This window comes from Papaver somniferum, chromosome 7 (genome assembly GCF_003573695.1).
Source record: "Papaver somniferum cultivar HN1 chromosome 7, ASM357369v1, whole genome shotgun sequence".
NCBI lineage: Eukaryota > Viridiplantae > Streptophyta > Magnoliopsida > Ranunculales > Papaveraceae > Papaver > Papaver somniferum.
In genome coordinates this window covers 268,259,356-268,322,468 of record NC_039364.1, presented here as the reverse complement: position 1 = coordinate 268,322,468, position 63,113 = coordinate 268,259,356, and the positions used below count along the sequence as shown (strand labels likewise).

At 38.1% G+C, this 63,113-nt stretch overlaps 2 protein-coding genes across 2 annotated transcripts; both read left to right on the top strand.

Annotated features, from left to right (window-relative positions):
- Positions 1-17,863: 17,863 nt before the first annotated feature.
- On the top strand, positions 17,864-19,002 carry LOC113300383 (gelsolin-related protein of 125 kDa-like). The gene has a single exon (XM_026549603.1). It carries the CDS (start codon positions 17,971-17,973, stop codon positions 18,796-18,798), a length of 828 nt encoding a protein of 275 aa, XP_026405388.1. The 5' UTR covers positions 17,864-17,970; the 3' UTR covers positions 18,799-19,002.
- A 5,353-nt stretch (positions 19,003-24,355) lies between these two features.
- Positions 24,356-27,726, top strand: LOC113293794 (cell wall protein DAN4-like). The gene is made up of 2 exons (XM_026542298.1): positions 24,356-24,506; positions 26,742-27,726. The coding sequence occupies exon 2, from the start codon at positions 26,745-26,747 to the stop codon at positions 27,495-27,497; it is 753 nt and encodes a 250-aa protein (XP_026398083.1). The 5' UTR covers positions 24,356-24,506; positions 26,742-26,744; the 3' UTR covers positions 27,498-27,726.
- The last annotated feature ends 35,387 nt before the right edge of the window (positions 27,727-63,113 follow it).

The following is a 63,113-nucleotide window of genomic DNA, read 5'->3' as shown; positions in this document are numbered from 1 at the left end:
CTTGTTTTCTCGTTGTTATAGCTACAGATTTTCAACAACGATGATGCTGAACTTACAACCTTTGGGATCATTGGAGTACTTGGAAGTGACGAAGATTTCAAGTAATGTTGAAGATTACACATGTGGAATAAGAGCTACAAAAGTTAATTTATTTATTTTTTGTATTCCATATGTATTGATAGTTTTTTCACTAAAATTGACAAAGGGGGAGATTGTTAGAGCATTTCTCGGTCGAACTCGCATGCGTTGCTATCTCAAGCATGTTTTTCAATGTTAGTGATCAAAACTATAAGACTTGATTTCTAGTCTACTATATCTAAGGTCTCGGACTAGGATAGAAATTGTAGTTGATCTCAAGAAATCCATGGAAATCATCATACAAGACGAAGGACTACTCAAGGAACCGGTGGATCTTCATCGACTAAAAGGTATGTGGAGACTTGAGCTTATCTATCACTCAAAATTCTATTTATCTCATATCTTGAGACAAAAGTCGTTTTGCTATATAGACTTAGATTATACACATTTACTATTTCGAGTCGAGTTTATCTCGCCAATCTATTTCTCGAAATATGTGTTGGTAAGCTTTCTCTTTAGCCAAGTTCATCTTTACCTAGTGACGAAAATCATGACAAGTTTCAATCACTTTGAAAATTGCGTACTTTGACGAAAAATAGTTTGTGAATAACAACTATAGAATATCAACGTTCTCTATGAATGTTTCAATGATTGAAATGAGAGTTTAGATTATATAATCATTGGAGATATAATCATTGTTGTGGAAACACATATATGTATAAGTCCTTATTCCTTGAACCGAAGTTTGCGAACTTTGTTGATCAAGAGAACCGGAATGGTGGCATGAGCCAAGTCCGCAAACTCAGTCCGCGAACTGGCGGAAGTTCTCGACCCGAGAAATTCTGCTGGAGTTTGTGAACTCCGTCCGGGAACTTAAGTCCGCGAACCCAGTCCGCGAACTTGAGTAGGTTATATCTAAAAACGATGTTTGTGAATTTATTCTTATATAAACTATGGAATGCAAATTGAAAACTGTGGCTATATAGTTCATGAACCGATTCGAGTGAATCAAATCGTTTTTGCTTCAATTGTGTCTTGTGTAGTTACATAAGATTTCCTTGAAATTGAGAACTCTCTAACTAGTTCATTTGAGTCACTTGAACTAGTTATGGTGAAGAATAATATGGTTGATATGAAAGTGATCATATGACTAACCATTTGGTTGATTATTGTTGAACCAACAAATGTACAAATTTGGGTACGGTTACACAAGCCTAGAAATGTGCATTTCATTTGTGTGTAACAAGATAGTTTTCGATCTAACGGTTAAAATATATTAGATTGAATCTAATCAGGTTTTCAACCAACGGTGAATATTGAATGCTTTTTTACCAAGCTAACATTGATTGCAAACCCTGATTTGAAAGACTATATAAGGGAGAACTCTAGTAACTAGGAAACCTAATCCCCACACCTTCTGTGTGATACTAGTTTTGCTAAGCTAGAGTCGATTCTCCTTTAACCTTTTGTTTCTTCTTCTAAACCAGGTTAACGACTTAAAGACTTCATTGGGATTGTGAAGCCAGACCGATACTACTTTCTTGTAGTTGTGTGATCTGATCTTGATGTTTCTATCGTACGAGTAAAATTGTAATAATTGGCTTGAGATTGATATCTCTGATAGGCAAGATATAAAAGAAATCACAAACACTTCGTCTCATCGTTAATGATTCCGCAATATCTTTTTTCGCTGTCTCGATTGAGATTATTGTGAGGTGATTGATAATACTAGGCTGTTCTTCGGGAATGTAAGTCCGATTTATCAATTGGTTCCTGTTCACCTTGATTTATCAAAAGACGGAACAAAACTCGTAGGTATATTCATGGGAGACGGATTTATCTATTACCGTAGACTTTTCTATGTGATACAGATTTGTTTATTAAAGTCTTCGACTTTGGGTCGTAGAAACTCTTAGTTATGGGTGAGATCAGCTAAGGGAATCGGGTACGTAGCATTCTGCTGGGATCAGAGACGAAGGAGCATAACTGTACCTTGGATAAGTGTGAGATTGATTGGGGTTCAACTACAGTCCAGACCGAAGTTAATTTGGAGTAGGCTAGTGTCTGTAGCGGCTTAATACAATGTATTTTCAAAATGGACTAGGTCCCGGGGTTTTTCTGCATTTGCAGTTTACTCGTTAATAAAATTATGGTGTTTGTGTTATTTCTTTTCCGCATTATATCTTGTTATATAATTGAAATATCACAGATTTTGCGTTGTTCAATTAATTAGAATATCCGACCTTTTGGTTGTTGAATTAAATTGATTGACACTTGGATATTGGTCTTTGGTACCATCCAAGTTATCTCTCTAGTATTTGATAAAGACTCACAAATTTCTATTTGCTTGAGTATACATCAAATCGAGAGATTGAGATATAAACTCTTTGATATACTTTTTATCTAGATTGATGTCTAGTTGATTCTCTAGAAAGTATATTGGATTTTTTCCATACAGATTGTTAAGCGAAATATTGGGTATGGTTGTTGTACCCCCACTTTTTCACTCTTTCACACTTACAACCTTCAAACCGATTTGCCACACTTTCAAACAAGTTTCAAACTGATTCATCTGACTTTCAAGAACTATGCGATTGATCAAACCAATATTCAATCACAATCATGGGTTTAACGGTTCTACCAAAACAAGTTTCGGTTGACTAGGTACTAGGATCGGTTCCCCACATATATATGGTATCTAACTTATATGTATTGCAAATGTCCATAGGATCGGTTCCGCTTTGCCTAAAAACGTGTTGCATATGTCCATAGGATCGGTTCCCCTTTCTGCTATAAACCTTGTTGCACCCCATACAAGGATCGGTTCCTCTTTGTGATGTACTGCACCTCTTACTAGGATCGTTTCCCCTTTCCCATAATTGGTCAGACAAAACACAAACCCGATCATACCATCTCAGGTGATTACTTAAGATCGGTATCACTAATAAAAGTCATACCAATACATAAGTCAGGCCTTTGTGAATAGTTCTACCAAGAACACAAACAAGTTGTGAGCGGTTATACTCGATCACATATATTGGTTGTTCATAAGATATGCAATGAATAACAAAACCAATAACACCTGGCAATTTCATTTTCGGTTCACAAACAAGTTTATGAACTTACTTCCTTAGAACACATGTAAACATTGTTCCCTATGATGAAATCCTCACCTCATACCAATACATAATCACAATAACATTCAAATGATTATGGCGATGTCTTATCTACAAAGTTTAATGGTTAAGCAATAAACCTCGTATGGTATTCATTAATACTATGTCTATCTAGAGTTCAAAAATGCTTCGCAGTTATGTTTTCAATATGCACGACTTAAAAGATACGTTAGGGAATGAAATAGTTCAAGTCAAATATCACTAACCTCAAGTGTAAGGATGATTGTTGTTGTTGTAGCTCCTTGCTTCTTCACATCTTTAAGACTTCGCAATACTTGTAATGTCTCATATCCTAATACTTTCAAGCTAACACATACGAAGTTGACTCTAGTACATAATCAAGCGACTCTTAACATGAGTTTTGATTCACTAAAATATGACAACCAAACTTGACATACCAATGCTTGGTGGGTTCAACCGAGACATGCTCTAACAATCTTCCCCTTTGTCGATTTTAGTGACAATACTCTTACATCATATGGATAAACAAATTACAACAATTCATTATACATCCGCTTGATTCCCGATTCAACAGCACAGTAAAACTGCTTACATTCAATCCTTGAAAATGTCGATGTTGACATTATAATAACAAAGATATTACTCCCCCTAAGGAAGATAGGTAGATATTCAATCCGCACGTCTTTGTTATACCAATTCATATGACATGTTACTCCCCCTTAGTATGTGTTTTCACTCTTTCGTTAGATAAACATTCAAGCACCATTCTTCTTTTCCTTAGCGATACCAATCAATATAAAATCAATGCCAGTATCACCTGTTTACTCCATATATTTCTCCCCTTTTTGTCACAAAAATGACAAAGAAACGAAAAAGTAAAGGACAACACGAAAAGAATCTTACAAATCTCAAAATAGACTTGCAAACCTGTAGAGTTAGGCACTAGGGTTCCATACATCATATTCTAATAACCAATATTAAAACCGAAACTACAAGTAGTTTTATTTTGATATGTTATCAAGGAAACAATTGTCCGAAACAATTTTTCCAATTTAGTTTAGAAAACCAAAAATCAAATAAGCACTTTAGTCCCTTTGCTAAACCGATTGTTCAAAAATAGCCGCTTAATCCGATAAGACCAAAATAAAGATAAACTCTATTTTTCTCATCAGGTTCTCATTATCCATAAACTTAGACCTTTCAATTTTAAACAAGACAAGTACTAGGTTAGTTAACTATCATTTCTTGTTAAGGCATTCAATTAGACTTGAATAACCGAAACCTTACTTCGATAAGTCTAACTAAGATCAGAATTAACTTAGTTTCTCTTATCCGGAATCGAATTGGACTAAACAACTCATCACGTACACTTTTTATTTTGTTAAGCCATAAATAATTCATACATAGCAAAATAAATCAACTTGCATAATTATTCACCTCAACCGGAAGCAACTGAAACAACATAGATATTAAAAGCACCGCAGTTGCACCGAAATTTTGTAAGCCTAAACAATTGATACCATATAAAAGCAAGATAACAATAGTTTTTCTTAACCAGAACCAATTGAATCACACACAACATCAATTGTACCGAAATTTTGTAAGCCTAAACAATTGATACCACACAATAAAGCAAGATAACAATAGTTTTTCTTAACCGGAACCAATTGAATCACACATCCACACACACATCATGGAATAAACATCAATTGTACCGAAATTTTGTTAAGCAAAAGAAACAAATATGTATAATATAAACTCAGGCTTTTCTTAAACAGGAAAACAATTAACTAACAAGATTGTTACCTCAAATTTCACATCCACTTCTCCAATATGTTTGCATCTTCGTCCAGGGAGAATTGATATCGAAATATCATCACGTTGTCATTCTTATGCCAAAACAAAAGAATAACAACAACCCTCAACGTTTGCCAGAGAAAGGCTGAAAACTGGTTTTAACAATTGCAAGCAAGAGTTGAAAACCGTCGAAACACATATGCTTTTATGCTAAACCAAAACCGATTCAACATATTGTGACTTTTTCACATATTGTTTCTACCAGAACCCCTCATGATTCTTTGATGAATCCTACCAACATGGGCTAGAACTTAATCCTGCTAAATCAAAAAGTCACCCAAACCATAAGGGTTCACAATAGATGAGATCGAATATTAAGGTAGTAAAACCGAAATCAAACATCCCATAAACATACATAGCAATAAGATAAAAGAATTTAAGCACAGGCTATGTAAACCGAAAACTATCACAAGGAAAATTGCCAATCAAATAATTTTATTCATAATAGTTTTATTCATTAATAGACCAATACAATCAATGAAAGAAATCAAAATTTGATGTTTATTTTCCTTGTAACCTAGTCCTTCATGTCAGAGCTGAATGAAGGTGGATTACTACTCTTCAGCTTTTGAATTTCTTCAAGTAGAAAACCTTGTTGCTTGACAAGAATCTCTTGCAGATGAGAAATTTTCGTGAAGGATTCTGCAAGAGCATGTAATTCTGTCTTTGATTGAACACAAAAGTGTGTCAGTGCCTCAATACACTGACCTTTCTTCAGAGTATTCTCTCTTTCCTTCTTTTTAAGCCAATCTCCCTTTCTGATTTTACCCTTAATATCAAGAGATAATCATACTTGGTTTTAAGATGATCTTTCTGATCTTGCATCTTCTCCAGAGAAACATTTGATCCAGACCCATAGTACGGACAAGGAATGATCAAAATAGGAGAAGAGTCTTTTTATATTTTTCATACTACCGAAAATATAATATTCCTAAAAATAAGAATATATCAAATATCTTCAAATACTATATATTATTTCCATAATCTACACAAAAGTGCCTTGATTTTTCTTCTTCCTCACTCAAAGATTTGGCACACATGGTGAGGAAAGAATTCTAATACCGATCAAGTGGCATTAGTATGCGATTTTCTCTCATTATGGAATTTTGAACAACCAGAGTGTTCTTGATCTAGTATAGTATGAAAAGATCTCCTTTTTTTTATTTCGAACTAACAAAGTATCTTGGGATTGCCTGGAATTGCATATGCAACTTTTAGCAATTCTGTTTTTGAGACAGATTTTGCATCATGTCTTATTTTTTCCTTTATCATTGGGTGATTTAATAACATCGGAAGACATGTCCATTCTTAAAATGGGTAAATCACTAATGGAGGAGGAAGAAATAAGATTGACAACTAATGCAATGTTAGTTGTTTCCTCTTCTTCAGAATCGTATAAATCATATTTCTCATCAAGAGTTACAGCCAATGCCTTGCTTCCAGTGTATTTCTTAAGATTGGGACAGTCTTTAGCAATATGACCAAACCCTTTACACTTGAAGCACTGCGGATGATATTCATCATCTTCTTCATGATCCTTTTTGACAGGAATTCGATCATGTGGTCGAGAAGATCGATAAGTATCCTTAACGAATCTCTTGTTTCTTTTATTCAAGAGATCTTGAAACTGTCTAGTAATTCATGAAAATGATTGTTCAATTTCATCATCAGAATTTTCTGCAATCTGTTCATCTGAATCATCCAACTGTCTATTCCTTTCCATTTGAGCTTTCGGAATTCTTGCTTTAAAAGTGATTCATTTACTTTGAATAGACTGTGATTCATGATCAAAGATCTTTAACTTACCAACGAGTGTGCTTCGTGAGAGAGTTGAAAGATCGTTTGGTTCTATGATTGCATGCTTCTTAGAATCGTATCTAGATGGCAACGATCTGAGAATCTTGCATACTATATCTTTTTCAGAAATAGTCTTTCCTAATGAGAAAGAAGCATTAATTATCTCATAGAGTTTAATGTGAAACTCTTCAAAAGTGTCGTTGTCATCCATTCGAAGGTTTTCCCACTCGGAGGTGAGAGTTTGAAGTCTAGCTTATTTTTCTGATGAATTTCCTTCGAATACGATCTGAAGATTATCCCAAGCTTCTTTATAAGTTTGACATGTTGACACATGATGTTGTAAATCACGACTTACAGCATGAATAATAACATTCAAACCATCTGAATTCTGCTTTACAAGGGCCTTTTCTTCGTTCGAAAACTCTACTAAGCGTTTAAACTCAGTTTCTGAATTTTCTATCTTTGGACGAATATAACCATCGACGACTAATAACCAAGTATTAAAGTCTCGTGATTGAAGAAAAGATCTCATAGAAGATTTCCACCATAGATAGTTTGTTCCGTCAAATCTTGGCGGTATGTTAATTGAAGTCGATTCATGAGAACTTTATTTCATTCTTATAGGTTGGATCGCACCAAACACAGATTGTTAGATCTTTTCGTGTTTGCCAGCTCTGATACCAATTGAAAAGGCGAGGGTACCCAAATATACCTCAAGCTAAAACTTTTCCTACCTATAAGTCCTTTCTCCGAAAGTGACTGTCTATGGACAGAGTCGATACAATACAACTAATCGGTTCACACTTCGTGCGATCTTCTATGGATACGAGATCGAGATAATACAACAACGAAGTATGTTTACTTGATACAAAGGTTCGGACTTAACCAAACACAATAAGATTGCTTATCAAGTAAATATGAATTGACGTTTATGTAATTTACTTTAATTATAATAAAACAATTATAATGCGGAAAATAAAAGTAAATGGCACAACAAGATTTTGTTAACGATGAAACCGAAAATGCATAAAAACCCCGGGACCTTGTCCAGAATTGAATACTCTCAGGATTAAGTCGCTACACAAAATTATACCAACTTCGTATAGTTGAGACCAAGCAAATAAACCTATAGTTCACCTAATTCCGTCTGTATTCCTACGCCTCCAATTTATAAATAAGTCACGTACTTGGAACAATTCCTTTAGTTCGTATTCCAAACAGTAAAGGAACAACAAATCTGTTTGGTATCAACTCTCTTCAACCAAGTGATATGAGTCAAACAAAGGCTCTTCCGTTTATCTTAACATAAACTCCTTCATCAAGTCCTTAGATCTATCTTATGTTCAATTACCGAAGTAATCTTTTAAGATTAAGCCAACAACACTCTTAATCCAAATAATTGTGTTTATGCCGATCTACTCAATTAATCAATCCAATCTACCACAAGGATAAATCGATTATCAATTGGATCCTCTTTTACCAAAACAAGTATTGTGCACACCAAAGATTATAAAACCCAAGTCAGATCTTAAATATCTTCTTTGTCTTCAAATCTTCTTAAATCTTCAATAAAAACCTGCACACAATCACTTGAATCTCTTGTGATCAATCACGCACAGAACGGAGTCTGTTAACAATGGATTATCACAAGATCGTCTTTAGAACTAACAACAATCTAAAGATCCCTGTCGAAACTCTGAACTAGCTTGAGTGAATCTTATATCAGAAGAGAAGATTCTCAAGAATAAACAAACTAGGTGCAATCAGATTTCAACCACTGTTAGTCAATCAAATCAATCGAAAATTAATGATAAACCGCAATTTGTCTAGTTTCCCACCAACGGTACACGCTAGAGCTTCTCAATCCCAAAGAAGACTTTAAACTGAGCGGCCGTAAGAGATTTCTCCTAATTAGGTTACCCTCCTCTCGGAATAGGCGGCTACACCAGTAACAACAACAAAAGAGGAAGTTTGTTGTTACGAAGGATTAGTTGCTAGAAAGGAAAACTTCAAGTATTTATAGACAAGGAAGTTTGGACACCAAGGAATTTCCAAAACCGAAAATATTCTCAAGATATTCATTAAAGCACAAATTCGGTTTTCACAATTCCTGGAAATGTTCTGTCCAAAAATAATGATCGAAATCTCTCGGAAAATCTAATTAGTAAATGCACATTACTAATTCTAGAATTTCCCTACAAAATGAAATTAATAACCTTAATTAAAGATTCTTAACTTACTTATGTTTCGATCCTGGGATTCTCTTCCCTTAGCCGTTAAGGGATATCTTTGAACAATTAAAGAAATAAACATTCATAGCACGTGTTCAAAGTATGTCGACATCCTTACTTTGTAAGTTCTCTTTCACACTTACAACCTTTAAACCGATTTTCCACACTTCCAAACAAGTTTAGAATTGGTTCATCCGACTTTCAAGAACTATGCGATTGATCAAACCAACATTCAATAACAATCATGGGTTTAACGGTTCTAACAAAACAAGTTTCGGTTCTACCTCCATGTGAGTATTGTACATAGTGACACTAGCTTTCCAAAATTCTGTTGACTAGGTACTAGGATCGGTTCCCCACATATATGTGGTATCTAACTTATATGTGTCGCACATGTCCATAGGATCGGTTCCCCTTTTCCTAAAAACGTGTTGCACATGTCCATATGATCGGTTCCCCTTTCTGATATAAAACTTGCTGCACCCCATACAAGGATCGGTTCCCCTTTGTGATGTACTGCACCTCTTACTAGGATCGGTTCCCCTTTCCCATAATTGGTCAGACAAAAGACAAACCCGATCATACCATCTCAGGTGATTACTTAAGATCGGTTTCACTAATAAAAGTCATACCAATACATAAGTCAGGCCTTTGTGAATAGTTCTACTAAGAACACAAACAAGTTGTGAGCGGTTATACTCAATCACACATATTGGTTGTTCATAAGATATGCAATGAATAACAAAACCAATAACACCTGGAAATTTCCTTTTCGGTTCACAAACAAGTTTATGAACTTACTTCCTTAGAACACATGTAAACATTGTTCCCTAGGATAAAATCCTCACCTCATACCCATACATAATCACAATAGCATTCAAATGATTATGACGATGTCTTATCTACAAAGTTTCATAGTTAAGCAATAAACCTCGTATTGTATTCCTTAATACTATGTCTATCTAGAGTTCAAATATGCTTCGCAGTTATGTTTTCAATATGCACGACTTGAAAGATACATTAGGGAATGAAAAAGTTCAAGTCAAATATTACTAACCTCAAGTGGAAGGATGATTGTTGTCGTTGTAGCTCCTTGCTTCTTCACATCTTCAAGACTTCGCAATACTTGTAATGTCTCATATCCTAATACTTTCAAGCTAACCTATATGAAGTTGACTCTAGTACATAATCAAGTGACTCTTAACATGAGTTTTGATTCACTAAAATATGACAACCAAACTTGACATACCAACGCTTGGTGGGTTCGACCAATCCATGCTCTAACACCAAAGAAAGGATTAGCTCATTAGAAAGAAATGTGTGGTCTAAACACTATGAGAAACATGCCTCTATGAATTCCTTTCGAAAAAGATATGGTGGAAAGATTATTGTTCACCCCCTAACAATTTAAATTGTGTTGGTTAGTGCATCTTGTCTCATGTGCCTGATCAAAAGAGACAAGATTTTGCATACCTCAGGCTTTAGAGAGAAAAAAGGGGGGAAATGTTTTGATTTTTTTTTTTTTTGGTTTCTGCTTTGTGAGCATTGTAAAGTCTGGAATTCATGCCGCTTTTCATATCGAATCGATATTGGAAAAGTCTTCTTTGTTTTTTCAATAAAAGAGGGTTAAAATAGACAATTCTGCATTTTATATGGTAAGAGTTGTGCGTACGTGAATCCTTTAATTGTATAAAGGTCCTGTAACCCTACATTCTTTTTTCCTTCCCTAAGAAACTCTTTTATCACAAGTTTGCTTGTAGATCTTGCTCTGAGAAATTCCTCTCACAAACCCATATAGTTATGGAGACTCCAAGCATCATAACTTCTGATGGAAAACATGTTAATATGATTGTTAAGCCATCAATAATGAAGGAAAAAGACTTTCCTCCTGTTCACTCAAACTTGAAAAGGAAAAGGAGGAATGTCAGAAAACCAAGAGCTGTCCCTTCGAATCTTCAGAAATTTTCTGGTGTTCTTGAAGAATTGAAGGAATTAAGAAAGGAAGTGCAGCAAATAAAGGCTTTTTTAGGACTCTTGGGATTCAGGAGGCCCTGGTTCGGCATCAGTCAAGAAGGTTTTTTGATATCAACTCCTATCTTCATGAACCTTATGTCCCAATGGTTGTTGACGACAAGGAGTAGGGGACGATAAAGAATTTTCAAAGGTCTTAATATCTAGGAAACTTCTTATGAGAATTTATTCGTATGTTTTTAAGAAGGATGACTAGGGTTTGAAATAGCCATTATTGTGAGTACACATAGCTATTTCCAACGATTTTCATTTTGCAATGTTTTTAGATTTATTTATTTAAATTATAAAGTTTATTTGGAAGATGATTTTGAAGTATTAATCTTTATGGTTTCATATATTACAACTTGTCATGGGATATGTGTGTTTTCGTCTGCGAACTGTGATTGTCCCATATGTGGTCAAAAGTTAAGTCTTTCATATGTCGATATGCAAGTATTGATAAAAGATTGAATGAGCTTTTGAGAAACAAAAGTTAAGCTTATCATGTCATTATGCAAACATTGATGGAAGATAGGATAAGCTTTTGTTTACAAAGATTAAAGTCTATTATATGTCATTGTGCAAATAGTTATATAGAATAGAATGAATCTTTGTGTATTCCGCAGTATTGATCTTCCATGATCCATATTTTTTATCGGAATATTGTGCGGCTCCGTAAGTTTTCTTTTGTGAGCATTTCCGATTAAACTAATCATTGGTTCTCTTGTAGTTAATTTAATTGAGATTTTTGGATACAAATTCATATTCTTATGTGATTGTTAATGTCCAAAGAAATCCTTCTTTTCTTGTGAAAGTAAGGTCGCTCTTGTTGTTCTTTCGAGAATGACATTTTATGGAGGAGAGTTCTTAATTGAACTTGTGCTTAATTGACAAATCTTTGTGGGGAATGCGGCTGCGGAATTTTATAGGGGTTATCTTGTATCTTTATAAACTCCTTGATGAATGCATTTAGTTTCGACTATATGATTGCATCTAAAAAGGTTGATATGTGCTTTTCCTTTCGGTCATGAAGTATCTCTATGAAAATTTCATTAGGATTCCACTAGTTTTCGTACCTTTGCCAATTTTATTGACACAAAGGGGGAGAATTAATGTGTAGTTCACACTACAAATACATATGGTTTTCGGATCATTATGTAAGGAGGATTGGTTTTCATGTGAGATGAAGTATTGACTAAAGGGGAGTGATACATATCACCATAGTATTGTTATCGAAGTTGTGATACAATTGAACTTTGATGTTGTGTAATAATACTATGACACTGTATAACAATGATTGAAAGCTTTTGTTTTCTCATTGTTATGGCTACGGATCTTCCACAGCGATGATGATGAATTGAATACCTTTGGAATCATTGGAGTACTTGGAAGTGACACAGATTTCGAGTAATGTTGAAGAACCAAGGAGATCAAGCATTTGGATGAGAAGCTACAAAGTTTATTTTTTTTGTATTCCATATGTATTGATAGTTTTGTCACTAAAATTGACAAAGGGGGAGATTGTTAGAGCACTGCTTGGTCGAACTCGCAAGCGTTGCTATCTCAATCTTGTTTGTCAAGTTTAGTTGCCAAAACTATAAGTCTTGATTTCTAGTCTACTTATAGATAAGTCTCGGACTAGGATAGTAAGTGTAGTTGAGCTCTAGACTCCACGACGTTCATCATGCAAAGACGAAGAACTATTCAAGGAACTTGTGGAACTTCATCGATAAAAAGGTATGTGGAGACTTGAACTTATATATCACTCAAAAGTCTATCTATTATATCTCCTATTTTGAGACAAAAGTCGTATTGCTCTATAGACTTCGATTATACACATTTGCTATTTCGAGTCGAGTTTATCTCGCTTATCTATTTCTAGAAATATGTGTTGGTAAGCTTTCGCTTTGGCCAAGTTCATCTTTACTCGTGACGAAAGTCATGTTGATTATTTCAATATCTTGAAAATCGCTTTGATGAAAAATAGTTTGTGGATAACAACTATATAACGTCCTCTAAGAATGTTTCAATGATTGAAATGAGAGTTTAGAACATGTAACCATCTTTGGATATAAACATAATGTGTTCTCACATTTGTGTAAAAGTCCAAAACCGGGAACCCAGAGCATGCGTACACGTACACGTACTGGCGGTTGTTGGAAATCCGGGTGAGTATGCGTACCCGTACGCATATTAGCGGAAAGTTCACGTCCGTGAATTTCAGCTGGAGTTTGAAAGTGGAAAATAAACTCAATCCGGTTACTTAAGTACGCATACCTGTTCGCATACTTAGGTAGGTTACTTTCTAAAATCGGTTTGTTCATGAACTAAAACATTTATATAATAAGGAATGCAATCTTTGCAAACCGTGGCTATAATGTTCATGAATCGATTCGAGTGAATCAAAACCAATTTTGCTTCAATTGTGTCTTGTATACTTGTATGAGATCTAAGCAATTGAAAAACTCTCTAACTAGTTCATTTGAGTCATTTGAACTAGTTATGGTGAAGATGAAGAAGGTTGATATGAAAGTGCTCATATGGCTAACCATTAGTTAACTATTGTTGAACCAACTAGGTGTACACGTTTAGGTACGGTTACTCAAACCTAAATGAAGGTTCATTTCATTTGTGTATAACAAGTTAAGTTCGATTTAATGGTTGAAAGATATTAGCTTGAATCTAATCAGGTTTTCATCCAACGGTGAATATTGAATGCTTTGTTACCAAGGTAACTTAGGTTTCAAACCCTGATTTGGAGACTATATAAAGGAGAACTCTAGAAACTAGGAAACCTAATCCCCACACCTCTTGTGTGTTACTAGTTGCTTAATCTAGAGTTGATTCTCCTTTAACCTTAGGTTTTTCACGAAACCTTGTAGGTTAACGACTTGAAGACTTCATTGGGATTGTGAAGCCAAACCCAACTATTTTCTTTGTAGTTGCGTGATCTGATCTTGTTGTTTCTATCCTGATTGAGTGCAATCGTAAGATTGGCTTGAGATTTATATCTCCGACAAGCAATATAGAAAAGTAGTCACAAACATCTTCGTCTCATCGTTTGTGATTCCACAATATCTTGTTTCGCTAGTCGATTAAGATTATTGTGAGGTGACTGATATTTCTAAGCTGTTTTTCAGGAATATAAGTCTGGTATATCAATTGGTTCTTGTTCACCTTGATTTATCAAAAGACGGAACAAAAGTCATAGGTATTTATGTGGGAGACAGATTTATCTATTCCTGTAGACTTTTCTATGTGAGACAAATTTGTTTATTAAAGTCTTCGAATTTGGGTCGTAGAAACTCTTAGTTGTGGGTGAGATCATCTAAGGGAATCAAGTGCGTAGTATCCTGTTGGGATCAGAGACGTAAGGAGCGCCACTGTACCTTGAATCAGTGTGAGATTGATTGGGGTTCAACTACAGTCCAGACCGAAGTTAGTTTGTAGTAGACTAGTGTCTGTAGCGGCTTAATACAGTATGGTGTTCAAATCTGAACTAGGTCCCGGGGTTTTTCTGCATTTGCGGTTTCCTCGTTAAAAAAACTTCTGGTGTCTGTGTTATTTCTTTTCCGTATTATATTTTTTTATATAATTGAAATATCACAGGTTGTGCGTTGAATCGATCAACTGGTAAATCCAACATTTGGTTGTTGATAGAAATTGATTGATCCTTGAACATTGGTCTTTGGTACCGTTCAAGTTATTTCTCTTGTATTCAATCAGGCTCATAAATTTCTATTTGTTTGAGTGAGGATTGAATCGAGAAATTGAGATACAACTCTTTGATATACTTTTCTTAAGATTGAGTCTGACTGTCTAGTTGATTATCTTAAAAGTATATTGGAGTTAGTCCATACAGATTGGTCATTAGATTTAACTAAGTCTCTTAGATGATACTTAGTATGTTTGTTGCCAAATCCTTGGATATTTTAAGCTAATACCTTCATCTCAATGTAATTATGCTATATTTCCTTATCCAAAATATATTTCACATAATTATTCAAGAAGGCTTTAAAGTTCAAGTTTACTTTGATAATAATCAGATTATCTTGACGGATTATTTTCTTATGAAGTAACAACTTCTATAACCTATTGTGAATTTGCCTGATTGGAAGGCCAGCATCCAGACAAATCTATCACTCCAAATTGCAAAAAAATTAATATGTCAGACAAAGCTCTCTCTCCAAATTAATTTTTTTTTAATATGTTCCGCCTGCATTCTTTAATCCGATTCTTATCTCTTCCATGATGAGAAATAAACAAATTTCGGGCGTGTTTTCGAGCAAATACAAATCTCTTGTGTTTTACTGAGTAAGTCAAAATAAGGTCATTGAATAGTGAAAAGACAAAATCTCTTGTATGGTAATATTAAGACTTCCAGATATTTTTGACATTATCATCATTTTGGTTTTTGTCATCAGAGACTTCACATAAAATCTTGTTCAAATCTATCCACAAAGGACACCAAATTTACCTTAGTGGATATGGATGTGTAAGAGTGTGATCATAAACCAAACATTTGAATAATAATAATTGGGTCATTCTTTGTTGGTTCTGGATATAATTGGTGGTGGTGAGACAAAATTCATGTAACAAAAGCTGAACGAAATTGTAGGCAGAAAACAGAAAAAAGCAACTCTTTCGTATTGCAGATACATAATTTTTCTTGCGCTTAGGTGCCCAAAATTTTTTATTCTGGCAGCGTAACAATCAATCATTGGAAAATCTAGGCAACGCGTAATCAATTAAGTCACTGCATAACCTTTTTATTTATTAAAACGCTATTCATATTTCCGGATGATCAGGTATTTCATGTTTTATAAATAGCATATCACTATGAACACCGGTGATACCATTTGATCGACATAACTGTCATGATCAGTTGACATTAGTTTGTCTTATATGTATTAACGGTATCATCCCGTTAATATTGGTATCCCTTCAAAGAATCGTGGGTTATTGTGCTGCTAGTAGTTCCAAAATACCATGATTTATAAAGGGGACACCAACATTACTAAGTACTGATACCATTTCATCGATCCAACAGCCAGGATCGGTGGGATCTTTTTTTCCTATATGAAACAGTATCAACACTTAGTAATGTTGGCTTCCCCTTTATAAATCATGCAAAATACTTGACCAATATGGACATGTAATGTAAAAAAGTTGTGTTGGGTACTTGGGCCTGGCCCGCCTAGGCGTCTATGAAAGAACGGTTTTTTGGGGACCATGGTTATTTTGGGGGGGTCATGGTTTTATTTTGGGTAAAGACATTAGAAGTAAATCTAGGTCACCCCTTATCTGGATATTTATATTAATACCTAAATTACCCTCTTGATTAATTTTTTGGTAATGATTAGTTAGTGTTAGTTAGTGTTAATAATAGTTAGTGTAGTGATTACTAAAATGATTAAGTTAAAGATAATTAACGAGATTAAAAAATCAGATGGCTTTTTTTTTTTTAAAAGAAGCAGAATTATTGAGAGAGTAAAGTTGGAGAAGATGAAGAAGGTAAACATGAAAAACAAGGATTTTACCAACCACACCGGAGGAAGAGTATTTGGGTACCCAGGTATGTTTCAAACTTAGATAATGTTGGTTGAATTGCTCCAAATTTTCAAAAAACTGTAATTTTTTAGGGTAGATTTGGGCTTGTTCGGTTACCTTATGTGAAGAACAGGTTACCGAACTCATCTGAAAGTGTAGTTCGGTTACCTTTTCCATATACGCAGGTTACCGGACTCGTTCTTTAATGGAGGTTTTTAGTTGTTCGGTTACCTTTTCCATATACACAGGTTACCGAACTTTGTTTATAGGACTTACAGAGTAATGTTCGGTTGGTTCGCAAACTTTAACCCAACAACATATCTAACCGAACTCCACATGTATGCAATTAGTGAAGAGTTCGGTTTTTCAAGAATTTTTGTGAACAAACCGAACATAGTAGAACAAGTTCGGTTAAATTGAAACTCAACATAGTAGGCAAAATAACACAGATCGGATACATTGGAAAAAAAAATCTTTTTGGAATATGAGTAGAGTTCGGTTACTAGATAGTTTTAGAAATTTTTGCGAACCAACGGAACAAGGTAGGTAAAGTTCGGTTATATCATAACTCAACACAGTAGGAAAAATAACACAGTTCAGTTACATTTTTTTTTATTATTATGGGTAGAGTTCGGTTACTAACTAGTTTTAGAATTTTTTGCGAACCAACCGAACTCCGAGTTCGGTTATGAAAAACTAAATTCGTGATAACCGAAGTGTTCTTGGTTTTTAGAATGTTCGGTTACAAAACTAGTTTTTTTTTTAAACTATTCCTAACCGAACATGCCACTTTAACATCCATTTAAACCATATTTTGATGATTACTACTCAATTTTCCTATCCAAAAACAAATTAAAAAGAATGATGGGTTTTTCAATCGAACGAGGAACGTCAAGGAAAGAGAGAAGAAGATAATAATTTTTTTTTCAAAACTAAAATTTTTTGATTGCCCTTTTGATTTTGATTTTGGTAAATAAATTCATTTAGATTGGATGTATATTATTAGATTAATATAATTATTAAGTTAGTTTTAATTAAAATTAAAGTAAAGGATAGACGGGTATTTACCTAACTTTGGGACACCCCTTGTAAGTATAGGGAGGTTAGCGTAATAAGACCATGGTCCCAAAAAAAACATGGTCCCTAAAAAATCGTTCCTATGAAAGTAAGCACCTCGACTTGAACTGCACTCCAAGGCCAAGAAGCACCTCCAAGAGCAATTCCACTGTTTCCACTTTCCACAAGGTTTTTTATACTAGGGTTTAACTAGCAAAAATCCCAAATTCCATCGATTCCCAATCTCCGTAAACATGAATTCTTCTTCTTCTTCTGATTCTGAAATGGTAGAGAAAATCACAGAAGAAATCCCAAATCAAACAAACCCAGTTCCTCCGGAAACCCTAGAAAATCAAAATTCAGATGTTGATTTAGTAGATCAGAAGACAGGTGATTCTTCAAAGAATGGAGAAGAAAAAGAGGGTGAAGAAGAAGAAGCAGAATGTGGGTTTTGTTTATATATGAAAGGAGGTGGATGCAAAGATAGTTTTATTGCTTGGGAGAAATGTATGGAAGAAGCTGAAGAGAAGAAAGAAGATGTTGTTGAGAAATGTTATCAAGTTACTTTGTCATTGAAGAATTGTATGGAAGCTCATCCTGATTATTATGCCCCAATTCTCAAGGCTGAAAAAGCTGCTGAACAACAAGTTACCAAGGGAATGGAGGAATTGAACAAGGAGAAAGAATCCAAGGAAAGAGGAGGAGATGAAGAGGTTAAGGAGATTGAGATAGAAATTGAGATTGAGAATGACAATGGAATTGAATTGCAGAATAAAATTGAAAGAATTGAAGAAGAAGAAGTTGTGAAGAAGGAGAAATCAACAGATTTGGAGAGTGTAGTCGCTGTAAAAGAAGGCAGCGAAGAGGTGAAGGAAGTAGAATTGAATAATGAAATTGCAGAAGAAGAATTGGTTGAGAAGAAGATAGAGAAGCAAACAGATTCGGAGAGTGTAGTAGCTGGAAAAGACGAAAAAGAAGACGAAGAGGTGAAGGAAGTAGGATTGAATAACAAAGTTGCAGAAGAAGAATCAAAGAATCCAGTAATGTCATTTTTTGACAAAGTATTTTCTTTTAAATTTTGAAGGAGGAGAAGAGAAGGAAATCAGATTTGAGGGAATTCCCATTGTGTATCAATTGATGATGGGATTGCTCAGGTAACACTAACGAAATCCCAAATCTTTTGTATTTTCCAGTTTTGTTTCACAATCAGTCTAATTATTATTTTAGTTTTTGTTTTAATGACATTACAATTAAATCATTGAGTACAAGTTGCAGCTATTTCAGAACTTATTATTGTGCTATAATTTTGAATTAGATAATTAAGTGTGTTTTCCTTCCTGCCCTCCTTCGTCCAATGAAATTAGGCATCCGATACTTCTGTTCGCCCCTGCCCTTTTGGTGCAATGGAACTTTAGAATTTGGATGGGTGTCAAAATCCTTTCGGCTCGTCGGTGCTTTGTTAAGTAAATAGTTGATGTTGCACTGGAAACAATGGTTTTGAAAGGTTCATCATCCTTCCTTGTGTAATTGTTGGGTTTATCATCCTTATGCAATGCCTTAGAAAACTGCAACATAGCACATCGTTTAATCATCGCAATTTTTGTTTCTTAATGGGGTCTAATTTTTGTTTGACATTACAATTTAAATCATTGAGTATCAATTGGAGCTATTTCAGTACTTTTTGTTTTGTTTCAATAGTTAATTTTGAATGAGATAGTTAACTGTGAGTTTTTGCTTTCCTGCCTGCTTTGTTAAATAGATAGTTGATGCTGCATTAGAAACAAGGGTTTTCAAAAGGTTTATTATCCTTTCTTGTGCAGTTTCTAGGTTTATCTACCTGTCCTTATGCAATGACTACTTAAATTTTTGAAGGCTTCATCATCCTTTCTTGAAATACAGAGTTCCTACCGTCACAAAAAATCGTTACATCCTTTTCACCTGTAAATTTTTGTTTCTCAATGGGGTCTAATTTTTGTTTGACATTATCATTTGAGTACAAATTAAAGATATTTCAGAACTTGTTGTTTTGCTGCAATAGTTAATTTTGAATTATTTTTCTTCCTGCCCTGCTTCGTCAAATAAAATTAGGTATCACCCAGGCCTTTGGCCTGGGTTCCACCGTCGCCTCTGCCACTTTGGCGCAGGGGAGCTTTAGGATTGGAACGTCGCGTCCAAATCCTTTCGGCTCGTGGGTGCTTTGTTAAGTAAACAGTTGATGTTGCACGAGAAACAAGGTTTTGAAAGGTTCATCATCCTTTCTTCTGCAATTTCTGGAATTTTGAAACAATCGAGAGTAATTGATAGTTTGATTTGAAAGGGTTTATTTCAGAAAAATTGTGTGCACCATGCTACATGAATTTTTACTATAAATATTTTTGTGAATAAACTGGAGATATTTCAGAAATTATTGTTTTGTTTCAGTAGATAATTTTGAATGAGATAGTTAAATGTGAGTTTTCCTTTATGGGCATCCCATATCGGAGCTTGGAGTGCACCCCAAGTTCCGAACAATTGTTGTGCAAGTCGGGAATCATCTGCAATTCTGTTTAAAATGTATTTTCAGTGTCTGTTAATAATTCAGTGAGGCCATAAGGTAACTTCGGGATATCTCCAGTCTCAAGTTACTAAGCTCTCTGAATATGGGTTCTTCAATTTCTTCTTCCGCTTCTAAAACCCTAGAAACCTCAAACCTTGAAGAAAAAGAACCACGTTCTTCAACTGTCACTGATGGAACCAACACCTTAGAAAACCAAGATCAAGCATGTTTACAAGATCAGGTATGTGTCACCTGCAATGGAGAAAAGGGTGAAGGTGTAAACGAGGAAGAACGTGGTTTTCACTTGTTTATGAAAAGTGGTGAATGTAAAGATTCTTTTATTGCCTTGGAAGACTGTATGAAAGAAGTGCTTGAGAAGAAAGAAGATGTTTATGATAAATGTCATGAAGTTGCTTCACTGTTGAATGAGTGTATGATAGCAAATCTTGATCATTATGAGCCCATTCTGAAGGCAGTGAAAGCTGCAGAACAGAAAACATTGAAGGAAGCAGATGTAGAAGTTGAGAAAACTGGGTTGACGGATAACTCTGCAGAAACAGAAGACGAAGTGGTGAAGAAGACAGAGGCAGAGATAAAGGATGGTACAAAGCTGGATAATGAAGTTGCAGAAAATGAATGAGATAGTGCAGCAGAATCTGACAGTAAAGTTGCATAAGAAGAATCCGGTGTTCTCCTTTTTCAACAGTATCATTTCCTTTTCCTTTAGCGTTCAAGTTTTTATTTTATGGAATTATTCATTCACACAGGCAACTTTAAGAAATCCAGAGCTCTTAGATTGAGTTTTGTTTTTGGTTTATGATTTTGACATTTAAACAAAGTTTTGTGCAATTTCAGACTTTCCATATTTATAGTTAGTGCTATGTTCCAACTTCTAACCTTGGGAGTTGTCTCTCTGGCATATGGGTCAGCCCATATCGGAGCTTGGAGTGCACTCCAAGCTCAGACAAGACTTATGCAAGTTGGGAATCATATCCGATTATATTTTAGTGTTTGTTTTTTATTCAGTCGGGCCATTGCCATAACGAAATTCTGTGATATCTCTCAAGTTTCTAGTATAGACTCTCCGAGTATGGGTTCTTCTTTTGATTCATATGCTTCTGAAACCCTAGAAAACGAGGATCTCTGTTTCCCAACGAGTGAATGTAAAGATACTTTTATTGCCTGGGGAGACTGTGAAAGAAGCATACAAGAAGAAGGAAGATGCTCCTGATAAATGTGCCGCAGTTACTATATCGTTAGCCGAGTGTATGGTCACTTCAGTGTACCATGACTGTATTGTTGGTCTCCCTGATCATCGTGAGCAAGTGCTCGAGGCATTCAAAGCTGCGGGACAGAGATTATTGAAGGAAATAGATGCTGAAGAAGAATCAGAAAAATTTGGGTCGAAGGATATAAAACTGAAGTGACGGAAACAAAATTTTAGTTTTTTTCAGCATTTTTTTTTTCTTTTTTTTTTTATTAAAAAATCAGTATAATTAAAATAACGCGAAATTGGGGATAAAAAAACTAATTGGGGGATATAGATTATTTTCCCCAACCCATGGTGTGTGCTAAGGGGTGATTTTTTAGTATGAAAATATTAAAATACCCTTTGCCCAAAATAAAAATCAAGAAACTTAAAATCAAAAAACAAAATCATATCCCCCATTTATCCCATTCCCTTTCAAATTAGAGTTTTCCCCACTCCCTTTCAACCTCTAAATTTTCCCCATTCCCTTTCAAATTCTCTTCCCTTTTAAATTTTCCCCATTTCCCCACTCCCTTGAAAGCGATATTTTTTTCTATTATTCGGAAGCGATGAGGACCATGCCGGTAGTGATGACATGGCGGTACTGATGAAGACCATGCCGGAAGTGATGAAGACCATGCCGGAAGTGATGAAGACATGCTGGAAGTGATAAAGACCATGCCCGAAAATGGTGTCGGCATGCTCGATAGAAATCTATCAATGCCGGTAGTCAAGTGAAAATTTTTTGAAGTTTCCTGGATACTTTTCATCATATGCCAGCATTGAAATTTAAGCAACATACTATGCCGGCATAGATACCGGCATGCTCGAGAATTAACTGACTGTGCCGGAAGTGGACTGATTAAAACCAAAAAAATTAGGTTTTGAAGATCAAACCCAGAAAATTTCCCCGGACCCCCCGGACGTGGCAAGTATTTATGAAAATTTCCAACAAATGCCGGCATGGTTTTTTCGGTTGAATACAATGCCGGCACCGAGTTATTTCGGCTGCAACAATGGTGGATTCAAAGAAAAAAAATTAAATTTTCAACCTCTTAGCAGCAATTCTCTCTTCACAATCGTCCTCCACTTTCACCAAAAAAAGTTCCCTCTCAATTTTTTTCTTCCATCCATCTACTCTCATCTCATTCACGCAAATACTAATACAAATACACACTAATCATTTAACAAATAATTAAGATTTTTACTAATTATTATTAACCACTAAACCTGATTAATGAGGGGTAGATTAGAATTTAAAAAAAAATACTTAGATAAGGGGTGACCCTGATTTGATATTTGGATCCAGTTTCTGTCTTTTTCCTCTATCCCGCAATTAGTTTTTTTATCCCCCAATTTCGCGTTCTTAATAAAGGGATGCCGCTAAGGCTTTTATTAAGCAGAGAACAAGAGTGCATTATACATCATTGGCAGGGAGGGTTGGGAGCCTGGCAACAAGTTGCCCCCAACACCTTTTTGAATAGCTACTCCAACCCTTTGAAAAAGGGAACTACCTATCTTGTAGTTAGCGTCATAGTTAGATAAGCAGTTTCGCAATCTATTCAGAAAACCACAAAATCATCTCCAAGTTCGCCTAGTGTGGAGAAAGCCAAAACACCAAAGTCGTATCCATGAGTTGTGCACTTGTGTAGATACTTAGCGCTTTGCGACTAATAGCAGCAGAAATAACGCGCCCAGTGGTGAAGCTACGAAGGCCATCACCAGCAAACGACGAGACTCCAGTGACATCAAAGCACACGTCTTGTATGTTCTCCCAATTATATACAAAAACATCTGCAGGTTTAAGGCCCCTCCCATCGTCCAGGAAAGCCAAAGAAACTTCTTTCCTAACAGCGATACCGGCCTTGTAACATATATCCATAATAACATCACGAACTAAATCGTGCCTAAATTTAAGGCCGACCTCGTTTGCACAGTGTATGGCATGATCGCCATAGATGTCCATGGTGCGGTGGCAGCATGGGCATGTACCATCTTCTGCAAAAGACGGCACCCCCAATCGGTACTGCATGATGGCTCGGAACTTCTGAGGCCCAAGGTTTTGGTTGAGGCTTGCAATTGGAATAGCTTTAAGGAAGTCCAGCGCGTGCGGTAACTGATTAATCTGCCAAAGAATCGCTTCTCTAGGCGACAGTGTAAAGCTGTTGGGAAGATTCCTCTTGACAATGGCAAAGTAATGTACTGACAGGGCTTTCATGGGTTGTGGGGCAGTGGCCGTGATGTTGAAAGTAGAGGATGTAAGTCCGTAGGCTTGCATGTAGTGGTCGAGGGCCGATTGGAATACAGAGCTTGACGGTGGCACGTCCGTGTTGCTGAGAATCGTGGATTGCAGTGCTCGAGTCTGGAGGCATGACGCAAGGTAACAGTACTGGCTTGTGTCCGCCATGGTGTACACGCCTAGACCTCCTTCCTTAATTGGCAGCGTGACTAGCCTTTGTTGAAGTGGTTCGAACCCGGCAGCATCACCTGTGATAATATGTTGCAAGTATTGGAATAGATGATTATCATAGTGAGTTGTTGCAAGGCCCAAAACTTGAGGGTTGGTGGTGCGGAGGGTAAAATATAGATTGGATACGCCGGTACAGCTGAGTAAGAGGAGAAGTTCGCATTGTTTTTTTTTGGTTTTTTATTTTTTGGTGCGGCCTGCCCCCGAGCAGCGAGGTCTCCTTTGGATCAAAATTAGATGACACGTGCGCTTATGGTGACACGTGTTTACATCTTAACGAGTCACGATTCTGAGAAATTTGACTGTCAATTACAGGATTTTCGTGAAAATTTCCCCCGTTATCTCTTCTACTCCCTCTGTTTTTCTCTTTTTACATTTAAAAAAAAACGGAGACATTTCTCGGCTTCTGTGAGAAGAAGATGGTGAGGAATTCGTGATATTTAGGTTTTCGTATTTTAGTTATAGTTGATGAACTAGGAAGATGGATTGAAGGGTTTATGTTGGGTTTCTTAATCGGAGCAATGGTTCGTCCAAACAAGTAAGTAGGTCGAATCCCCTTGCATTTATGCTCGTTTTGTTAATGGTGTAAATTTCGAAGTTTAGGGTTCAAAAACTTTGGGAATTTTAGGGTTAATTTGTTAGTGCAGTAAGAAATAAGGGTTTATAATTGTTGTTGATAGTAATACTGACATGTGTTGCTGGTTATCAATGTGTTAATTTGATTATTGCATTCTGGTTATCAATGTTGAGAGGACCAAGTCATAACTCTTGGGGTTGACACTGTTGAGCCCTTGAATGCATAACCCTGTTGTCCAATTGGCCTTATAGAATAGCCAACCATAAGGTACTTATTCAGCATTGACAAAACTTAGATATTGAGCGTATGCAGAGTGAAAGATATTGAGGGAATTCTCTTGTATGTAGGAAAGATATTGAGCATATGCATAGTCTATTGATGTTCCATTTCAAAATCTGGACACCTTAGATAAAGTAAGTTATAAACTTTTCAATGAGAATCCAGCAGGATTTTTGGTAAATCTGTGGTGAATTAGGTAGCGCATTGAAGAATTAAATTTGATGTTAAATTGGTGTTCAGAGGTTTTCTAATGGTTGTTATAGTTGCGTTTGTTCACTTGGTTTTATGATAACGATTCGGTAGTATTCTTTGATTATTAGAGAAACATCTCGCACCGGTCATATCTTAGTAACATTCTTGTATAGTTGTACTGGATTGACGCACGAAATAAAGCTAAGCCTACTTTGTATAACAAGGATGACATTTCAATGTACATTTCTCTCTGACTAAGTTAGATAGAATAATACTTCATCCACATATGATGGTGTTCTAGCTCAACCGCGGGTAACTGGTCTAGATAAGGAAATTAGACAGTGATATACTGATATGAACGCACCTGTGTTGTATAAAGGACTGAGTGATTTTTGTTTGTTCAAGGGCTCAGGCATTTCAATGTCTTCAGACTGAACACACCTTCCCCTGACTCATGCAAGAATGATGTCTCAGTGGGCAGCTATGAAGAAGCACGAATTTTACTTGCGGACAAAGTGGGATTTATAGCTGTTGAACCACCTCACTTCCTAGTCGCCAATCCCTAATTAGTAATTTTAATTTTAGGGTTTCCTGACTCGAGGGTATTACTTTAGATGCATGTAATTAGTGATAGGAATACTTACATGTGTTGCTGGTTATCAATGTTTTAAATTTGACTATTATTGCATAAACCTGCTGTTCAATTCTCTGAATGTAATATTTGCCTGATAGAACAGCCAACTATAAGGGTACTTTATTCAGCATTGACAAAACTTAGATAGCATTTGATACTCATGAGTACTTTTTTGTGTATGAACCGACAATAGAGAATTCTCTTGTATGTAGGAAAGATACTTGAACATATGCGCTGTAGAGTCTATTGATGTTCCATTTCAAAATGTTGGATAAGTAAGTTATAAACATGTCTATGAGAATCCAGCAGGACTTTTGGAAAATCAATGGTAAATTAGGTAGCGCAGTGAAGAAGTAAATTCGATGTTAAATCGGTGTTCAAGGGTTTTCTAATGGTTGTTATAGTCACATTAGTTCACTCAGTTTTATAATAATTATGTGCTAAGATTCTTTGATTATTAGAGAAACATCTCGCATCGGTTGTACTTGTATAGTTGTACTGGATTGACGCACAAAATACAGCTAAGCCTATTTTGTATAACAAGTAGGACATTTCAATCTACATTTTTTTTTATTCTAACTAAGATAGAATACTCCATCCACGTATGATGGTGTAGGTCAACCGCGGGTAACTGGTCTAAATAAGGAAATTAGACATTGATATACTGAAATGAAGGCACCTGTGCTGTACGAAGTACTGAGTGTTTTTTGTTTGTTCACGGGCTCAAGCATATTTGAATGTCTTCAGATTAAACACACCTGCCACTGAATCATGCAAGAATGATGTCTTAGTGGGAAGTTATGAAGAAGCACATATTTTACTTGCGGAGAAAGTGAGATTTATAGCTGTCGAACCACCTCACTTCTAGTCACCAATCCTAAATTAGTAATTTTAATTTAGGGTTTCCTGATTCGAGCATATAATGATTTAAATGGTTTTTGTTGATGTACTAACTTGTTTTGGTGATTAAGAACATGAACTCTAATGAATTTTACTGAAATTGAATGGAATACACAAACTGTTGGTACATGAACGCTAGTGTATTGTTATGGCTGTTGTATTGTAACGAATTATGCTGAAATTGAATGTAGGACATGACTGAATTCAATGGCGAAGATTATCCATCTAGAACAATTATAAGAGAACCAGGTAGACCTCGTGTCAATAGGAAGATGTCTTGGATGGAGAAGAACTCAAAGAAGAAACCTAGAAAATGTAGTACATGTGGCGGGACTGATCACAACAAGACAACTTGTAGAGTGGGTGAAGTTGGATCCGACTCTGAAGAAGAGAGGCCTAGAACACAGTGTTATTTTGATGGTGAATCTTGGGTTGTGAGAGATTTAACACCAATGAAGACGAGGAACAGCGAAAGCAAAGGCAAGACCACAACGGATGCAACCACAACTGCATCTTCAGAACAATCTGCACCATCTACTTCTTCTGCAGCTGCAACTACAGCTGCATCTTCAGAACAATCTGCACCTTCTACTTCTTGCGATGCTGCTGGCTCTAAACAGAAAGCAGAGGTTAACCAGACTTTCACCGGTTCACATCAAACTATCAACCAGACATTCAGCGGCTCGCATCAAACTATCAACCAGACTTTCACCGGCTCGAATCAAACTATCAACCAGACATTCACCGGTTCGCATCAAACTAACCAGACTTTCACCGGTTCGCATCAAACTGTCGACCAGACTTTCACTGGTTGTTCGACTATCAACCAGACTTTCACCGGTTCAGATCAAACTATCAACCAGACTTTCCCTGGTTGTTCGATTGTCAACCAGACAGTCAACATCGAACCATCATCAAAAAGGCAAAGAAAGCTTAATTCTGAGTAGTGTGCAAGTTTTCTCATGAATGTTTTCTTTAACTGTTGTGGTAATGGCATTTTTTAACTGTCAGACAATTGCTAGTGGTGATGTTATAGTCATGGTCCTGGTTTTTAGAATTTTATGCAGAACCGTGGACAATTTATAGTAGGGGGTCTGGTTTTTAACTGTGTTTTAAAGACGAGCATCTGGTGATGTTTGAAGTGTTTGAACAATGTAGTGCTGTTCTTGCTTTAAGTTTTAACTTGACACTTCTTGTTCTCCGAGGGGGTCTTTCCTTCTGGTTATGGCCCTTATGGGCCTATGGCAGTCATATGAGTGGGGGCACTAAAAGAGTCTTTGGCATATGGGCCAGCCCATATCGAATCTTGGTGTGCAAGCCAGAAATCATCCGATTTCTATATTTAGAATGTTTGTTTTTGCTTAAACTATATTTAGAGTGTTTGTTTTCAACTGAGAGAGGCTATAACGAAATTGTGTGACATCTCAGGTTCTCACGTCTCTAAACTCTCTGAATATGGGTTCTTCAATTTCTTCTCCTGCTTCTGAAACCCTAGAAAACAAAACCCCTGGAACCAGCACTTTAGAAAACCAAGATAAAGCAAACGCTTTTCCTGTATCTGTCAGCAGCAATGGAGAAAAAGGAGAAGGTGAAGAAAAAGGTTTATATTCGTAAAGAGGGTGCATGTAAAGATAAGTATAAAGCTTGGGAGGACTGTGAAAGAAGGGTGTGAGAAGGATGAAGATGTCAAAGTTAAATGTGGCAAGATTTTGACATCGTTAGAAAAATGTGTTATTGTTCACCCTGAACACTACGAGCCACTTCTCAAGGCAGCCTGTTGGTTTATGGAAGAGGGTGGATGGAAAGATACTTGTATAGCTTGGGAAGACTGTTTGATAAACGCAGTTGAAGCGGATGAGGAAGATTTTATCGGTAACGCGAGGTTGGTTTGTTGTTACATGAGTGCATGGTTGCTCACTCTGATCATTATGGACCAGTTCTTAGTGCATTGCAAGCTGTAGAAACATAAGAAGAAAAAGAAGAAGAAGACGGAGAAATGGTGAATGTAGGTGTAGATAATCCACAGGGCTAGGTGGCAAGATCCTAAGCTATGATACACCAAAGAAAAAAGAGCGGCGAAGCACAGGATAGAACCGAACGGCGCAAAGAGCAAGGTATCACGTGGGTCGGACGTGATGGCCCAACAGTTGTCGGATGTGACGTGACCTTTATCTCCTGACAGGTCGGTCGAACGATCATAAAGCACTCGGTCAGACGAAGGAAGATGGTCAAACAAAGGAACAAGAAGAAAGAAGGGTGACATCGTGTTAACCAGACGATCAAGACTCGACCTCGGGTGAAGAACTATCAAAAAAAAGACTCTATCGGTCAAACCAGAAAGTCGGGCGAGCAGTGCAGGTCCGATAGGGAACAGCTAAAATTGATGTAATGTGACCAACATTGTAATTCTGTTGTATCTTGACCTTGGCCTATAAATACAAGGGCTGGTCGAGAGAGAGAGGCAGGTTGAGAGAGAGAAAAACAAGGCATCATACTCGAGTTTTTGAGCTTCATCATTTGAAAGGGAGAGAACAACTTGTAATCAAAGAAAAGAAATAATAACATTCATCCTTTCACCCCGTGGACGTAGGTAATCATACCGAACCATGTATATTCGTGTGTCTATGTTTGCTTGTGTACCTTTACTTCGTGTTAAACCATCTTCTACTTCGTTGGATGTAGTGTGTGGTTTTATGCCACTACATTCTGGCACCGACTAAGGGGACCGTCTAAGTTCTCCGGATACCTTGACTGCATGAGCCAACAGAGACGATCCAAAAGCTCCTAAAAACACTTTGCGTGTTAGTTGATGCTATGGGATGAGCTCTGTTTGGTGAAGTCTGTTTATGTTTGTTTGATTTGAAGTTTGTTGATATAGTTGAGTTTTCATTGTTGAAGTCGTGTTGTTAGCAAATATTTTCAGTTGGGTCGATCCCGAACAGTCGACTAGTCTTGCTTGTAAGCGAGTCTATTTTCGTGTCTTAATCTTAGTTTTCATAGTATTTTTCGCACTGGTCTTCGTATTTCGATCTTAGTTTTTATCTTACGATTTCAACAACGGAATTCCCATAAAACTCCCAAATAACATCTTTGATGTGTGGTTGAAGTTTCTTGAGGTTCCATGTTTTCTTGGGGAAGTGCCAAAACAACAGCACGACGAGATTATCGGTCGCCAGTGAAAGAATCCAAGGAATCAAGGGAAGACATCCCTTTGTAGTTCCAAGGGAGTACATATGTCTTGGTCCAGTTTTTTCCATGGCGTGCTGACCTCATAAAAGTACGAATTTAGACCTTTTACTCACAAAGAACTAGGTGTTAATGATTTGGAGTCTAGGGAATGTAGGACAAATTGTAGTTAACGCAGAGTAGTGGTACTGAAAGCGACGTCGTGCAACCTTGAAAGCGATGTAGCATGATACCCGTCTAAAAGAAACACTTAGAGTCTAAACAGCTCAAACTGGCGAGGTCAGCGTGGTAGAATAGAGGGAATCGTACTTTTGAGACTCAGTTTTAGTGTCAGTCACCTTTTTCTTTTCTTTTTTAAAAAAAAAAAAACCGTATGTACTATAGAAACTTTTCAAAAACAGGTCAAAGTAAGGTGTTGTCTGTTTTCGCTGATGAAGGTAGGGACGACTCTCGGACTCACGACACACTGTGTCCGATGGCTAGCAGGTCAGGGATGGGAAGAACTCTGAGGAACCGCACAATCACCGGCAGTAGCATGCAAGGAGGAGTAACTGGGCCGAGGCGAGGGAGTGACGGGCATCCACCACCAGAGGAATCACGAGCTGCTGCAAGGGGTATGCCAACTGTAGACGAGGAGATCGATATGGGACGAGACGATGACCCATCGCCTCTGGAGCAAATCGCCTCGCCCCCAAGGAGGGATGATCAAATAGATGGACTTACCGCGTCAGACACAGAAGATGATGAAGAAACGTTAATCCTGCATGCCCAGAGACGAAACATCAGACGACAAGCTGAGTATCAAGAAGCCCTCGGCGAGAGAAAGAACGACTCAGGCGAGTACAACTAGGACGAGAAACAACTATCGGGGTAGATCCAGCGGCATCGACTCAGATACCCCCCACTGTACCACCTCCACGACCTGTGATGACGGCACCACCCCCTGCCCATTTAGGCCATCCAAATGGTCACTCTAGCCATGAGAGTAAAGATCCAACACTACTCGCAATTCTAGAAAGCCAAAGAAGGCAAGAGGCGGCTTTAAGGGATCTTCAGCAGAGGAACCTAGCTCTAGAGTTCGAGAACTATCAACTACGGAACTTAAGGTCGAGGTCGAGAGGATCTTCTAGCCGAGGGACATCAGGTCACCAAGGCCGAATTGGGCAAGTACCACTAACGGTAGGACCGAGCAATTCCGGTCGATCAGGACCACCCCCGACACCACATATCAGAGGATACGGTCCACCCGAGGATTCATCAACAGACGACGAGAGGCACGAGAGGAATAATCAGCAGAGAAACACAAGGTCCGACAATGCGACCGAAGCCAAGCTAAGAGAGTTAGAAGAAAAGATAAGGAAGCTGTCAGGAACCGGCGAAGAAGATAAGCTAGCCGAGGTCATAAGAGAGGCCGAGAGGACCCCTTTTACCCAAGAGCTAGAACTAAGGGCCTTCCCACCTAAGTGCATGCTCCCCACCTCCCATCTAGGTTCGACGGCACGAGAGATACAGTTGAGCATTTGAAGATGTACACTATGTCCCTAATCCAATGGAAAAACCATGAGGTGGTAATGTGTAAGTTCTTCCCGCAAGCCTGGAAGGCGAGGCAAGGAAATGGTTCTACAACCTCTCACCAGGAACAATTGACAGTTACGAGACTATAGTTGAAGCCTTCCTTGAAACGTACATGCACAACAGCAGACCTCGGCCCAGGGTCAACAGGTTATTCACCTTGGCCCGAGGGTTTAAAGAGCCTCTCAGATCATTGACCGGTCGATGAAGAAATTTGTGTACAGAAATTGGGAAGGTACCAGTCGACCAGCAGGTATTCGGGTTCGAAAACGCACTAGGGAGGTCGGATCCCATCTGGATAGCCATGTTCACTGAAAAGCCGCAAACATTGAAGGAAATGAGGAAAATGCAAGCACATTTCATCGCCCTAGAAGAAATTCAGGAAGAATCAAGGGATAGGGGAGTGCAAGAGTCTAGTGTGGCGCCCGAGTCGATATCGGACGATGTTCAACGTCGGCCCGAGAAGAGACCGAGCCCACCTACGCGAGGAAATGAGAAGAAGGAATGGGTAGCTAAAGAAAAGAGGCCGAGTCACGAGGCGAGAACATACACCCTTTGAATGCTCCACTAGAAGAAATCTTCAAAGAGGTCGAGAAAAGGAGTGACATCATATACCCAGCTTCAAGAGGGATACTGTTCGAGGAGACCAAGGATCACCCAGAGTATTTCCATTATCATCAATATCAAGGCCACTCTACAAATAACTGCCGAGAAGTAAAAGACATTGTGCAACGTCTTATTCGAGACGGTTACATGAGACAGTTCGTCCGAAACCCAGCCAAGACGACCGCAGCACCCGATACACCCGTCCACCAGGTCAGAATCGACAGATCCACGCAGTTTGTCAACACGATTTCCCATTCGGCCACTCAAGCGTATAATCTGAATCCTGGAATCATGTCTAGAATCTACAAGAGGGATCATAATGGGAAGGAAATTTTCAGTGTAGCAAAATCTTTGCCGATGGAACCATGGATGCTGCGACCCATCTTTTTCTCGTCTCAGGATGTCCCGATGAACGGCCAAGCTCACAGTGATCCCTTGGTAATCACCTTGATGATTGAGGAATGTGGGGTAAGAAGGATACTAGTAGATAGTGGGAGCTCAGTCGAAGTACTCTTCTATGACACGTTCAAAAGGGTGGACCGTGACCATCCCAAAGGGCGAAGTAACCCTAAGGGTATCAGACGGAGGTGGTTACCTAGATACGTTAACTACATTCTATGTGGTTGATATCTCCTCGCCCTATGAAGCTATTATCGGGAGACCGTGGATCGCGGGAATCAAAGGAGTGACATCGTCTTATCATCAGAGGCTACGATTCCCAACGTACAAGGGGATATCTGAGGTCGTAGGAGATTCACAGGCAGCCCGACAGTGAATGCAGGTCGATTCCCAGATAAATGAGGAGCGGCGAGCACGACAAAGGGGCTTGAAGAACAAGGCTAAAGAAACCTTAGCCGCATAGGAACTGGAAAGAATTATTTCGCAGGCGGTCATGACATACGAAACACAAGGAAACGAGCCTTCATAGCAATTAAAGGAGACGGCGCCGATGAAGGAATCAAAACCAAACTCAGCCGTGGAACCTACTCGGGAGATTAATTTAGGAACTGTAGAAGAACCAAGGATAGTAAGGATCGGGTCCTTACTATCGGACGAACAAGTAAACCAGCTCGTGGCGGTGCTAAAGGAAAACATGGACGCGTTCGCATGGAACATGCACTATATGGAGGGCATAGATCCGAAGGTATGCTGTCACCATTTAAAGATCGACTCAAGCTTCAAACCAGTCCGACAAAAGATGAAGCGAGTCGCACCAGAATTACACACAACCGTCGAGAAGGAGTTAAAGAAGTTACAAGAATCGGGAATAATCAGGAAATCACACTCACAGTGGATATCCAACATGGTCGTGGTACCAAAGAAAAACGGAGGAGTCAGAATCTGCATTGACTTCAGCGACCTGAACAAAGCCTGTCCGAAGGAAAGTTTCCCTCTCCCAAGCATCGATCAATTGGTGGAATCTATAGTAGGGCACGAGGCACTAACATTGATGGACGGATACGCGGGGTATAACCAGATCCCATTGGCCCCCAAGGATCAAGAACACGCCACCTTCTTCACGCCGAGGGGACTATACTTCTACACCAAGATGTCGTTTGGTCTGAAGAATGCGGGCGCCACATATCAAAGATTTATGGGAGACATGTTCGAAGACCAGATCCACCACACCATCGAGGTCTATGTAGACGATATGCTAGTAAAAAGTCGCCTAGCCAAGAATCACATTCGGGACCTGCAAGAAGTTTTCCGGACGATGAGAGAATATAAAATGAAAGTTAATCCGACCAAATGCGATTTTTGGGTCACATCAGGCAAATTTTTGGGATATATCATCACTCCAAAGGGGATAGAGGCAAATCCCGAGAAAGTTAGAGCTATACTCGAGATGCCGTCACCGGCTACAATAAAAGACGTGCAAAAGATGAACGGAAGTATAACAGCGTTGGGGCGATTTATATCTCGGTCGTCGGACAAATGCAAGAACTTATTTAGCACTCTCAAAAAGGGGGAGAAATTTAAATGGCCAGACACTTGTGAGGAGGCGTTTCAGAATATTAAACTACATATCGCTAGCCTACCCGTATTACAAAGACCCGATCCATCGGAGGTCCTCACGTTATACCTTGGGGCAACCTCATATGTTATCAGTGCAGTGTTAGTCCGAAATGAAGGGAGCGAAGAAAAGCCTGTTTACTTCATCAGCAAAACATTAAGTCCCGACGAGAAAAATTATACAAGGATGTAACAGATGATTTTAGCACTAGCTTTCACCACTCTGAAGTTAAGAACGTATTTCCAAGCCCATCGGATCCGCGTGCTCACAAAATTTCCTATTGAGGCTATACTAGACAATGCCGGCCGATCAGGAAGGATTTCCAAATGGGAGGCACAAATCAAACAATTCAACGTTTTCTACAAAATGAGGACAACAGTGAAGGCACAAGTAGTGGAAGATTTCTTGGAAGATTTTCCACTAAGCGACGAAGATGAGGTCGAGGACATACCCGGAATGGAAGAAGATCGAGAAGACCCGACCGAATTACTCGAAGAAAGTAGCCCATCACGTTGGGAAGTATTCGTCGATGGAGCGTCGAACAAAGATGGACCGGGACTTGGGATAGTCTTTACCACACCAAAGGGACGAAAAATGGTCCATTCGTTTAGATTGGAATTTAAGGCGACAAACAACGTCACCGAGTACGAAGCTGCGATTCACGCCATGAGATTAATCGTTGAGATGGGCCTACAAGATGTAAGACTAACTAGCGACTCGCAGTTGGTGATCCGTCAAATCACAGACAAATACGCCATCCACGACCCGATTTTGCAAAAGTACTGGGAGCTCGCCCAATTCTATATAGACCAGATCCTCAGTATCAAATTTCGCCACATATGCAGAAAAGATAATCGACACTCGGACGCATTGGCATATATTGCATCCCAACTCACAGACCCCAGTGTGGAGGGTATTCGTGTCATGAGACTCCTCGCCCCATCTATACCAGAGACACCCGAGGTGCACGTCGACGTGGCTATCAACACGGCCGACAGATATCCAGATAGAGATTGGAGAAAGCCGATTCATTCGTACTTGGAGACAGGCGAGTTACCCAAGGGGCTACCCGAGATGAACAAAGTGAAAATAAAATCGGATGCTTACGAGCTAAGAGACGGAATCCTATACAGGAAATCATACCTGGGACCACTCTTAAGATGCTTAAGTAAGGAAGAAGGCCAGACAATCTTGAATGAACTACACTATGGAGAAGCCGGAAATCACAGCTCGGGACGGAGTCTTTCAGCGAGAGCGAAAACGATGGGATACTTCTGGCCGTATATGAACGATGATGCAAAAAAAATGGCGCAAGATTGCGAAGAATGCCAGCGGTTTGGTAAGAAGATACATGCACCATCAGTAACTCTAAATTCGGTAGTAAGCCCCTGGCCCTTCGCAAAGTGGGGGATCGATATCGTGGGACCATTACATGTGGGATCGGGATAGAGAAAATACTTAATAGTAGCGACGGATTACGTCACTAAATTGGTGGAGGCGGCACCACTGAGACATATCCGTGACAAGGACGTCTTCAGGTTCATTTGGGAGCACATCATATGTCGTTTCGGAGTACCGGCGGCCATCGTCTCGGATAATGGAAAACAACTCCAGAGAGAAAACATCGACCTACTATTTAACACCTACAACATCAGAAAAAGCAAGGCTACCCTCATATACCCTCAAAGTAATGGGCAGGCCGAAATCACAAACAAAACTATCGCCGACAATATGAAGAAAAAATTAGATGGAGAATACGGTGATTGGTGCGAAGAACTCTACAATGTTTTATGGGCCTATCGAACCACTCGAAGGGAAGCAACGTGGCTATCACCTTTCATGCTGACCTATGGAACTGAAGCGATACTACCAACTGAAGCAATGATACCCACCACAAGAACTGAATCCTGGAGGCGAAACATATCGGAAGATCTAATATTGGCCAAGCTCGATGACTTGGAGGAAACAAGGGAGATGGCGTTGCAAAAAATGGAGAATTACCAAAGGAGACTACAACGAGAATACAACAAACGAGTTCGACCAAGAGAGTTTCAACTGGGGTAGTTAGTGTTGAAATATCTATCCGATTGGAAACGTGACAAAAAGGGAGGTAAACTAGCATCAAGGTGGGGAGGACCATACATAATCGTGTCTAAAGCTGGCGAGGGAGCTTATCGATTACTCAAACCAGACGGCAAACCCAAGTTAAAACCTTGGAACGCTCAACATCTTAAACTCTATTACCCATGAGGGGTTCGAGGGAAACAGGTAAACATACTTGTCATTCATTTCTTTAAAACCGCGAGGGGTAGGAAATATGACATGAGCGACCAATGTTCATTCGTACTCGGGGAAAATCCAGTGAGGAAGTGCCGAGGTGACTTACCCTCGAATGGTCATTCATACTCGGGGAAAAACCAGTGAGGAAGTGCCGAGGTGACTTACACTCGAATGGTCATTTTTACTCTGGGAAAAGCCAGTGTGGAAGTGCCGAGGTGACTTACAGTCGACTGGGCAGTGGCAGTGTGCAAGTGCCGAGGTAGCCTAAGGGTACTGGTGGTTGGAAGCCAGATACCAAAGGTTGTTAAGATACGATTTCTTCTCAGCTAGGTAACCTACTTACATCTGAAAGGTTACCCCCATCGCAGGTGGCCGTGACCACTTGCCCGAGTTGCTTGGTCGATAACCACTCGGTATTATCGGGCCTAGAACTAGGACGACTAAAACCCTTCCACTGAATCTAAAAGACAGTGATGAGATACCTCGGCTGAGACATGGCATCGGGCCCGATGACCCTCCTTGTTGAGTGTTTTCGACAGAAAAAGCACTAATACTAATGCTTGTGACATCAAATGCAGATACGGAGCACAAACAACAAGATAGCAACCATAAAATTAAACAACGTCAACACAATGATAAAGGAGGAAATTGTCAAGGAAAAGAAAAAAGAAAAACAAGCTTGGCGACGCATCACCCCATTCAAAGAAGTTGTTCAAAGAAGCATGGGTCAAGTGTTCAAACGAATTACAACCCGCGACAAAGGGCAAATTAGTGGCGCAACACTACAAAAGACATGATCAACTCCTGGGTGGAACAGTGCCGGCTCCCCCTTTCTCTGAGCAACCTCGCGGCGCTTTTGCGCGATGTACTCGTTCACGCTAGCCTTTTTCACCTCAGCAAGATCGCTCAGATGAGCATTTCTCTCGTCCACAATCTGCTGAGAAAGCTGCTCGGACCTCGCCTCGGCGACATGGAGCTTAACCTTCACCTCACCTTCGGCCTTCTTCCACTGCTCCACCTCCTGCCCGAGATTTTGCACATCTCGCTCCAGATCCTTGACACGACCCTGCTCGGCTGCAACAAAACATTATAAGCATATTAAACACAGAATATAGCAGAATACATAGTAAAAAAAACACAATCTAACTAGGTCTTAAGGTCGCCCCAACATGCACTCAAGAGACCTGACAGAATTGGAAATACAGATTCTAACGACTCCACGGACTTGGCCAACTCGTCCTCGGCCTTAGAAATCTTCAAGGTTAACTCATTATAGTATTGTTCATTGAACTCATTCGAAGGGCAATATTTCTTGTGATCACTCCACTCGGCCCTCTGACGGTTATAGGACACTTGTAGCATTGATAACTAGGCTTGGGGTCCACTCTAGGTCACTGGACAGCTTATCGAAACCCTTGGACCTTTCAAGAAGATCTCGGTTGGACTGCTCTCGGCCACAACTTTTTCCCTCAAAATTCGTCGCCGATCTTCATGAAGATCTCAATTTTGAAGCCTAAGGAAACCATTTTGACTCTCCAGATTATCTGCTAGTAATGTTTTATCACCAGCAAGTCTTTAAAAGATGCCCAAGTGGGCCCGTAGGTTATCTATCTCTTCGCGGACATACTCAAACATGCGATATCTATCCAATTACTCTTGAAGTTGCTGGATCTCGGCCTCCTGTCGGTCTATCTTCCCATCCCTATTGTAAATTCGTTGTCGAAGATTCTCCACAAGATCTTTCTCGATATCCCACTTTCTCTTCATAAACCTATACTCCGAAGAAGCATCTAGATCTATACTAGATATTTCGGCTAGAAGAATAATAATTGACTCAAGACATTGGTACGAAGAACTCAATCAACACAACTATCACAAACAATATACCTTGCGCATCGGCGAGTTTGATCTCCATATCACGAGATCGTTCCTTCTCCCGCTGAAGAGCAGCCTCCAACTTCCTAATCTCCTGTCGATGGAGAGCAGCCTCCAACCTCGACCGATTCAACGCCTACAAATTCCATACCAAGACTAGATTAGTGGGGCCCGATAACATCCAAAGGAAAAGTGCAAACAAATCACTTACCAAATTATCAAAGACCGGCGCGATATCACGATACAGGGGCACGGAAGCAATCATCTGCTCGTCAGTGTAGGAGTCGAACTCCTCAGAGTGCAATGCGCCAAGTGAATCACAAATAGGGCCCGATATGGTAAAGGACGTCTGAACACCTGAGGGAGACCCAACATCCTTCTGGGGCAACTTTTGGAGTGATGTTTGGGTCGGCCCCTGATCACCAGACTGCACGACAGAAGTCACAAAAGCAGTCTCCACATAAAGCTCCGCTTCCTTATGGCCACCAGCATCCTCATCAAACAACTGATCGTCCCCGAATATATCGTCCTCATCATCTTGATCGGGGGTATCGATCACAACGTCCGAGCTTTTCAACACCACGCCCTTTGCCGCCACCTTCCCTCGAGGAGGATTATGCCTTGGAACCAAACTTTCACTACCACGAGTATCAGACCCTCCAACATCTTCATCCTCGCGCCTAGGGAATTTCTGCACAAGGTTCAGCGTCAGAACACGTGAAGGCAAAAAACAGGGGCAAGTACATGTACTTAGAATAAAAGCTATATGTTTGTTACCTTCCCCTGATCCTCCTCGACTCTTGTGCCAGCACTCCTCTTCTTGGAAATAGAAGCCGATTTGGTAGACTCTCCCTGAGGCTTAACCTACAACAAGAAAGTAATCAGTACCCCAAGTCGATACAGCAGGAATCAAAGAAAGTGGAAAGAAAGCAACATACCCTATCATCGTTAATCACCCAGAATGGATAAGGCTCCGTAGGAAATTGAGGAGGAGGGAAGCTACCATGCAAAATTTTGCCGCGAACAAGTAGTGGAACCCGGTCCCAGTATAGGTCATTGGTGTGGCGAGAACGCTTGTTAGATCCTTTACCAAGGGGATCAGCATCTAGCATCAATCGTTCAACACCCTCAGGCATAGACTTAAGACGATGAGGGCTAGCAGCAAAACCAGCAAGGTCGTCATTGGTAGTTGTCCCGCTCCGATAGTTAACGAAGAAATTGGCAGAAGTATAATTAGGAGAATCTTCAGGCTTATATGTCGACCAATCGGCCGTAGATCCATGACCCTCGCCTCGGTCCCTCCACTCATTCATCAGGCGGAAAGTGTTGTCATTCCACTGGGTCAAGGCCCGAAGCGGACGAAGCTGTGACAACACCTCGTAGTATAAAGGGCTAGCAGGGTTGTATAAAGGAAAGCGAAGACCAAGTTCTAATTGCCCACGAGTAACGATGACTGCCTCGGATGACTGCTCATACATATCGACATCGGACTTCTTCAACACACCCGTTTGGCCCGAGATTAGGGTCACTTCATAGTTTTGAAGACCAAATTCTTCCTTCAACTGTTCAATGAACTCATCATCAGACAAGTCTTTGGAGATCCTCTTATCAGCCCTACATGAAAAAGAAGGAGAATCATCAGGGAAAGGGGAATTTATAGCACGATAATCGTGATGGGAAAGACTCTCAAGACAAAACAAGGAATCAAGAGAAACAACATCGCCCTCGGAGAAGGTATCACTCACGCACCTTTTTTCAGTCATTGACGGAGAAGAAGTAGCCATGGCAGAAAGTGAACGGAGAGATATGAACTTTGATGGAGAGATAAGTAAAAAGAAGAACCAACCACGACTGTCGCAAACCTCACCAACAGAAACAGCGAAGATGAAGACTGAGAAGATAAAAGGGTCACCGGAATTAATGGTGTCGGCAAAGAAGGAATGAAAAAAAGAAGGAAGAACAGCGCTTGGTTTCTCTGGAAATGACGAACGAAGGAAAGAGGACATAAAGGGAGATATTTATAGGATGCAGCGCATCAACCGACAGCAACGGTTACAAGTCATAAAGGGAGAATTAGTGGGAGACTGCATGACGGAATTCTCAGCATGCTCGAGGACGTGGGAAGGTGGAACGATTTTCTTTCCCTCGTGCCAAGCACACGAGCGAAAGAAGGGGCATAAATGTAGGTGTAGATAATCCACAAGGCTAGGTGGCAAGATCCTAATCTATGATACACCAATGAAAAAAGAGCGGCGAAACACAAGATAGAATCGAACGGCGCAAAGAGCAAGGTATCACGTGGGTCGGACGTGATGGACCAACAGTTGTCGGATGTGACGTGACCTTTATCTCCTGACAGGTCGGGCGAACGATCAGAAAGCACTCGGTCATACGAAGGAAGATGGTCAAACAAAGAAACAAGAAGAAAGAAGGGCGACATCGTGTTAACTAGACGATCAAGACTCGGCCTCGGGTGAAGAACTATCAAAAACCAAGACTCTATCGTTCAAACCAGAAAGTCGGGCGAGCAGTGCAGGTCCGATAGGGAACAACTAAAATTGATGTAATGTGACCAACATTGTAATTCTGTTGTATGTCGAGCTTGGCCTATAAATACAAGGGTTGGTCGAGAGAGAGAGGCAGGTTGAGAGAGAGAGAAAAAGAAGGCATCATACTCGAGTTTTTGAGCTTCATCATTTGAAAGGGAGAGAACAAATTGTAATCAAAGAAAAGAAATAATAACATTCATCCTTTCACCCCGTGAACGTAGGTAATCATACCGAACCACGTATATCCTTGTGCCTATGTTTGCTTGTGTACCTTTACTTCGTGTTAAACCATCTTCTACTTCGTTGGATGTAGTGTGTGGTTTTATGCCACTACAGTGAAGAAGAAGATGGAGATACTTGAGCAGAATCTGGAGAACCTATTTTCCGAAAACTAAGAAGTGGTGAAGCCGAAGTTATCGATTTGTTTTGGTAATGACAGAGGGACGAGATTATTCATCCATGTTTCTGAAAATTAAACAAAAAAATTTAAAGCAACTTCAGACTTCTGTTAAGTGGTTCTTTTTGTTAGCATATTGTTATTATTTTGTTCGTGGGCTGTGCTTTATTTTGTAAACATAATCATCCTTAATGTGCAATGATCTTATACATGTTTGTTGTTTTGGTTTGTTTAGTTTCCAGGGGTTGTTTTTCTGAGTGTTTTTGTTCTTAGTTGTGTATTTTCCTGAGTTTGACATATTATTTAAAACTTCCATTCGTCTAGATGCACTTGAGTTTTCGTAACGTAACTCTTTACCTCTTGGAGTTTTCGTCATGTTTCTATATGTCGCCTCTAGATATCTTTCTGCCCACATATACGTGCCAGAGTTGAGTGAAACTAGGCTCTCGACGTAATTCCTCACTACCATTTTGACGAGGAATATATGTTTCTCTTGGACTTGCATTCTTGAGGTCATATGGTACAAAACCACCACGAGTCTTGAGGAGAATCTTACCATTGTTTAAATAGATTCGTGAATTGCATACTCTTGCATCAACCATACACCAAATTGAAAGTTAACAACCTTAACAAGTAGACAGAGACACTTTCCCCCTCTCCCACATAAGTGAACTTGTTTTCCGAGTAGGATTTTCTTTCTTTTTATTCTTCTTTTTGGTCATGGACCTATGGCAGTCATATGGGCACTAAAAGAGTCTTTGGCATATGGGCCAGCCCAAACCGGAACTTGGTGTGCAAGCTAGGAATCATCTCCGATTACTATATTTAGTGTTTGTTTTTTCTTAAACTAAGTATATATTAAGAGTGTTTGTTTTCCGTTGAGTGATGCAAACTCTGAGATATCTCAAGTCTTGAATATGGGTCTTCAATTTCTTCTCCTGGTTCTGGAACCCTAGATAACGAAACCGCTGAAACCGCAAAACCCGAAGAAAAGGAACCACATTCTTCAGCCTCCAACCCTTCTTCAACTGTCAATGGAAAAAAAGGAGAAGGTGAAGAATACGGTTTATATTCGTTACTTAAAAGGGTGCATGTAAAGATAAGTATAACGCTTACCAAGATTGTCAGAAAGAAGGAATTGAGAAGAACGAAGATGTTAACGTTAAATGTCGCAAGCTCATGTCATCGTTTCATGATTGTGTCATTGCTCACCGCCTCACCCTGAATATTACTTCTTCTGTTCCATTTTAGATGATGTTTAGGGTTATTTTTTTGTTCCACAATACTTGAAGGTTTTCATATTTTTCCACAAAATTTTCAATAACACCCTAACATTTTGTCTTGGAACTATAAGTTTCTTTTTAATTTCCCTAATAGAAATTAATGTTAGAGGACTTTTCTGAAGGGTATACATGGAAAATCTCTGCATCTCTACATTTCTTAATTTGCGTGAAAATTCCAAAAACATCATCTAAAATGGAACGGAGGGAGTATGTGCCAGCTCTTAAGGCAGGTTGTTGGTTTATGGAAGCGGGTGACTATAAAGATACTTTTATAGCTTGGAAAAACTGTTTGATAAAAGCAGCCAAAGCAGATGAGGAAGATGTTTTTGGTATATGTCGCGAGGTTGGTTCATTGTTACACGGGTGTATGGTTGCTCACCCTGATCATTATGGACCAGTTCTTAGAGAATTGCAAGATGATGAAGAAAGTACAGAAGAAGAAGATGAAGCGATGAAGAAATGGGTAGAGACGGTTATACAAAATTTCAAGAAACTAGTTTCCGAAACTAAAAAGTGGTGAAGGGATCGATTTCTTTTAATAATGATAGGGGGGTGAGATTATTCATCTATGTTCGATTTCTTTTAAAATTGTAGGGTTTATTGTTCGTGGGCTGTTATTTATTTTCAGCGTAATCATCCTTCCTGGGCAATGATCTTATACATGTTTGTGTTGTGGTTTGTTTAGTTTCCATGACAAACTAGTTAATGTGTGTCAGTTTGGGATTATTGAATTGCTTCAATTCTAGCCTATCAGCTGGAATGTTATTAAAAAGAACCAAATATATTTGTATCAGATATGCTATGTTATCTGCCATTAACATTACAACTTACAAGTCCTGTTAACATTCTACTGCAACTCCAAAAGAAAATAGACCATGAACAAGATGCCTTAATGCTCATTAATGGTTTTTTCTCGGCAACCAAAGCTAGCGCTTCTCGGTAACTTAACGCTGTACTTTCTTGATTTCCAATTTGACCTTATACTGATTGTATAAAAATGCAGAAAAATCTCCATACGTCTAGATGCACTTGATTTTAGATCCTCTCTATCAAAATATTCGTAACTTAACGCGAGCAATTGAATTACCCCCTCCTGATACAAACTTGTACGTCGATATATGCAGAAGTGACATGAAAACCAGAACACACTATAACTGTTATGGGTCTGCTGCATGGGTGCAGGTCTTTGGGAACTCAAGTATAAACAACAAAAAAAAAGGGAGTTTGAAGCTGCGAAGGAGCGGTGCTGGATATTGTATCCGTGAAAAAGAAAGAAGTTGAAGGTCTGCAAGACGTGTTGCTGTGTTGGTGTGTCTTCACCAAGGTTCGAGAGTTAAAAAAAAACAAAAAATAGTTACTGATCCTGATGCCGAGACGAGAGATAGTTGCTGCTGTGAAGTAATTAGAAGGAGTCATGAAGATGGGAAGAACAATGATCACTGGATCGAGATTGAGAAGATTGAAGTGACAGTTGCAGCATGGTTCTTTGAAGCCGACAGATTACAGGGAAGAAGATGTTTTTTGGAACGAGAAAACAGGCAAGAAGTTCCAAAAAGTGGTGTGACGGGTTTCACGACCTAAAAAAAGTGGTGCGAAAAAAAAAAGTATGTGAGAAAGTGTTATTGAAATTCAGTAACAGTATGGGTGTTACAAAGGTTAGTGTCACAGTTGCAGGAGAACTGTTACAGTTGAACAGTTACAGAAGCAGAAGAAATTGTCACAGTTAATAACAGTGACAAAAGTGTTACAACAGTGAAGAAGTGTGACAGTTTTCTGGCAGAGGCATTGCAGAAAGCAGATTTTATGATGTTGAGGTAAGAAGCTTTGGGTGAGAGGTTGATTCAAAGGGTTAGGTTATGGATTCGAAATAAACGCAATAGAAGATCAAAGTTGGTATCGCAGTCAGAGGACTGGTACAATTTGATTAAGTTGATCGAATTCAGAAGCTTAGAATGACAAAGAAAGTTGGGTGGTTATGTTTGAGCTTAAGGGAGGATGGTAGCATGTTGTAATTTAAGGTCAAACATGTTGGAAGAAGTAAAGTGTGGTTCAAGAGTTTGTGGCAGAAACTTTGAAATCCTACAAAGTGTGGCAGACTTTGTGATTGCTTGTGGCAGAAGCGTAACAAGAGAAAGATTGTGAGAGAATCTTGAAAAATAAAGAAGAAAAGAGAAGAAGAAACAACAGTAAGGTTGTGAAGAAAGAGAAGCAATCACCAAGGGTGATGTGTGAAAATATCAACAAGAGATAGGTGAGTGAAGCCTGTGAGTTGTGGAAGAGATGTCACAAGGGTGTGATCGTGAGAAGTGAAGCAATCCCAGTGTGGATATTTGAATAGAGAAGTGAAGCAATTCCAGTGTGGAATTTGAGAAGAGAGTGATCAGAAAGTAGGTTATAATACCTATGAGTTGATAAGAACATCACAACAATTAACAAGGTTGTGATCGTAAAGACATGGTAACATGTGTACTTTAGAAGAGAAGAAAGGTTTGTGAACTGTGAAAAGATCAGTTCTAGCAGACATCACTAACTGACGGTTGTGAATCTTGTTAAAGTAACATGTGAGGAGAAGATTAAGAGATGAAGATGAGCTACAATACTTGGTGATGAGTTAAAAAAATTGGTTTTGTGTTTGGTTATCAAGTTGAATAGAGCACAACAAGGTGTTTCTAGCTTGTTAAGGATGATGTTCCGCTGCGATGAAGAAGAACGTGAAAAGAAGTTTGTGAATTAAGTTTGTTTGCTAATTGGACAATGATGACGGAATTCCGGCAGGATCATGAAGTTGGGATAAGCAATAATTGAGTATCAAGGAGTAAGGGTTAGTTGGTGGTATCTTTGAAGATGAGAAAATACAAGAATGTGTTAACGTTTATCAATGGAAGAAGAGGAATAGAAAATGAGAAAAGACAAAGACGTGCTAACGTCGATCAATGGAAGAAGCTAAGGAGTAGAAGAGGGTTACGGAATTCTCGTTGAATGATCTCTTGGTTTAAGGGAGGATGTTGGAAGTTAAACCAATATATGATGATTTGGTTTATGGATCGACATACGTTGTTGACACACTGTGCGATATTTGGAAGTTGGAGTTTACTTGAGAAGCAAGGTGTTTGAGTTCTAGAGAGTTCTAGAAGAGTTCTATTTAGAGTTTGCTTTATGTTAGGAAAGTGTCTTTGTTTAGAGTTTTATCTTTGTTAGGAAAGTTTTCTTTGAGTGATCGTCAAGTTTGTGAGACTACAAGTAGGCTATTTTTCCATAAGAATTGTACACCAAAAATTTGATTATCAATGTAGTCGTCTTATTGCTTTCGTGTTGTGCTCTCCTCTCTCTTTCTCGATCCTACATATATCAACAAAGGGAAAGCAAAGTAAAGTCGAAAGCATCACTCTGGGATGAATGTCAGCACTTCAATACTTATTTGATCATTCTAAACTTAGTTTTATCTGTCATAGAATAACAGTGTGCTTGTGATACACATTCACTGAAATGCAAAAGAAGGTATCCATTTAATGTAAATTTTTTTATTTTATTCTTTTTCCTTTATCTTTTTTTGATCAATTATTCTTTTTCCTTTATCTGTTTTGCAAGTGAAGTATATGCATGGACTTGTGCAATATATGAGGTAGGATCCATGGACACTCTTAGATGGACAAGGTCAGACAAGATTTGCTCCATTTTTACGTAAAACCCAAACACAATGAATTTAATTGTAATATTTTGATCATATGTTCCTCTTATGAGACTCTACATTCCTATAAAAAAAAATGAACAAAATTCGAGATGTATAAAACGGCCATCTACCCCTTTGAATATCGGCCGTTCAAAGTTAACGGTTGAAATTAAGATCGGTAGATGGTGAGGTTTGTTATCTCTAACTACGTTCATTTGAGTGTTTGCTTATATTTAGAGTGTTTTTTTTCAGTTGAGTGACGCCATAACGAAACTCTGTGACATCTCAAGTCTCTGAACTTCCTGAACATGGGTTCTTCAATTTCTTCTCATGCTTCTGAAACCTTAGAAAACAGAACCCCAGAAACCTCAAATTAAACTCGAAGAAAAGGAACCACATTCTTCAGCCTCCAACCCTTCAACTGTCAGCAATGGAACCAACACCTTAGAAAACCAAGATCAAGCAAACCTTATTCCTGTTTCACAAGATCAGGCATCTGTCTCCAGCAATGGAGAAAAAGGAGAAGGCGAAGAATATGGTTTATATTCATTAATGACACAGGGTGCATGTAAGGATAAGTATAAAGCTTGGGAAGACTGTGTGAAAGAAGGTTGCGACAAGGACGAAGATATTAAAGTTAAATGTGGCGAGCTTCTGTCATCGTTGGAAGAATGTGTTATTTCTCACCCTGAACATTATAAGCCACTTGTCAAGGCAGCATGTTGGTTTATATATGGAATAGGGTGAATGTAAAGATACTTTTAGAGCTTGGGAAGACTGTTTCATAGCAGCATTTGAAGCAGATGAGGAAGATTTTATTAGTAAATGGCGCGAGGTTGGTGCGTTGTTACACGAGTGTATGGTTGCTCACTCTGATCATTATGGACCAGTTGTTGGTGCATTGCAAGCTGCAGGAACGGAGGAAGAAGACGAAGAAGCAACGAAGAAGAAGATGGAGATGTTAAAACAAAATCTGGAAAATCTAGCTGCCGAAAACTGAAAAGTGGTGAAGGGATCGATTTGTTTTGGTAATAATAGGGGATGAGATTATCCATCCATGTTTCTGAAAATTAAACAAAAAGATAGCAACTTCATACTTCTGTTAAGTGATTCTTTTTGCTAGCTGATTGATATTATTTTGTTTATGGGTGTGGCCAAAAATTTGGGTGGCTTGGAAAAAAAAAATTTGCCGAAGGTTAATGGGGGTCTAGGAGTGATAAATTTAAGGACAATCAATCGGGCGTTGTTGATTAAGTGGATATGGAGATACTCGTGAAGTTAAAATACCTTATGGAAGAAGATTGTGTAGGAGAAGTTTAAGAAGAATAGTGATATTCTAATGTCGGATGTCGACTCTAGTTCTCAATGTAGGAGTCTTTGGAAGAACGTGGTGAACATGGTTCCTATGGTTCAAAACATGGTTCGGTTTACAGTAAACGATGGTAGTGGAATCATATTTTGGAAGGATAAATGGCTTGATGGAGGGTGCTTGAAAGACATTTTCCCGGAGGTTTTCAAGGTGGTGAAAGATAAAGATGTTTCTGTAGCAGAGATGATTAGAAGTAATCGATGGCAGTGTGTGTTCAAGAGAGCTTTGAATGCAAATGAACCACTTGAATGGGATCTTCTTAGGCGTGATGTTCGTATCCCTATTCTCGTGGAGGGTGGAGATGAGATTACTATTATGGAGAATTTTAGTAGTCTAAATGTTATGAATCTCTTGCTGGGCAGTTAGAGACGTGCAGTTTCTCAAAGCATTTATGGAAGAACAATATTCCACACAAGGTCAGTTTTATTCTTTGGGCTTCTTTTTATAATTCTCTTCCAACTAGGGACATGTTAAGACACAAAGGAGTGGAGATAGAAAGTGATTTTTGTGTTTTTTGTAAGGTCGTTAGATAACAACGAATCATATGTTTTTGCATTGCCCTTTTTCGTTTGGGATATGGAACTACTTTATCAAAGCTTTCCGGATATCGTGGCCAATTCTGAGATCATTACTTGATTTGTTTTAACCTTGGACAACGAACGTTTTGAGAGGTAGAGGAAAATCAGTATGGAGGATTATCCACTATGCAATTTGTTGGCGTCTGTGGAAGGAAAGGAACGGGAGAGTTTTTGGAGATAAAAAGAATGAGGCGACTGAGATTATTGATTTAGTTAAACAAGGGCGTTTCTTTATATACCCCCAAAAATATTAACGATACCCCATTAGTTAGTTAGGTTAGTTACAATTCAGTTAACATAAAAGTTATAAAATTATTTGAAAATTTTGATACCCATACCCCCTATGTTTAACAAACAGAAAAGCATATGCGTTAGGGAAAACAAGCACAGAGGGTCAAGATTTTCTGAATATAGTCGTGATCCACCCACCCCCACCCATTCGTTCTAAAGAACTTTTTCATGCAACACTGTTTTCTTCTAAATTTTGAAGATCAGAAGTAAAGATACAATAATTGATCTTTGCTTTTTCCTGGTAGTAAATCAACTAGAGTTTATGATAAGTAATTGGGCTACTACCTGCAAAAGCACAGGATCAATGTCTATAGTACCACCATAAGTAGCGTCAAAACATGATACCCATTTATCCATCGTAAGTAATCCTGAGATTTTATGTTTGAACGTAATATTAGGTTTTCTTAAATAAATAAATAAGAAAAGACAAACCCAAAAGAGATACAGGTGATGTTAAGAAAATTACTGTTTAACATGGGTGGAAAATCAATGAGATCAAATGGCAGTATATTTACTAATAAAGGTCCATGAATGGTTGAACTTGATTTCTAACTAATCGAAAGCTATTGCTAAGTGTAGGATCAGAATCTCCCAACAATTATGTCTCAGCGAAATTATCAATGGTACAGCACAATAGCGTCGCAGAACAGTTTCAGAAATGATAGAATAAATGACGTCATTTAAAGTCACGAGAAAGATGTGACAGTCTTGCAAAAATTAGAGAGCTTGCGAAATTAACATTTGTAAGGTTGCGAGAATGTCGCAAACCATATCCGAAAATAAAGGACAGATTAGTTTTCATCCACTATGTATTTCCTTATAAATAATCATTCGAGTTGTAAAGGTGAGAGAGATCTTTTTTGAGTAAGAAACAAGTAAATAGGAGAGAGAAAGTTCAGAGCAGAGATCATTCTTGACTTCTTTATCTTTCTTGTAAGAACATTCAAAAGTGAATGAATAAAATTAAGAAGATAAACCTAAAAAATGAGTTGATCAACAATGAAATCATATGAGGGGTGTAGTGTAGGATTTCCTTCAACTACAAAATGGCGCTAGAAACAGGGAAGAGTTGAAGATTATTATAGAAAAAGCTAAAGATTGATATTGAGATTTGTGAAAATTTAAAGTGATTGATTAAGAATTTTTCATAATACTGTTAGCAATGAAGAAATGGCTAGAAGAAGAAATACATCCGAACAACCGACTACTATTAGAAGAAGCAAAAGAATTGCTGGAAGAGAAAGAAGTGAAATGGGAGAATCTACTAGAATGAGAAATAATAGAGAAAATCTAATTCAATCGCCAATTCAACAAATAATAGTTCAAGAGAGGAACACAGATTATGACAGAGTGAGCGTACACACTTGGCGATCAAATTCAGCAGAAGAAATAGAAGAAGAGCAACAAAATAGAAATTATAGACAGGAAGAGAGAAATCAAGAAGCAGATGAAGGAATAATTCATGGAAGTGAGGAAATTGGAGCGTTAGAAACATTGAGACGAAAAATACATGAAGAAAGAAGAGCTGAGGCAAAAGAACGTGCGAATTTAACAAGGCAAAATCACGAATTAAGGATGGAGAATATCAGATTGCAGAATAGAAGATCGAGAAGTATTACAAAATCATATTCCAGATCGACTAGAAGAGAAATGAGGAAAAATTCACCCACAATCAATGCTGGAAACAATATTCAAGAAGAAATATCAAATCCTAATGAAGAATATCGCGAAAATAGAGAAAGAACTGATGATCGCTACATTCCACAAAATGAAACTTTTGATGATGGGCAAATCGGAAGAAATCAAGAGAACGGGCAAAATCCGAGACAAAATAACCAAGAAGGAGAAAGAAATCAAGAGGAAGGAAGAAGAATTTTACATGTGAGAGAAACTCAAAGAAATCAACATACAATTGAAGAAGAAATTGAAAGACATAATGCTGAACAAGCACGTTTAATCTGCGAACGTGAAAGATTAAGAGCGGAAATGGAAGAACAAGAGCTTCAGAAGACAATTCGCCAGAACAATCATGACAATCGAGAAAGAAGGCGTATACAATACCGGAATAACAATAATCCCAATGAAGAGTATGATAGAGTAAAGATAATGGCTGAAAGACAGCGAATTGAATTGATAAGAAATGAACAAAATTATGGAGGGGAAAATGAACGACATCATCATTTGAGAATTCAAGATAGGGATGAGGAAGAGAATCACAGAAGAAGACGAGATGAGGATAATGAAGAAGAGATACAAAATTTAGCAAGAGAAGATAGACGTGAACGCAGAAGAAGAGAAGCAAAATTAAAGAGACCAGTGGGTCAAGATTCAGGTGTAAATAAACAAATCTTGAAACAATTAGAAGAAATGAGAGGAATGCTAAATAACAGAGGAGAAGTAGGTAGATGACAATTGGATGAAGCAATAGAAGAAGCTGCGAAAACTCCATTTACAAGGGAAGTACAATTAGGAGGAATACCACCGAAATCCAATTTTCCTGCATTAACCAGCATTTTCGATGGAACAACTTGTGCAATTCAACACATTAAAGCTTATGTGAGGTGCATGTTACAATGGAAAAATCATGATGCGGTATTGTGCAAATATTTCGCATCCATCTTAACAGGAGAATCGTTAAAATGGTTTGAAGGTTTACCAAAGAATACAATAACCTCCTTCAATCATTTGCAGACCACATTCTTGGGAGCATATATAAGTAATAATTCTTCACGACCTAGTATAGAAGATGTGTTTGGATTAAAACAAAGGATTGGCGACAGTTTGAAACACTTGACTAAAAGATGGAGAACTATGTGTAGCGAAATGGCTGGCCGTGTAGATGAGAGATATCTCATATTATCATTCATCAATGCTATGTTTGCAACAAACTTGTTGTATGTCCAAATTTTCAGAGTCAAGAATACGATTACAATGACTGAATTGTGAGAAATTCAAGAAGAATACATTGCTTTAGAGGAAAGACAAAATGAAATGGAATCATATCCAGTTGCGAACACCAGCTTACAAACAGCGAATGCAAGCTTATTACCCAAGTTAATAAACACAGTGGCGAATACTTCTCAAGTACAACAAGAAAAGGTGACAGGTAACAATCAACAGAAGTTGGTAGCTATGGGAAGTCGAGATCAAGAAGAGTATGAAAGAGAAAGAAATTTCTACAATCGTGGAGGAAATAACAAGATTCAAAGACTCGATCAACCACAAGAAACTTATGGAGGTCAAAGACCAAACTTTAATAGAGGACAAGGAGGTCACAAGTTAATATGGGAAGAAATCAAGATGCCACCTCTAAATGCAAGTGTGGAGAAGATATGGGAAGATATAATTTTGATGGAGAATATACCAACACCATGGAACATGGGAACGGAACCACCCCCAAACCAGAGAAGTCATGAATTTTGTTTTTATCATCATTTTCATGGACATACCACAAACGATTGCAGAATGTAAAGAGAATTATTTTGAGAATGATAGATCAAGGAAAACTAAACGACTTTCTGATAGGGCATCCGCAATCTCAACCATTACCACCACCGCCAGAACATCACAAAGTGAATACGATGAAAAAGAAAGAAACATTCTTCATAGAAGTTGGTGCAAAAGCAAAAAATCTATTCTGTCACTCTATCGTACATTCATATAAGACAATTGAAGATTTTCATGATAATTTTTTGAGTAGAGTGTTCGCAAGAGATAATAATGGAAGATAAATTATGAATATTGCGAAAATCTCGCGATTAGAGGAATGGCAGAAACAGATCATTCTTTAACCGCAGAAGAAATTCCCGAAGGAGAAAAGGTGCGTGACAATCCATTGGTAATAAAATTAGAAATTAATCCAAAACCGAAAGAAGATGAGGATGATGAAGCTGAAGATTCATGGGCAATCAATAGAATTCTAGTCGATACTGGAAGCTCTGTGAACATCTTATTTTATCATACTTATTAAACCATGGGTGGAAGAGATGATGATCTTATGCCATCAGCATATAAGATTTATGGTTTTAATGGTACTGCTAACAAGCCTAAAGGGGAGGTTACTATGCAAATTCCATTGAAGGGAATATCTTCTGAAATCTCATTCTGTGTCGTTGACGTAGAATCACCCTACAATGCATTAATTGGTCGACCTTGGATACATGGGATTCTAGGTGTAGCTTCAACTTTCCACCAATGCATCAAATTCCCTCACCCCAATGGTGTATGAATCATAAAGGGAGATTGGGTTGAAGGAAAGAGATGTTACGAAACTGAGATAGAATCTTGCGAAGGAAGAGCAAATAAGAAGGAAAACTGGCGACACAAAATTAAAGATGTACAAAGAAGTGAGAGGTTGATGGTGGATACAATCGAAAAGAAAGGAGAAGAGATGTTGCGAAATTAATGCTAGCTCGGAATAAAAAGGATGAACATACCACTACCAAGGAAGCAGTAGCAGAATAAATAAGCAGAGGATGGCAAAGGTAATAAAAATAAGAAATGTATGAATGATTAAGTTGTTGCGATAATCTCGCAATAAGTAAAATTCTCAAAAATACATTTGTTGAACAACAAAATTGAGATTGTGAAGTTCAGATACAATATAATGACTTGCGAGACTCTCGCAGAGATAATGAATTTTACAGAAAATAATCAGAGAAGAATGACAAAAGAGAAAGAGGCGAACCTTTATGGCGTACACCCTAGTTCGCGAATACAATTTCGCAAGAGGCAAATGTAAGACCTAAAGTACGTCATATAAGGGGGTACCTATTACATGATTCAGGGAAAGGCTACACCGCCACCGGAACCTGAGTCATGGATATTTGGGGTCAATGAAGCCCATCCGGGAGAGGCACCTTGGATTCTCAACTTAAGCATATGACTTAGGTTGGGAGACTAAGGTAATAAGGACTCTCCCAAGGAGTGCAGAATCTGATCAAGGCGCCGAGGTACACGGTTGAGTCAAGAGTGCCGGGGGCGTTTGAAGCGTCCTTGCCATTCTTGACAAGTCTTGGCTCATACTGCACTCGGCCTGAAGAAAACCCCACTTAGGGTGCAGTCTCGTAACCATAAACCCTATAGGTAAAAGGGATAAGAGGCTGCGAAAACAACTGGTTGTTGTTAAGACTGGATGGGAGGAGCTAACCTTGTACGGTAGAAGTACGCCTCCTTGAAGGGGAAACCATGGTGGACATAAGGGCGGCACCCTCCATTAGGGAGCTCATAAGTGTCTTAAGACGTAAATGTCATAAGGCTTTTTATTCGCAAGGATATTAAGGCTTGTCATATTTGTGCAACAATCCTGAAGAGACAATAATACAAAAGAAAAAGATAAGACGAGATCAATGGGTTTTCGGATGAAAGTGCGAAGACGTCCTGCGATTTCGTTGCAAGACGGCAATGTTATGGGGATTTATTTTCGCAAGAATATTTAGGCCTGTCATACTGTCGCAACATTCCTGAAGAGGCCATAATACAAAAGAAAAAGTTAAGGCAAGATCAATGGGTTTTTGCATGAAAATGCAAGGACGTCCTGCGATTTTGTCGTAATGACAAGAGGTGGCATAATAAGACCTTTAATTAGGAAGGCAAAATAAGACCACACAAGAATTAGATTTTGAAAAGAAACAAAATTCACTTCGCAAAAGACTGCGAAATTATACAATAAGATTTTTTTTATGAAATCTCTCATTTGGATTCAAATAACAGAGGCAAGTATGGGAATGTATGAAATTAGAAAATGTTATTTATCTCCATATGAGAGATTTACTCAAAAATTAAAGAATTAATGATTGTATTGATTAACTGTATTGCAAAGAAGAATTGTTTTCATTGACGCAGGTTAAAATGGAAGAAACACAAATATACAGAAAGAAGGAATAAATATACAAGTATTACAAAGAGTCAAAGAAAGAAGTAAAGACTATTTCTTGGTTAATCCTTCATTATCTTCATCAGACTTGTTTCCTTCTTCATCTTCGTCAGAATCTTCATCACCATCAGAACTTCCATCACTATCAGATTCTTCATCGTCAGCCTCGCTATCAGAGATAATCAAACTGGGAGTATTCTGTGGGATTTCTTCTAAAAGACAAGGATAATCAGAATGTGGGATATTATGATCATCACAAACCATCTGGATGGTTTGATTGCGAAAATGCATAGCGTCATTCTTAAAATTCTCAACGGTGATTTTGTTTTGATTCTTCAATCTTTTCACGATATCTATTTTCAGAATCTGCGAACAAAGGATAACCAATTATTAACTTGATGAAAATTCATAAGAAGCAAAAGATTAGTAAAGAAGAGCAATTAGCAACCTTCTCTATCAGAAATAATGTCTCTAATCAAGGCTGTATGTTCAACTTGGAGACTAACATTTACGCCTAAATCTTTTCTAGCATCATCTAAAATTTTCGCAGCCCAGACAAATTCATCTTCACTACTTATGAGAAGACGAGAACGAATTTGATTTTCCCTTTCGCAGAGTTCAATATTCTTGCGGTTAGCTTCATCTCGCTCAAGTTGAACTTCAAGGAGAGCCTCTTGGAATTTCGCCAAAGCCTTGGCACCTTGATCAGAGATACGATCCTTATCATCTATGAGACCGCTAATCTTGGTTCTTAACTCATTGGTTTTCTCTTTGGAATCAATAAGGAGACGCTTAAATCTGTTGGCTAAGCCTAAACTGGATCTATGATCAATTTCTAAGAGGCGAAATTTCGATCTAAGTTCATTTAGAGAAAGAGATGAAATTCTATCATTTGAGAAGCTATTTAAAGAATTGTTAAGACGTTCAAGAAGGGTATCATTATCCAAAGCATTAGGAAATGAACGAAGAAGGGTAGCTTCATCAGAAAGACCATAAATTTCTGCAAAAAAGATCATTTAAATAAGATAAAACAACAAGATGAATGAATAAAGAGAAAGGAGAAAAGTAACATACCGTAAAGCTGATTATTAGCTTGTTGAAGACTAGAAATTTTGTTCTTATAAGAGGAAGAATCAATTTCTAATTGTCTATTCTTCTCGCGAAGACCTTTAACTTCAGCTTCCAATTCTTCATTCTTTTTGCGAAATTGGAGATTCTTCTTTTCAAGATTTTCGCGTCTTCTCTCTAGATCTGAGGCAACCGCAAAAGAAGCTTTTCCAGCCTGCGAAAAGAAATAAAAAATATTAATATAGAAAGAGATTTTGAGTTATAACAATGAAGAAGTAAAAGAAATAAAAGTATACCAGACTATTGAGAAAATGCAAGAAGTCGGGAGTCACTGATCTAGAAACTCCACGAAGAGAGCTATCACCATCTAGTAAAGGGACCTCACAAAGGGTAGCGAGAGCTTTGAAGGTATTTGCGAATTGGCTATCTCTCATTCCTTATAGAGAATCAGAAAAGAGGCCAGAAAGCTTATCCAAGAAGATTCAGGTGGAGAATCTTGAGTTGCAGCAAGATCATCGTTATCCTCATCATCCTTGTCACTTTCGGAATTTTCGTTAGGAAGAACATTTGAAGGATAAGAAGAACGAACTTTTCTTTTCTTTGGAGGAGGACCAGTTGATTTTTCCCTGCGAAGAGCACCTTTACCTTTATCACCAATCTTCGCAGCATCAGCAGATTCTTCTACTTCAGCAATAATCTTCACACACAGATAGAAATAAGAAATGGAAGCATGGAAGTAACAGTACTATTTAAAGTCATAAGAGAAAATTTCTTACCTCATCTGTGTATGAGCGAAGAGCTAACAGGGTACTAGATTTCCCAGTCCTGTTATAACTATCCTTTAGTTTTTGGATCTGCCGAATGTCGCAAGAGTTAGCGAACAGAATAGTAAAAATCAATAAAGAAGTATAAAATGAGTTAAAGGGGAAAAACATACCTCTTTCTCCTTCTCGGGCCAAGAGAAAACCCAAGGTTGATATGCAACGATATTCGCAGGAAAAACGTTTGATCCAGCAATGTAGGGTCCCTTTAGCATTAAAGGAAAAACACACCATTTATCGTCTTTGGATTGGCGAGGAGTTGTGTTTTTACCAGAATGCCAGTCAATATCTTGCATAAGAATTTTGGCTTCATCAATGTTATCTTTCCTTCTTCATGGAGATAAGTTCGTAGTTTTCAAAGAAATTCGCCACTGTATACTTCTCAGCAACTATTTCTAGGTTTGCGAATTTTGGATCCCTAAGTTCTTTGGAGTAAAGAGATCCTCTACCAGCATCACGATTAGCGAACTCTAGCATCAGACAGATGCAGTCCCCACTTAGTTGGAAGATGGCTCGCGAAAATCCCGGATGAGCGAATTTCATAAAATAAAGGAAGATCTGGGTTATAAAGAGGAATAGGGAGCCCTGCGAGAATCTGACCTAGCGAAATTATGATTGATTGATCATCACAATTTTGATTAGAGAAAAGCTTGACATAAAGAATTGATTTGGCATTCTCACCAGGAATGGTGGAGAGTGTAAAACCTTTATCAGCAAGATCTTTTTGGACATCTTGTAAATTCTTCTCATATCTATGACCACTTGGAGCCATGTTTGAATATAGAGTATGAGAATGTATGGAAAGTAAAAGGATTGACGGAATAAAAAATTACAGCAGCAGAATTTGCAGAAGAATAGTAGAGTTGCAGAGATGAGAGAATAAAAATAGAAGAGAAAGTAAAAAGAAAAGTGGAAAAAGGGGGGGGGAGAAGAGTATATAAAGAAAATTTTTTACTCGAAGAAATAAACACCATTAAGACGAAGAGACGTGAGCGGTTGAAAAGTAGCGGTTATAGAAGACGTGCCAAGAAATAAATGGAAGAGAGATTAAGTGTGATAAATGTGGAATATGAAAAGATAAGCAGCTGCGGCATTTCTCACATCATTCTCTACTTTGCAGAGAAGATATGAGAAGAGGCAAGATGTAGGATCAGAATCTCGCAACAATTATGTCTCAGCGAAATTATCAATGGTACAGCACAATAGCGTCGCTGAACAGTTTCAGAAATGATAGAATAAATGACGTCATTTAAAGTCACGAGAAAGATGTGACAGTCTTGCGAAAATTAGAGAGCTTGCGAAATTAACATTTGTAAGGTTGCGAGAATGTCACAAACCATATCCGAAAATAAAGGACAGATTAGCTGTCATCCATTATGTATTTCCTTATAAATAGTCATTCGAGTTGTAAAGGTGAGAGAGATCTTTTTTGAGTAAGAAACAAGTAAATAGGAGAGAGAAATTTCAGAGAAGAGATTATTTTTTACTTCTTTATCTTTCTTGTAAGAACATTCAAAAGTGAATCAATAAAATTAAGAAGATAAACCTAAAAAATGAGTTGATCAACAATGAAATCATATGAGGGGTGTAGTGTAGGATTTCCTGCAACTACACTAAGTACTCCGATTACAATTAAAAATTAGGGTTTAAGAAAATGTAAGGCAATTTAAGGCTAGCCCAATTAAGCTTTTCCAAAATATGGGTTTTTCTATTCGGATCGATTTTTATCTTTCAGTTCGGGGGTATACATGTTTAACAGATTTGATGGGTAGGTAGATAAATTCTGTGGGTACATAGATAAAGGGGTATCATTAGTGTTTTTGAGGGTATAAAGAACTGGAGAGTTTTTGGAGCTAGAAAGAAGGAGGCGACTGAGATTATTGATTTAGTTAAACAATTGGTAGTTGTTTGGTCATGTGATTCTCATACTTTTAAATTTGTTTCTCCTAATCTTATTTGGAGCAATTGGGAAACTCTTATGTCTGTGTAACTCCCTTTACTCCATGTAAAGGTTTTTTTTTCTTTTCAATATAACGTTTTCCTTCGAAAAAAATTTGTCTGTGGGATGTTCTTTATTATTGCGTACTAATCCTTTCTGAGCTATGATCTTATACCCAAGGCGCTCGCCTAGGTGCGTCCAAGGGACGCCTAGAAAAAAAAGAAGGCTCAGAAGTCTATGTTTATTTCACTTTTGTGGGCGCCTTGCCTAGCGTCTAATATAAAATAAATCTGATGTTGTGGTTTGATTATTTAAATAAAATATATGAGGGACTGCAAACATGGGGAATCAATACTGCACTGATACATTATTTCGGTTTATCCAAAAGAAAAAAATGGGATGTTCAAAAGAAACAAATACAAAAATAACGACAGAAAGCTAAACATACTCGTCAGGTTATATAGTACAAAACCACCACGTACGAGTCTTAAATAGAATCTTACCATTGTTGAAAGTGCACATCAGCCACAAATAGGAAACATCTAGGACAGATCCTAGGGTAATGGAAAAACGTTTAGACCAAGATTCGTGAACTGCATACTCCTGCACCCCCATACATCAAATTGAAAGTTAGTAGGTTTTTCTTTTTGGTCACGGGCCTATGGCATATGGGCCAGCCCATATCGGATCTTGGTGTGCAAGTTAGGAATCATCACCGATCGATTACTATATTTACAGTGTTTGTTTATCCTTAAACTAATATTTAGAGTGTTTGTTTTCAGTTGAGTGGAGGCCATAACGAAACTCTGTGATATCTCAAGTCTCTTAACTTAATATGGGTTCTTCAATTTCTTCTCCTGCTTCTGGAACCCTAGAAAACGAAACCGCTGAAACCTCAAAACTCGAAGAAAAGGAACACCGTTCTTCAACTGTCAGCGCCTTGGAAAACCAAGACCAAGCGAACCCTGTTTCACGAGATCAAGTATCTGTCTCCAGCAATGGAGAAAAAGGAGAAGGTGAAGAACGTGGTTTATATTCGTTAATGAAAGAGGGTGCATGTAAGGATAAGTATAAAGCTTATGAAGACTGTCTGGAAGAAGGATATGAGAAGAACGAAGATGTTAAAGTTAAATGTTGCGAGGTCATGTCATCGTTTCACGATTGTGTAATTGTTCATCCTGAACATTATGAGCCACTTTTCAAGGCAGCCTGTTGGTTTATGGAAGAGGGTGGATGCAAAGATAGTTTTATAGCTTGGGAAGACTGTTTGATAAAAGCAGTCGAAGCAGATGAGGAAGATGTTTTTGTTAAATGTCGGGAGGTTGGTTCATTATTACATGAGTGCATGGTTGCTCAGCCTGATCATTATGGACCAGTTATTAGAGGATTGCAACATGATGAAGAAAGTATAGAAGAATAAGATGAAGCGCTGAAGAAGAAGGTAGAGATGTTTTTAAAAAATCTGGAGAACCTAGTTTCCGAAAACTAAAAAGTGATTATTCATCTTTGTTTCTGACAGTTAAAACAAAAAATTTGCAGTTTCAGACTTTTATTGAGTGATTTATTGCTAGCTTTGTGATTGATATTATTTTTAGTTCTAAAATTCAAGGGTTTCCTGTTCTTGCATGGGCTGTTCATTATTCGTAGCACAATCATCCTTTCTGAGCAATGATTTTATACATGTCTGTTAGAGTTACCATGTTTTGTATTTGCCGAAAATAAATACAAAAACAAGAACAACGACAAAAGGTTTGCAAGATAGAATAAAACATTGTAGTAATTGTCAAATGTAAACATGTTAACTCTTTACCTCCTAAAGCATTTTCCAATATGACGCTCTAGATATCTATCTGCCCACATAAGTGCCAGAGTTAGAGTGAAACTAGGCTCTCGACATAATTCTGCACTAGCATTTGACGAGGAATATATGTTTCTCTGGAACTTGCATTCTTGAGGTCATATAGTACAAAACCACGACGATTCTTAATTAGAATCTTACCATCACCCATACATCGAATTGAAAGTTAACAACCTTAACAAGTAGACAGAGACACTCTTCCGAATAGGATTTTCTTTTTGGTCATGGGCCTATGGCAGTCATATGGATAATATCAGTTGGGGTACTAAAAGTTTTGCATATGGGCCAGCCCATATCGGATCCTGGTGTTCTAGCTAGGGATCATCTCCGATTACTATATTTAGATTTTAGAGTGTTTGTTTTTACTTAGACTATTATTTAGAGCGTTTGTTTTCAGTTGAGTGACGCCATAACGAAGCTCTCAAGTCTCTAAACTCTCTGAATATGGGTTCTTCAATTTCTTCTCCTGCTTCTGGAACCCTAGAAAACGAAACCGCTGAAACCGCAAAGCTCGAAGAAAAGGAACCACATTCTTCTTCAACTGTCAGCAATGGAACCAACCCCTTAGAAAACCAAGATCAAACAAATCCTACAATTCATGTTTCACAAGATCAGGCATCTGTCTCCAGCAATGGAGGAAAAGGAGAAGGTGAAGAATGTGGTTTATATTCGTTACTGAAAGAGGGTGCATTAAAGATAATTATAACGCTTATGGAGACTGTCTGAAAGAAGGAATTGAGAGGAACGAATATGTTAACGTTAAATATCGACAGCTCATGTCATCGTTTCACGATTGTGTAATTGCTCACCCTGAATATTACGAGCCTGCTCTTAAGGCAGCCTGTTGGTTTATGGAAGCGGGTGAATGCAAAGATAATTTTATAGCTTGGCAAAACTGTGTGATAAAAGCAGCATTCGAAGCAGATGAGGAAGATGTTTTTGGTAAATGTCGCCAGGTTGGTTCATTGTTACATGAGTGTATGGTTGCTCACCCTGATCATTATGGACCAGTTCTTAGGGGATTGCAAGATGATGATGAAGAAAGTACAGAAGAAGAAGATGAAGAAGTGGTGATGAAGAAGGTAGAGATGTTTATACAAAATCTCGAGAAGCTAGTTTCCGAAAACTGAAAAGGGTGAAAGGATCGATTTCTTTTGGTTAAAACAAAAAATTTGCAGTTTCACACTTTTGTTGAGTGATTCTTTGCTAGCTTTATTAATACTTTTAGTTCTAAAATTGTAGGGTTTTTTATTCGTGGGTTGTTATTTATTTTTAGAGTAATCATCCTATCTAAAAAGAACATCCTATCTATACATTTATTTTTAATGCATGTCATTTTGGGATAATTGAATTGCTTCAATTTTAGCCTATCACGTGGAATGTTATTAAAAAGAACCAAATAGATTTGTATCAGATGTGCTATGTTATCTGCCATTACATTACAACTTATACTGCAACTCCCAAAAAAAGAAATAGACCATGAACAAGATGCCTTAATGCTCATTATTTTTTCGGAATGGTTTAAATTTTCTCTGCAACCAAAGCTAGCGCTTCTCCGTAAACTTAACGCTATACTTTCTTTGATTTCCAATTTGACTTTACCGATTGACTAACTCCTTTGTAGGCTCTCAGTACCCGCACTAGCTTTTTTCGCTCCCCCGTCACTTGTTGTGCCGTTTAAGCCGTTAGCTTGATAACATATTTCAAATGAGACACAAGTAGTAAAGAGAAGTTGCACCTAAACAGACAATAGATATTCAAAAGATGGATTTAGTAGAACCATTCGAAACCCTTAAGCAGACTAAACCGTTACATGAACAATTCAATGAAACATAATAACGTTGAAGAAAAAGGACTTTCACCGGTTCGCATCAAACTGTCGACCAGACTTTCACTGGTTGTTCGACTATCAACAAGACATTCAACATGGAAAAGGCAAATAAAGCTTAATTCTAAATCTAAATAGTGTGCAAGTTTTTCTCATGAATGTTCTCTTTCTTAAACTGTTGTGGCAATGACTTTATTGAACTGTCAGACAATTGCTAGTGGTGATGTTCGTCATGGTCCTGGTTTTTAGAATTTTATGCAGAGTTGTGGACAATTTAACTGTTTTTTAGAGACGAGCATTTGGTGATGTTTTGTACTGTTCTTGTTTTAACTTAAGCAAATATACTTCTTGTTTTCCGAGGGGGATTCTCGTTTGACAAGTTTGATTTTTAGTTCACTAAACCCGACCCGAGTTAATGGCTAGTCCAGCAGAAAAATATATTTACTCCTTAGTCTAAAAAAGTTTTGGAAAAAGTAAAATTACTCTATTTATCCTAACATATAACACTATGTATGTTACTACATATATTACTACATACTAATAGTATGTTACCAATGTCGACATATTGATACTACATATCAATATGTAGTATCAATATGTTATGACTACATATAAATAAATACTGTTATGTTATATATGCATATCAATACTGTTATGTTATGTATTGATGCTACATATTAATATTATTATGTTATACTACATATGTTACTACTCGTAAAGTACTAGTAACTAGTGGTAGTACTAGTTACTACATATTGATACTACACATTACTACTAGTTACTACATATTACTACTAGTTACTACATATTACTACTACATATTACTACTAGTAGTATACTAGTATACTAGTTACTACATATTACTACTAGTTACTACATACTAATTACTACATATTACTACTAGTTACTACTACTAAACTAGTTTAGTAGTTACCTAATCCTAATTTACTAGTAACATATTTTTGTTACTACTAGTATAGTACATATTAATATGTAGTATCACCATATTGATACTACTAGTATGTAGTAACATACTACTAGTAACACTTACATGTGTTGATACTAATTAGATCTGGAAGGGTATTTTAGGCATTTAGAAAATACATTTTATAATCTCCACAAAGTTTTTGGACTAGCGAGTAAATAATCTAGAATAAATGTTTTTCACAAATGGACTAGCCATTAACTGAGTCATGAAAAACTGGATTAAACAGTAATTCCTACTTTTCGTTTTGGTTATGGGCCTACCACAGCCATATGGGTAATATGAGTGGGAGCACTAAAAGAGTCTTCGGATCTTGGTGTGCAAGCTAGGAATCATCTCCGATTACTATATTTAAAGTGCTTATTTTTGTTTGTTTTCAGTTGAGTGGAGGCCATAACGAAACTTTGTGGTATCTCAAGTCTCTAAACTCTCTGAATATGGGCTCTTCAATTTCTTCTCCTGCTTTTACAACCCGAAAAACCGCAAAACTCGAAGGAAAGGAACCACATTCTTCAGCCT

Excerpts from the sequence above, each read along its gene's own strand:
- LOC113300383 (XM_026549603.1), top strand. The coding sequence starts at position 17,971 with ATGAATTCTTCTTCTTCTTCTGATTCTGAAATGGTAGAGAAAATCACA.
- LOC113293794 (XM_026542298.1), top strand. The coding sequence starts at position 26,745 with ATGACTGAATTCAATGGCGAAGATTATCCATCTAGAACAATTATAAGA.